At 42.1% G+C, this 72,089-nt stretch overlaps 3 protein-coding genes across 3 annotated transcripts in view; 2 read left to right on the top strand and 1 right to left on the bottom strand.

Annotated features, from left to right (window-relative positions):
* The window catches only part of LOC106651277 (discoidin domain-containing receptor 2-like), a 184,430-nt gene extending 152,602 nt beyond the window's left edge, over window positions 1–31,828 (top strand). Inside the window, exons 3-9 of the mRNA XM_023459043.1 lie at window positions 5,770–5,875; window positions 13,800–14,031; window positions 21,594–22,049; window positions 27,754–27,961; window positions 28,786–29,439; window positions 29,791–29,891; window positions 30,063–31,828. Coding sequence (XP_023314811.1) covers window positions 5,770–5,875; window positions 13,800–14,031; window positions 21,594–22,049; window positions 27,754–27,961; window positions 28,786–29,439; window positions 29,791–29,891; window positions 30,063–30,272 — 1,967 coding nt within the window. The 3' untranslated portion in view covers window positions 30,273–31,828. The remainder of the gene's footprint in view (window positions 1–5,769; window positions 5,876–13,799; window positions 14,032–21,593; window positions 22,050–27,753; window positions 27,962–28,785; window positions 29,440–29,790; window positions 29,892–30,062) is intronic.
* Window positions 31,829–42,747: 10,919 nt separating this feature from the next.
* Window positions 42,748–59,958, bottom strand: LOC106651267 (ankyrin repeat, PH and SEC7 domain containing protein secG-like). The gene is made up of 4 exons (XM_014369710.1): window positions 59,913–59,958; window positions 59,337–59,854; window positions 59,123–59,292; window positions 42,748–42,793 (listed from the first exon to the last, which is right to left on the bottom strand). Exons 1-4 carry the CDS (start codon window positions 59,956–59,958, stop codon window positions 42,748–42,750), a joined length of 780 nt encoding a protein of 259 aa, XP_014225196.1.
* Window positions 59,959–70,574: 10,616 nt separating this feature from the next.
* Window positions 70,575–71,809, top strand: LOC106651256 (zinc finger protein 660-like). The gene has a single exon (XM_014369700.2). The coding sequence runs from the start codon at window positions 70,610–70,612 to the stop codon at window positions 71,483–71,485; it is 876 nt and encodes a 291-aa protein (XP_014225186.2). The 5' UTR covers window positions 70,575–70,609; the 3' UTR covers window positions 71,486–71,809.
* The last annotated feature ends 280 nt before the right edge of the window (window positions 71,810–72,089 follow it).

Genomic DNA, 72,089 nt, shown 5'->3' with positions numbered 1-72,089 from the left:
TCGATTATCACCTATTACAAGGTTATTTATTATTCGTCATTCGCGCACCGGCAACTGGTTTTTCGCGATGGCTGACCATCGCTTATGTACGCGTCTACGAAGCAGAGCCTCATTATCGCTCGCGCGAGCCGGGGGAAGAACGACTAGCCCCGCCGTCGTGCCAGTGCAGCTTGTTTACACTAAGCACTTGGAATCGACATAATTTATCAAAGTGGTGTTTCCGCGCGCGCTCATATATATATACGTATGAAAAAAAAAAGTTGACTCGCGTAACTCTGGCGGCAATTATATCAGGCGCCCAGATGCTCCAGAGCCACCGACGCGCCGCCAACGTAGAGGAGGAGAGCTGCCTAGAGGAGGCAAAAACTTAAAGGAGCAACGTCATTTGTCAAACTGAACGAGAGAAACTTTGCTCTCTCTCTCTCTCTCTCTCTCTCTCTCTCTCTCGGAGTTTGTTTTTTCGCGCGGCTAAGCTATATCTATATAGGGGTAGTAGCGGCGAAGTAAGCGAGTGAGAGAGTGAGAGAAAGAGACTGTACACACGCACGAGCGCAGCAACTACTACAAGGAATAATTTCAGGATCTTCCTGGTATTATATGCGCAGGCGGGCATAATAATTACACGAAAACGGAAATGATTTTGCCTCGGCGTGCAGAATCATGCTCGCTATAGCACTCCGTGTAGTAGAGGCCAGCTCCGAGCAGCGGAGGAGAGTTGCACGCCGTTGATGATGGAAATCCTTAAGTGAGCCGAAGATTTATGATTTAATATCGTGCACTGGCGTTATTATAGGGTTGCTAGCGGCCCTCTCTCTCTCTCTATTATATACAGCAGCACTACTGTTCCGCTCTGATATCGTCTTTTTGCCCTCTCTCTCTCACTCTGTACATGTATATGCGCATGCGATCTTGAGGGTGCTTAAGTTATCTAGCACCGATTTCGGCTGTATGTGTCGCGAGAAAAGGGCAAAAACCAGCTCGTATAAATCAAAAATAATTATTAATAAAATGTGCGCAGCGGGCCTCGTCTGCGTAATGAGCTAGTTTGTTGCAACTCAATTTCCATCGAGAACGAGCCAAAATACATATAGAACGAAAGAAAAAGACCATCGCCGAGGGTAATTCGAGTAGTCGCGCTCGATCGATATTGGACGTATTAAAATTGTCTTGTATCGAGCATACCTATATATAGGTGCAGAACACAACAAGCTGCTTTGCAGCCTCGGCTAAACGGGAAGAGCAACGGTGCAAAGTGCAGAAAACGAGCAAGAATCTCTTACCGCAGTCGAGCCAGAAGCGGATAATCCTTCGCACGCGCTCCGCCGGTAATTAATTTGCATCTCTCTGGCTTGTGCTACGTGCGCTTAAGCTCTAAGCTATACTTGGACGCGCGGCGACTCGTCGGGCCGCACTGCGCGCAACTGTTTCTATAATAGAAAGGAAACGTGCATAAAGCAGCTAGCGCGCTCGTCGATCATTAATAATAATCAGCTATATACAGTCCCTGGCGCGTGTACGTGAAGCTGTATAGTATAGCTGCGCGCTCGTAAGAGAGAATAGAAACTGTGGAAATTAGAGCTTTTGAGCGAACGAAAAAAGATTAAAACGACGAGAGAAAGAGAAAAGAAGTGGGAGTCTGGCTATCGGAGCCGAGGTTAAATCTTCGGCGCGCGATGAGAATTTACTAGCTACTTCTACTAGGTATAGCTGGCGCTGCTACTACTACCCTCGAGTATCTCTCGACCTCGCGTCCACTAATTGCGCCCATGCACTGATTTATCCGTAGCACCTCCCGAAAACCCACCCGGCCCTCGTCGGTGTATAAAGGAGTGGCCCTTCGGGCGCTGATCGATAAGTGTTTTTTCGAGATTTTTGTATCCCAGCTCTCTTCTGTCTAGCTATATCTAGAGCTGCGATATTCCTTCCATTAAATGCATTACGTACACGACTCGGTCGGACTCGAACGTCAAAAGTCTTTACTCCGAGTGCCGAGTAAAATATACGAGCGACACGACGAGCTAGACGCGCGCAGCTCGGAAAATATGGCCCGCAGTGCGCAGCAGCTCGTGCTATGATTAATACATGCGCACTCTTGGGCTAAACGTTGCGACGACGACGACGACGAAACACGGACACACTTACAACTCATTCAGGCTTGATTCGGGCGTAGCGATAGCATACGTGCAGTACAGTCACCTTGACATTAATGGCCTTGCAAACACACGAAAAACAATGAGCAAATCCGTCCCGCAGCCGCCACCGCCGCCGCTGTGCATTAATTCCTCTATCTATCTCGCGCGCCGCTTCCCGTACGGTCTATTTCCGATCCTCCTCGCTCTATACGGTATATACCAGTGGTGGCTAGGCTGCAGCTCGAATTGAGCGCGCAGAGAGAGATAAAAAGCGAGCAAAGAGAGCAGCGAGTTTTACTAGTTTCGATCGCGTATTTATAGACATCTTGGAAGCGCTGGAGCTTCGGTGCAGCGCGCCAGAGTGAGAGAGAAGCCGTAGCAGCAGCAGCAGCAGAAGCAGCAGTGTAACTGCGCAGCGCACGGGAATAGGGCATAAGTTATATGAAACGTTCAGCCGCTCGCTACTGCTCGTCCATAATTCTCTATGTGTGACAGTCGAGTCGAGTCGAGTCGCGCGCGAGCTTGCGCAGCTTCTTGGGTCGTGCGTGCAAGCTCTCGCAGCTCGGCCCTCGGGAAATTGAATGCCGCTACCGCAGCGCGCGCTATCTCTTGCTCTTGCTCCTCTCGCGAGCGGCGCGTCAGCTGTCAAATTGATAACTCGCGCACCGCTGCTCTCTCCCTGTACGTTCTACTTTTTTCTCGCTCGTACGCTAAACCCGGAGACTTATATGTATATGCGATTGCGCCGCGCGTTTCCTTCCGTCCTTGGGCCACATTTGCATGTGTATCTCGCGCGTCGAGCTCCGAGCTAGCGGCGCTGAGAGAAAAAAAAAAGAAAACAGGCCCTGGCTCTATTTGGTCTGCGGAATTTTTCTCGTACATTCGGCGGTCGGCTGCGGTGATATACGAGAGAGCGAGATAATAATGCGCGCCGCATCTCGCACTTCTATATATATGAACATTGGCCTATGCGTCGACCGTATGTGTACGTGTGATGAATGCTTTTAATTAATGGCCTAGTCGTTCGATTTGTGTGTATGTGTATATGTGTATAGTCTCGCACGAGATGCACAGCGTGTGTTTTATGCGTTTGCGATAAAACATTTAACCGTTTTTATGGTCGGTGCGGTAGGCACCGATGCTGCTGCGCTGCTGCTGCTGCTGCTGCTTTTACGAGCTTATCTTTGATTATACTGAGCGTATATGAGTATTGCTCATTTATACGATCCGCTAAAAGTCTCGTAGATGAAGAATTTTTTTCTTCTGATTAACGATTCGCCGCGTCGCTTCGAATTACAAACATCGTCATCGTTTCTATACTGTGTCTCGTCGCGACTGCGTCCATTTGCACTCGAGTCACCGCAGCAGAGGCAGCAGCAGAGCCTGCTCTCGGTGCCACGAGCACTTTTGCACAACTTCGCGTATCCGGTAACCTCGTTCAGTTTTTATTTTTTCTTTGGCCTCGCTGAGAAACATCGGATGATGTAACGCGATAAATCGATTCCACCTGACACACCCCTGGCACGGAACATCGTTTTCTCCTTATATACAGTTCCACCACCGCCACCAAGCTGGAGGATACGTCTTTTCTCTTGCTTCCCCCCTCTCGCCCTCCGCTGGCTATAACGAAAATAGGTGAGTCGAATCGATTTTTCGGAAAAGTCTTTCGACTCTAACAGGCTTGTCCTATAGGGTGCACTATATATAGGTGCACTCCCGTATATTATATATTTTTTATATAAAATAGATTCACGCGCGCTCGAAGAGCCAAGTCACATACTCGGCGGGCGCGCGAGCCGAGCAAATGGAGAAAGACACGCGCGTCGATCCTTGCTGACATCGAGAGTAGAGAAATGTATACATAAAACGTGCGGCTTTTGCAAATGCCGCCTTTTCGATCGATGCACATTTTTTCGCGCACTGGACACGATCTATGTCGTACGTCGTACATTATACGCGCGCTCTCGTGTACGTATAATATATGTCATGCGCTGCGCACGGGTCTCTATATGTGTGTGTTTGTGTGTGTGCTTACGCGCGCGTCGCTGCTTGTTTTGCTCGTTTTTTTTTTCTTCAAGTGTATAATACATATGCCACCGAGGTGAATAATTCATGAGCCGCCGCTGCCACTCGTGGTGGTTCCATATATATACCCTCGACGTATCTGTGTGCGTATGTGTAGACGTCGAGGAAACGGGTGAAAAATTTGCTTAAATAGTCAGCTGGAAAATGCGCGTGTGTGTACGTAATGCGGCTCAGCGTACTTACGTATATAGCTCCGGCGAGAATTAAGACTTCGGTGGCGAGTTTTTAAATATAATTGCGAGCGCGCGCGTATAAAGCTCAAGCCGCACCGTTGTTGTTATGGAAATTATCCTAAACATTCGTGCCGCGCAGCTAGAGCAGAAGAAAAGCTCGGCGCACTCGCTCGCACGAGCTTCGGTTGGAAATACTTTACGCGCGTCGTCTATGCGGAAATGTAACCGAACTATGCGAGACCCGCCCGCACGGATATAATATGAAATTTGTGGAAATTTTTTTCCTCGACCTCCTCCGCCGATCCCCAACTATATAGTGGAGAATTCAAAGATTGCGCGCGAAAGCGTGTCCCGTGCAAAAAAAAGGCCGCGTGCGCGATGCCACTCGTATGAGCTTCGCGCATACTTCAACCGATCCGTATAATTTTAAAATTTGTACCCGGTCGCATAAGCGCGCAAAGACGAGTCCCGTGTATTATCATTTTTTCGCGTACAGCCGCGGATCTTTTTATTACAAATATAGTATATACGCGTGCGGTGGATGAAATACCACGAGGATCTTGCACATAATACGATATCGCTGCGGACTGAATAATTTTCAAGCTCGAGAAAAACAAAAGACTCGTCCATTATCAAACGAGAAGCCCGGCACCGGCACGAGCCGCCCCGAGAGCTGCTACTCCTACGCGCGCCTGCGGTTTTTCAAGCTCGTGCGGCTCGCAGCACATTTTTCTCCATAGGCGCGTATTATACGTACAACAAAGTATAGGATTTCTTCTTGCCAGCGTTCACGGATGCGTGAAACAAGTTTTGACGCGAGCGCCGTAGTAAAGCAGAAGTTAAAAAATGTATATATACGAACGGCCTGTCAAGTAGTAGCGAACGAGAGCATAAGGAAAATATGAGAAAGAAACGCGTGCCGCCACCGCCACCGGGAAAGGAAAAGACGTGCGCCATTAATCAGAGCTAGTAATTTTCTTGATATCGCCGATTCGAACGCTACATAATGTGTACTCATACATAAACGTCCCTCTCTCTCTCTCTCTCTCTCTTTCTCCGTGTGCGGCTGTGTTTTGAAGGATCATCTCGTGAGCTGCCATTATTTTGTCCGACCGAGCGCGCCCGGATTATACACGGACGAAATTCACGCCGCACGACGCGTTGCATCGTCACACTTGCTTATATCGTATATTTACACCGCAACCGATGATTGATGTGGATCACGTCTCCGTGTACTGCAGTACTGAGTAATTCAATTTTTCAGACTAGAAATAACAATTTTCGCGCCGAGAAAATCCATAAGGACGAGCTTTGAACTGGCGAGCTTTTCATCACACTTCGACGATTTTTAATGAATATATTTTTTTTCTCTGTTGCAGCGCAATGTTCCGCTCCATTGGGAATGGAGTCGGGAGCTATTCCTGACACGGACATCAATGCCACTTCGAGCTTTGATAGCGGCAACGTTGGCCCACACCATGGAAGGTATAGTTCGTTTCAAATTTTTACCGTTTTTTTCTTTTTTTATACACAGTGATACAATGACAATATACTGTAAACTGTATAGGTTATTTTTGACAAAAATCTCGTAAACTCTAAAATCGGAACACCTGGCACTGTGATTTCTCGAATTTTTACACCAGTAATAATCATAAAACGTCGAAAGAAAAACAAGATTCACAATAAAAAAGACGCGCGAAATGCCAAGCGAAAGAAATGGATGTTAATGAATCGAACGTGCGCCTGTTTTCGGATACAAGTCACACAACAACATCTTGCGATCGTTTAAGCTAATCTTATGTGTATATCCAATAAAAAATTCACCGAGACTAGACTCATTTGAATCAACAGCTGTGTAAAACATTTGACTTATGTCCGTCGCTTTATATATCTTCTTCTGCTACCGCTGCCACTGCTGCTGTTCGTGTTTTATTGCGCCAACAAACCTGTATGTATACGCGTGCTGTAAATGTATACAGCTCGCGCGCGACATTCGGAACTCGGAGCGCGCACGCCTCGGCTCGTGTGTCCTCATTTTCATGCAAATTATACTCGATCTAGCCGCTCGGTAATGATCCGTAAAATCGAGAGTTGAATTTTTTTTCTCCACTAGAGAGCAGCAACGCCTCGTAAGCGTCGGCGCGCCATTAAATCGATAATTATTAAATCTACGAAAGCAGAATTTCCAGCCGCACGCAGATAAATTATTCGGAGAGAGAGGGAGAGAAACTAATCGCCCTTGCAAAAGCACAATAAGCAGCAGCAGCAGCGAGCGAAGTTAAAGCGAGCGCATTTACTCAACAAGCACCAGGCATCATACGAATTCATATGTATGTGTAAGCTTGTTCCAACACAAGAAGCTCTCGAGAAAATCATCTCTCCTTTCGCCAACCCCCATTTGCATTTGCAGCAATCAACTAATCGCGCTTCACCCGGAAACTCTCGCTCGATCTTCGTCGGCAGGCCCGCGTCGTCTACGGCATACGCATTGTATACACACTATATACGAGCCAGTGTGCGCCCCACACGACAATAAGAACGATCGCACGGCGCGACGTCTGTTGCGACGAAGCATTTATCGAACCATGTATGAAAGCATATCTGTAATCTCGCGCGCATATAAATGCATAATTATATATTATTTCTACGGGCGCAGTAGAAGCTAAAATTTCGATAAGCCGCGCGCGTTAAGTACGGTCCCGCTCGTTCGTACGTTCGTTCGTTCGTTTCGCATACAAAGCACAAACACACACACACGCCATTATCGAGTTAAGATCTGTCATTGACATCGCGCGCATAGGAGAAATTCATTTGCCTCGAGTGCTTCACCTGTGCGCGGTGCTCTGCGCGCAATAGAGAGAGATTATTTTTTATATAAATAATAATACTAGTCGTTTCGTCGGGATTGAGATTGATGATCTCGTTCATTGATATTTCTAGTAGCCAACTATGACAATGCGTCAAATTACTATCAATTGTAAACGTGGCATGACCTTATACAATTATTTCTACTTTGCCACTTGTGGATTTGCAGATAAAGGTACTGGCCATCTAGTGGTAGAGGCTTGTATTAACTATCATTGAATTTTCAAAAAAAAACATTCACAAGATTAAAACACGCAAATAAATAAATAAAAAACAAGGATTCAATTATTTTTTTAAATTTATTCATACGAATAATATGAAAATTCTGCAAAATTCAATATCGTCAGACATTCAAAAATATATACAAATATATATTACAATTATAGTAAATGTCTCTCACCCACCCAGCAAATTCTATAATAATGTCTAATCTCTAGCCGTTTGAGGATCCTATAACAGGTCTCGTGCGACACCTGATTACCATCAAATTCCATCAAATTCCGTAAATAATACGATGCCGATTCCAGGAAAAAACTCCACGACATTATCTCGCAGAAGTGCAAGATGCAAGCGTCTCTGGGTCCTTTCGGCCATTGATTCAAATATGGATATACACTTTTAAGCATACTGTAATCGATTTCTGCCGACGACGATGCCTGTTCTAGTGGCAAACGGACCAAGTCGTTGAGCGACATCTCCGGGCTTACCATTATTCTTCTCGCTCTGCTAACGAACTCCCGGTCGTCGTACCAACGTCTTCTAAATTCCCGCGATGATCTCTTGAACAATGCGTATTCATAAAAAAAATCGATGACCGCCAGGAGTTGGCCTCGGTTCAAACGGCATCCTCTTTCCATAAAATATGCGACTATGGTCAGAATGTCACACGTTGCATCCAACTTTTGTTCCCATCTCATGCTAGTTTGCTCATCGCCGTACGGATACGGCAAGTATGTTTCAGTATCAAAACGGAAATAAGACATTTGACTGTTACCAATGTTCGACGACAATCTTTTGATAACCGAGTCGAGCGCCGTACGGCCCAAACTGTCACGGGCCGTGACCTTCGTCCTGAAATTCAGATCGTATTCAATGTCGTCGATCAAGGACACTATCTCTGTCAAGTCATCGAAATCGTATATCTGGCAAACGGTATGCAGAGGAGTTAATCCTTCGTCGTTGGCGCGAGTCGTGTTGGCGCCGCTCTCCAGCAGCAATATGGCCACATCCTTGTGGTCGTAGCGCAGAGCCAAGTGATACGCCGTGTAACCCCTTTCGTCCTGAGAGTCGATGTTGCTCGGCCTTCCGGTCAAGTTCACGAAGAACGTCCGCACCACTGTCGTCAGAGCGATGTCGGGATCGTTACTTTTGCAGGCATTGTGCAGAGGAGTCGCTCCTTTTTTATTGGTCGACAAGAGATACGCGCCTTCTTCCACCAATATTTGGGCTGTCTCGATCAAGCCGTTGTCGAGAGCCAAGTGTAGCGGTGTGTCACCGTTAGTGTCCTGTGCGTTGATTAACACCCTCTTCTCGACTTCCACGCAGATGTCGAAGAACTTGTCCGCGAAGTCATCGTCAGCTTCATTCGCGCAGATGAAATGCAGAGGAGTCGTTCCTTCCCAGTCGGTCGAGTTCGGATCGGCGCCTTTTCTCAGCAGTATTTCTACAACATTTACATTGCCGTAATCAGCAGCCAAGTGCAGCGGTGTCTTGTCGTATACGTCTTTGGCGTCGACCTGAATCGCGTCCTCGGCACAGGTGTCGAATAACATATTCGCCAACGACACATCTTCCTTGTGTTTCTCACAGATGACGTGCAGAGCCGTCGATCCGAATTTGTCGGTCAGATTCGGATTGGCCCTGTTTTGCAGCAACAATCGAGCCACATTCTCGTGCCCGAAGATCAGTGCCAAGTGCAGCGGTGGATCGACCGTATTCGTCGCGACGAGATCGGGATACTGGCCGAGCTCGAGAAATCTTCGGACGACTTCTTCGCATCCAAATTTACAGGCTATGTGGAAATGCGTGAGCCCGGACGCGACGTCGGTGTAATTCACGTCGTATCTGTGGTATATCGTAAATAGCGCACGAATCACGGGCTGTGCGTGAGAGTACGCGAGTCTACTAGCCGCGTGATGCAACGCCGTGGTGCGACTCGACGATGGCCTGCCGTTTTCGTCAACATCGGGCTCGTTTCTGTAGCCGGCTTGAGCCAGGAAGCTAACGATTCTGACTCCAAAATCGTACCTGGCGACCAAAGATTCCTTCAGGAGACACTCCATTTCTTCCCTTCGAAAGATGTCCAAGAGGTCTAAAGGTTCGTTGACGAATTGCTGTTGAGCGATCAACCGATCAACTTGAGTTAGAAATCTTTTTCGACCGTTCTTGTCCTCCAAATCGAAATCTGAACTCTGAAGCCATTGTTCCACCATCATTTGGTCCATCGTTTAGTTCTTTTCGTAGTCGTTTGGAATATAAAATATACGAAAAATAATTTTCATTCTTTTTCGCGCGAATCACTCGCTGGGGTCGAGATGCGATCTTTCTCCGTTGACACTGGAGCGCCGACTGTCGACTTTATTGTGGACACTTGTTTTGTATCGCTACAAGTATAATCGTTATATAGACGTGGTACTTGACAGGATTTTGAATATAATTCGTAAGAAATGTTTGTATCTGGTTTATTAAAATAAATAGTAGAATTTTTGGCTCGTCAGGTTCAACATTCGTGATATTTACGTATAGCGAAATTTTCAAAACAAAGAAAGCGTTACGTCTACATAAGATACTGCTGAAAAATAAACAAATTGCACTACTCATGAGCTGATGTTTCAAAATGGCAACATAAGTCGAAAAAGTTGAATTTCGAAATCATTTTTTTCTGTTTGTGCTTTAAAAATGGATAATATACTATGGTAATATACTATATTAGTATCTTCAATTTAAATATCCGTTTTGACATTAAATTCACGTAAACTTTAAAAATTGTTCAACGTTCTAGATAAAAATAGCATAAAGCGAACGTGCTTTCATGTGACTATATAGCTGGCAAATTACTCCGTGGCAAAGTAGTTCGGTGGCGCGTTTGGCAAATTTCAACTTTAACTTCGTCACCCATATTTCTGGAAGCTTTCATCAAAGTTACCGCACAAGATGAGGCAAGTTGCTCCGCGATGAGAGAGAGAGAGAGCTGCTGCTGCTGCGGCAAAGTGATCTATCGATACTCGAGAGCGGAGCGCAGTAGTGGCGTGAAATTTTCGTCATCAAGCGCACACATACACACAGACAGAGACAGATTCGGAAATGGTCGGAACACGTTGTACCTGCTAACGCGTGGTCTAATTGTGCCGTTTGAAATTAGCGCTTTGAGGTCTCTCTGTATAGCTAGCTGCCTCTGCCAGTACATAACTCACAGCCCATTAAGTTAGCGAGCCGAAGGTTCATATATAAATGCACTTTGATTTGCTTCATCGTTGCATCAAAGGCATTCTCTCTCTCTCTCGCTCTTACTCTTGGGCAGTGGTGCGCGGTATAAGGAGCACAAGGCGCGATGATGGCGAAGATTACGCGAGGGCCTAGTGGTAAGACGCTTCGGCTGACCGCGATAAATCTCGAGGCACTGCTGCAGTACAGTGCGCTCTGACTAAGAGCGTTAAGTTGCCGCCTGTTTCTCTTGCTGCTTTGGATTACGTTGTATACCTCGTTTTGCTGTAGTTTGTATGCACTTAACGCGCGCTCGCAGGAATTTCTCGCGCGCTATTATCATATTTCGAACGTTTTGATAATGAGAGTCTGCTACGATCGTTCGATTTCTCAGTCGCAACAATTACTCAATACTCGAACTTCCCTCGATGTATTTAAACAGTCTTTGATTTTCGATATCGAATCGAGAAAGGGATATATATATTCGGTTCGTGTTTTTCCCTGCCTCGGCGCAGAAACTCAATTAGCGAAATAACCGAAAAGCAATCGATATAAGTTGTTGCCGAGCACAATCTCTTTGCATCATCGACAGCAGCAGCAGCAGCGACTGCGACGGTGTATGTATATGTAGCTCACCTCGGCGCAACTCCGCTCTACAAGAGACGAGGAGGGTAAAAGTAAAGGGATAAAGAGTAATTAGAGAGTTCGCCAAGAGAGTGAAATACGCGAAACAAAGACACGAAGTCGTGGCGTGGCTGCAGCGTTCGTTCTCGTTTCGTTCGCTCGCTGTATATATACAGCGCAGTCTTAAATAAAAGAAAGGTAAAAAAAAGAACTGGGAAGGTAAAAAAGGAGAAAGAGAGAGAGAGAGACAGAAAAACGTAAACTCTGAAAATTGCCAGCGAGAGCTCGCGAACGATGCCATATAATTTGATTTTATATTTATATTGCGACGTAATTTCAGAAAAATATCAAACAAGTCGACTATCTTACCAACCGGGTCGAGCGATATATATACATTCTCTCTCTGCGCCGGGCTCACTCTGTGCATCCTGAGAATTTAATATAGCGCGCGGGGCAGGAAGCAGCTAATTCGCACTTACGTTATTATTATGACTCGCGAGCTCGAGCTGGACTGACCCGCAAGGCCTTTATGTCATTGTCGGGACGGCGAAGCGCGCACCTCTTTGATCTTCCACGGTGGAGAGAAATTTTATTTATGCCACCAACGGGTCCGTTTTCCAAGTTTATTACAAATTGTTCAGTAGGTCAGAAAATGGTATTTCATTACGTACGTAATATGGCGCTGCCGTGTAAGTAAAAAGATGGAAATAGACGAGCGACTGCTAGACTAGCGCGCGAAAATCTGGGCGCCGCTGCAGCAGCAGCAGCAGCAGCAGCAGCCAGAGCTCCAGGACGAATAACAAAGCCGGGGTGGTACACGTAGGTTATACAGCAGCAGCTGCCTCTCATACCAACCCCCTTTTCGGAGCTAGTACGACGAGGTGAAATCCGCGCGTAATTCGCCGAGTATATATACAGAGACGACGCGCCAGAGCACAGAGACTTTAGCGTCGTGGCGCGTGTGTGCGTCAACTTCATCGTCGAGGCTTTGGCGCGCGTCTACCTCTCGACACTTCCTCCTGCGCCTTTTGCTGCATCGCGCGAGCCTTGTCATATACCTACATGCACACTGTACGTACGTCTATGCTATACCTCCCAGTCGTAGTCGTCGTAGTCGTCGACTCGTGGCATTGCTGCACACGTCTGTCTTGAAGTGAGTACATGTACCATACACTCCTCCTCCTTTTGTCTCTCTCTCGAGCTCGAGCTCGTTCGCGAATTCGCACCGCAGGAAAGCTCGAGAGACTCTATTATATACGCGGTTCCTCTGTTTGTATGTGCCAGTCTATGTGTGTGTTCACGCAATTAGCAATCGAAGTCTCAGCTCGCGCAAGCTCTTGAATGTGTGCGTGTGTGCGTGTGTTAGTACAGTGGCTCAGGATCTCTTATTCTCTTCATTCGGCATATATAGCTCATCTTTAATTCATAGAGTTACGCTTCCGCAAGCGTATAGTTCAATCGATAAATTATAATTTCATCGCGCGCACGCTTACGCATATATAACTTCTCTCTCTCTCTCTTGCAGCGGTGCGTTCAGAGAGACAGCTCGAAGCAGCTCTGCGGGAGTAGCTTCGGAATTTTCGAGTTTTCGTCGTAATACATAATGGAGTTTTGTCTATAGTTTCGCTGCTGCTGCTGCTGCTGCTACTGGCATTACCCAAACTATGCCACTCAGTTTTGCGCGAACCTCGTCGCGAATGCGTGGATGTTTTATAATACGCATCTGACTCGCAGATTATGAATACACACAGGGTGACAGTTGAGAACGCGCGGCATCAAGGACTGCGCGCGGGCACGCGTTTGATCGATGGATTTACCTTAGCGTATATATATGGCTTTACGTTAAAAAAATAATCCATTGCCTTTCGTGCCAGCGTGTATGTGGCTAGGCAAATTTTGTTTTTTTAATTTCGTAAGAAGCAGATTCGACGAGCTGCCATCGAGCTCGCGCACGTCACACGATTAGAAGGATGATCGATGCCTCTCCATTATTATTCGCGTGTCAAAGATTACGTCATTCTCCCGCTGCCCGAGGATCAGGAAATGAGAAGGAAAAAAAATTGTATGTTAAAGGAACAAAAAAAAACGACATACTCGACGTTAAAAAAAAAAAAAACATCGTGTTATGGTTAGTTTAGCCGTAGGATTTACATCCTTTATTATTGCTACACTCGTTTATATACCGCAACGAATTCATGCTAATACCGATCAGCCGCTATTACAAGGAGAAAATTCTACAAGCTATAAATAAATGTTTTTTCTTTGAAGCCGAGCGAAATACGCACCACGCGCATAATAATTGAAAAGCTATATCCAAGTGATAAATCAGGACTGCCGCGCGCCCGAGCACACAGCTAGCGAGCGCAAGGTTGCAAAATATAAATCTCGTAGGACTTAGCCGCACGCGCGCGACTCAAAGCCATATTATGCGATTATAACGCAATACATAAACATCGAAACGAGTCTCTCATTTTTTTTGTCATTTCTCTTGTTGCAGGTTGAATCAGGACTTGTTCGGTGGCGCTTGGTGTCCCAAGCCGCAGATCACCACGGAGTCGACCGAGTGGATCGAGATCGATCTGCGCCGGGTGCACGTCATCACGGGCAGCGGCACCCAGGGCAGATTCGGCAACGGCCAGGGTGCCGAGTTCGCCGAGGCCTACCTGCTGGAGTATTGGAGGCCGGCCCTGGGCAAGTGGGTGCGCTACAGAGACGTCCGAGGAGAGGAGGTAAGGATCGCGTCGATTGATTTCCCTTCTATCAAAGTCGCGAGTCGCGAATAAAAAAAGGGGATGGAATTGCTCTCGATTCGGACTCAGAGCGAGACCTATTACAAAGACCATTATTATGGCTTTTATCTTTTCATTCCGCGCGTATGTATAATGTAAAAGTTGAAAGGGAAACGACCGTAGAAACGATTTCCATAAAAATACAGGCGCGCCTGCCGAGTGATATTTTTTGCACACACACGCGCGCGTTCACGTGAAATTTGAAAACCTCTCTGGTTTTTTACGTTAAAAGTACCACGAGCGAGACAGAAAGAGAGACAGAGACACAGAGTCTTTTTGTAGCCCTGAAACGGCCATTCATCTAAAAAAAGATCGCAGAGGATGAGAGAGAGAGAGAGAGTTAAAGAGAAACGAAACGCGCGTGACGGTAATGGCGTGTATAGCTCAGATAAAAAAATCATCCACATGAAAATGAAGTCGTGTGGACAAGGCAGAGAAGCGGCTCCGATATTATTTTCCACCAAAGATCTCGGCAAACAAACGTTGCTTCCTCTCGTACTTACAAAAAAACGGAGGAAAAAGAAAAAATAAAGAAAAGGAAAGACCGACGACGCACCGGTGCTCGGAGCACACTTGACGCGCGTCGGGGGTTCTCTGCACAGGTTCTAAAGTACAGGCAATTTTCGGGGCGACGTGAAAAGTGACCGCAGAGTAAGCCGTGGAGGAGGATACACTCGTCGGCCCGATGAAAATGAGAATTGCTCGCTCGAGATACGTCGGGCTACTACCCGTAAGGAAGTAAACAAATTTTAACATCGCGCGCAGCAAAAGGCTTTTGGGTTAATGGCTCCATCTTTCTCCGTATTAATATCTTAGCGCACTTATGCGCTCTCTCGGGCGCGCACGAAAGAGAGACATAGAGAGAGAGAGAGAGAGAGAGAGAGAGAAAGAGAGAGATACCCATCACTTCAAGGGAAAATTATTATACTGGCGCGCTCTGTTGCTGCTGCTGCTTGCTTTTAAGTGGGCGATATGCTTCGAGGAAAAACAACTGTATTACACGCGCGCGCGGCGAAACGATGTGGCTGATGCAGCAAATACGGCGCGATAAAAATGTGTACGTACCCGCTTATCGATTAAAAACATCCATTACCATTAAAAAGGAAATATAAAGTATGCATTATAAGCCATCAAATAGAATGATAAGGCAAACGTCAATCAGCGAAATGTGTTTTTGCTTGCGTATACGTACGTACGTGCGCGTGGCGCGCCAGTGACAAGACACAATGGAAAGGTCACTTAGCATTTTTAATATAATCGAGCTCTGCGATCGTACGCGGCGTACCCCTCGCGCGATGAGCGCAGGACGTCCGCCGGCACGACATTATATTAAACAAATCGAAAACACGCGTTTACGTTTATTACACACGAGTCCTGTAGCAGCAGCAGCAGCAAGACGTTTGACGTATACACAGGTCGACGTCGTCGACGTTGGCGGCAGGCGATGCCGGTGAACTTTACATTTGTGTTGTATCGCACTGTAGCACTATAGTAGCTACGGCTCCAACTCGGCGCTATTGGATCAATAAAATAAGGGAAGGTCGAGCGAGCTGCGTTGTACAGTCGCGTGTGCTGCGTTTGGGTATATACGTAGGGCGCGTCGGGGCTCTCGCACCTTATATACACCTCCACATCCGTACGTACACCACATATTATATACGTACACCTGTGTGTGTGTAAGCGCCCGTATATATCGCAGACTAGGAAATATACTGGCATAATAATTATTCTCACACCGTATACGTAGTGTATGTGTGTGCGAATTTTTCGAGTCGTTCCTCGCTATATTGTACAAGGCGCCACGCGAATGAATTAACTGCTGCCCCCTTATGTAAGGAGAGGGGAGGGAGGAGGGCGGCTCGAGGTTTAATTGGGAACTTTGCGATTAATGGAGCGCCCCGCTGCACGGCGGCGGCGAGCGAAAAATTTCTTCGCGTGGTCGTTACATGCTCGCGCGGAGAGCAACATTTTAAATTACCACCCCCCGAGCTTTTTTTCATCGAAACTCGGCGAGGAAATTAAGTGGCTCGGCCAATAGCGCTCTGGATTTTTTTCAACCATTTCCACTCGCAAGCTCGTTTGTTTTTATTTTCTAAATTAGTAACATTGTCGGTAACAACGGTGAGAATAAAATTCGAGTCGATTATCGAATAAATCTCAATTTTTGCTCTTGGCAATTCAATAAGTGGAAAAGCTTTTCGTGCTCACGAGCGCGAAAGAGCACAATAAGTTTTTCCCAAAAGAGAGAAGAGCGAAAGAAGCTCGAGCGAAATAGAATTTGGTCGATTCACAGTTAGAGGCCATAGGCTGGATGTTGGGCTACACACAGCGGAGGGCGAGCGCGCGCAATCCTCATACCTCCCACACTCGACATTTAATGACATTCTTGTCGCGCAATTAAACAAAGGCACTCGCCTTATCCGACTTAATCTTCGCTAACGACTGAACTTGTCCGGCTCGAGCTAAGAGAGTGCCAGAGAGAGAGAGAGGAAAGAGAGAAAGGAGAGAGAGAGAGAGAGAGAGACCCCTACCAAAGTGCAACAGCATCAGTAGCAGCAGCAGCAGCCTTGAGACGGCGTGTTGCAAGAAAGAATACGAGTAAACAGCAGTAGCACTATACCGCCGACCGTATAAGAAAAGGAGATGGCAAGAAAAAGCACGAGAGGCAAAAAAAGGAAGAAAACTTTCTTGCCTCTCTCGCTCGTTTCTCTCCGTCGCAAAATGAAATGAACTTTTTTGCTAATTAAATGACTCGACCGTACGTCGGGGGAATTAAAAAGCATGTTGTAGCGTGTAGCAACATTAGGACTAATGCGTGCACCTCGGCCGCCAAAATATCGCCCGACAAGAATCAGATATTAGCCGACTATTGATATTCTTGACGCCGCTGATAACAGGAACTATATACCGCGAATGTAGGCTGCGAGGCGAGGCTCGTTACATACTCCGCGATGTGTGCTGGTGTGTGTGTATATATGTACTAGCTCCAGCTGCGGTGGCTAATTGCGATACGCGGCGCAGTTGGCGCGCGGCTACGAGCTTTTCCTTTTTTTCCCTTTTCCTCCTCTATTTCTCTCTCGTTCGCTCTCTCTCTCTGTCTCTTGCGCATGGAGATGCAGATCTCTGAATGTACGTATATACGGCAGTGCTGCTACCAGCGCACAGCGAGAAAATGAAAAAGGGAAAGAAGAGTGAGAAATGGCATAGGGTATAGAGATGAATGGAGATTGAGAAAGAGGAAATAATTAAGGCCGATGCTCATCGGTAGCCCCGTGTGCTTTGTTCGAACGCCAGCGAGCTCCAAAGTGTCGGAGTGCCGTAGTGAGCTACTCTCGGCCTCTCTCTCTCTCGTTCCGATTTGCATCGTTGATTTATATGTATATTTGTGCGAATGTACGATTGCAGCGATGTATTCCTCCTCTTCTTCTTCCCGGCGCGAATTTGTACGAATTAGTTTGGTCCGATTGAGACCGTATCCTCTGAAATGACATTATATATATCTGTATAGGCTGACCGAGCGTTCGCCTTGAAAATAACATCGTAAAAATCCTTGCGGTTCACTCTCTCTCTCGTGCCCGCATACAGCAGCAGCAGTTTGCCTTTTTATTTTTCCCAATCGTTTCGCGCATTGACGTTAAAATTCACACGACGCGGGCAACCCCGCGAGGAGATATGGTTATTTTATGCAAAATAATAATAACGACGATGCGATATTGCGCGCGATCGAGTTTTTCAATTCGGTAGCCGCGCGCGGCTGCGAAAGAGATAGAGAGGCCGCGGCCCGATAACGAGATGTGCGAATGAAACTTTTTATTCGCGATCGTTAAAGATATTATATGCGCCTCGGCGGAATCTCGTATCTCATTTGAGAATCCAGTTCTGCTGTATAATACGTGTGTATTATCGGCAGGGAAAGATTACCACTGCCTCGGCGCATGTATAATATAATAATAATATTTTTCAATAAAAATCATACGTGAGATTCTCGAATACACCGAAATGTATAATCGAATTACATATAGACGCGCACAAGTTTTTGTGCGTTCAAGGATCGGCGAGCTCCAAAAGCATCGGGCCGCGCGGGTAACAAGCTATATATGTGTGACGATAAAAACGGCCGCGAATACGACGATATTAATGGCTTTTCCTGTACGTATATATACGCCGCGTACAAGCGTCTCGGCTTGTATTATTCGATAGAGTAAAAGAGCAGAAAAAAAAACTTATACGTACATATAGCAGCGACGTCGATTTTTCATACACCGATCCACCAAGACAATGCGGCATTGCAAAAAAGAAAAAAAAGAATGGAATGGAAAGAAAGAGAGAAAAAGCAATGGTAACCACAAATACATGTGTGGCAGGGTAAGATACGCCGTCGCCGAGCTGTAATGTCCGTCAATTCATACTTCCGTCTCGCTTCGCTTATCATTATCGCCGTCGTGTACTGCAGCTCGTGTTCTTTTCTCTCGCTTCTTTCGTACACATATATACGTTGTTTGCAGCAATGTAGCGTATATTCGCCGTGTCCATCGCGTGTGTATCGTATTATATATATTTTTCTCCGTGTGTTATTTCTTCTATAGGCCCGGGTTTGGCGCGTATCGCGCGCGGGGCTCGACTCGGCGCGCAGGAATTATGTGTTGCTTTGTATGTGCAACCGACAATTTTCCCTTCTTGTATTGATTTTGCTCCGCAGCTTCGGTCTGATATACACATGCGAACTTCATGCCGAGTATGTATGTAATCACGTAACAGCGGCTCGGCTGTATACACAGCAGTAGCAGTAACTTTCGCGCAGACCAGCGATTCGCTCTATCTTATGATTAGTTGTATATACGTTTCGCTGTTATTTCGCTCGTCAAACTGCGCGGACTTGGAGTGACACGCTATGAAGAGGAGGAGGAGGACAGCAGTTGAAATCGGAATACTTGGCGAAAAGTCGCTGCGAGTCTCGCTAATATTTTATAATCTATCGTCGCTGAGCACACCTGAGCCTCTCCTTCTCTCTTTCTCCTCCTTATCGCCGAGCTCCGTCACTCTGTATTCTCTTTGATGAAAGCTGCTACTATATAGCAAGAAGAGAAGCTCCATAGGCGCGGAAGGGATGATCACTAATAAAGCGAGTAAAGTGCCTCAGCCATTGCATACTCCGCTGTCGACGAGTTGCTGCGGCGCCTCGTCGTTGTGTTGGGAGGAGTTACTCTTTGCGATTGCTCTTCTGGATGCATCTATATGGATGATGGCGTCGTCGTAGTCGCATATACGAGCTGGAAGCACTTCGCCTGATGACGGCGCATTTTTCTCAACGCCTGTCGTCGTCGTCGTCGTCGTCGTCGTCGTTCATCGTATATAGCGGCGCAGATGAGCGACCGACGCGCTCTTTTAGAAATGAAAGGTAGCTCTTTTTGTCGAGTACGGGAGGCCGCGAATACGGAGGGAAGCTAGTTTGTGGACTATTGTCAAAAGAGCCAGAGTCGCGCGCGAGAGGATCGATTCGCTCGAGCTTTGGCACATGGGAATTTTTATTTTTATCGCTCGCACGAGGCTTCGCAAAAAATGATTCGTTTCGTCCGTTCGTGCGGCTACGTACACGCAGGCTATTCATCAGGATTTCACCCGCGGCAATCATTTCGATTAGGTGGGGTCGCATTAAAGAAAATAATCCTCGTTAGACAAGTGTATTCCGAGTGGCCGACGAGCGAGCCCAACGAGTAATCGATGCATCTCTCGTGCATTATATGGGCATCGATATAGCTCTGCGGAATGACCACACTATACACACGGCTCGCGGACCCTATCGCTTTTTAGAATCTCTTATAGTCTGGCAAACTCCTTGGACGCGCGGCACAAACATACACACATACGTATAGGTACGTGAGCTCTCTTCTCTCGTTTTGTGCCGTATGCAGCGGCGCGCCTCGCGCGTAAATCGTGAGGCGCCGAGCGAACAAAGCTTCTCCTTATTTTCTACTTACACGCAGCGGCCTGGGCTAGCATCTTTCTCCTTTCTCTCGTTCTCTATCTTCCTCTCGTCTCGTTCCGAGTTCTCACGTGTGTGTTTTCGACGCGCCGACGTGACCTGTACGCACGCAGGTGCAACATCTCTCTCTCTCTCTCTAGATGTGTTATACGCGCAGTTGTTGCACCCTTGTGAATTCGATTAGATGATGTTTGCTGTTTCTCCTCTACACGGTCCTACGTGGCCTATTCCTTTCGAGGAAGATTGGCTAGTTTTGCCGACAACTCGTTCGGGGACCATAAGTTTTTAGACTCGCGCGCGTGAGTTTTAATGGCGAAAGAGGATCGCTCGGACGCGCGCGCAAGACAATAGCTTCATTCGATTCCAGTTCTCCGACATGATCGCGAGAATATCTATGAAACTGCAGTGAAATAAAAACTCGCCAACGATCACTAAATCAGTTCTGTAGTGCGCCTAAGCCATGCGCTGATTTACGCAGCCTCGCAGCCATCGTGGAAATTTTCAAAATGCACCAGTCTTAAATCTTTCGTACCGATGTTGTAATCAGCTCTTATATACATTGCTCTATACAGGGGTAATACCTTACCAGTGGCAATCGATACAAAAAGATCGAGGTGCGATGTAAAAAAGTCGATTCTCAATTACGCGGACCTTGTTGCAATTGTCAACGGGCTGATTTAAGAATTCTGAACTTGCCATACACGGCTCGGCTTCCCATTGCAACGAGTAATACTTAGTAAATTATTCTGTGGAAATCGTAAAACTTCTTGGAACTTATTACGACCCATTGAATTCGCTTGCAAATATCTCAATGGATATACAGCTCGGTCCATTACGTATGCGAAATCACAAACAAATTGAGATTCGGACAATTGGCCTCGACAAAAGTATCTCTTTCCGGCGCCAAGTCATAAATCATTGGACAGCGCTTGATTGTCAATTATCACGCGCAGTGTCGCCATAAACAGATAAAGTAGTGGCAGAACTGCATACTGCCTCTCATATAAGCACCTGCAAAAAATACGTGCACATTCAATAAGCTCAAAGGACTCGGACTGATATCATTTTAATTAATATACATGCCAATCTAAGAAACCCGAGTGCGGCGTTGCATTATATTGGATAGAACAAAAATAAAACCTTATCTCGCGAGCGAAGGTAATTGAATGAGAAAATGATTTTTTATTTCATGCGAATTTCACGTGTGCAGCTATGATTATACGAGCTTGTAACGGAATGGCACATGGTCGTGATTTCATTCGTGTACATATAATATCAATTCGATGGCAAGTGAAAGTATAACGCGGAAAACTTTAATAACTATTTCGAAAGATGGAGTTATTTATCAGCATGGGTATAATAAATAATTTCACGTGATTCGTCAGATCGTAATTGAGTATGAAATTGCTCTCGTGGTAGCTCTCTCGAGTTATACGTGCTGCAAATTGATCCTATACGAATCACCGACTGCAATATTAATCTTTTTATTCTTGCTTTCTGCTTCTCTCTCTCTCTCTAGGTGATCACGGGCAATCAAAACACCTACCTGGAGGCGCGCTACAGCCTCGATCCGCCCGTCTGGGCCAGCAAGGTGCGCTTCCTGCCCTACAGCTACCACAGGCGCACCGTCTGCATGAGGGTGGAGCTGTACGGCTGTCCCTACAACGACGGCGTCGTCTCGTACTCGATGCCGCAGGGCGACAAGCGCAACAACTGGGAGTTCTTCGACGCGACCTACGACGGTCACTGGGACAGCGAGCTGCGCCGGGGCCTGGGCCAGCTCACCGACGGCCGCACCGGACCCGACAACTTCAAGACGAGCTTCTTCGACTCGAGCAAGGAGCAGGGCTGGGTCGGCTGGCGCAACGACACGAGGAACGGACAGCCGCTCGAGGTTAAGTTCGAGTTCGATCAGGTGCGCGAGTTCTCGGCCGTGCACATCTACTGCAACAATCAGTTCACCAAGGACGTGCAGGTGAGCAAAACAAATATAAACAATTAATCATCGCGGTCATTGGCGCACGCGATGCGCGCGTATATAATATATAATTGAAAACATCGCGCTATAGTCGTGTAACCGCAGGCACGACGCGTGGGTGGCCGAATTTCCAACTCGAAACGGTTGCAAAATTCAATGATTTAACATTGTTATCGTGCATTGTCATCGTGCGCGCCTCGCCTATATATATAGTTTAGGCTCTCTGCGCCGCACAGTCCGCATTCTCTATATACAGTTTCGTAGCGTCGAAATTCCAGAATGATTTCCGATTATTGTGTCTAACAGCTCTGCCTCGAGCATGTATATAACAAGCGTAAATTATCACTAACGTAACTGCATACAATATGCACGCATGTACGTGTGGTGGTGTGTATGTGTACGACGACGACGACGACGACGACGACTTGTCACCAATAGACCTATATATACACACAACGAGGGCCCAGGCCTATAGCGTAGCGTGTATATGGACATTGAATTCGAATGGAGCATTGTGCGCTGCACTAGCGCGCGCACCCGAGATATAATTAATTCAGAAGCTCGCGTATACGCGCATAGAATAAGATAACAGCTTACAAGCTCCGCCGCAGCCGTCGTCGTCGTCGCGACCTATTTCGATTCTGCGAACGAGTGTATATAAATATGTTTACATTATATTATCGTCGTCCGCGGCGCGCTACGCTATACAGGCATATTATATACATAAGATGAGCGCGTAAATAATTCAACTCTCGCCAGCGCTAAAAAGGAAAATTGCTCTGTGACATATTTTCTAGCTTTTATGCGTCTACGTATGAGTACGACCGAGATCGTGAACGACGAGATTTTCCGTTGAAAAACGCTTGCGTCGCTGTAAAAAATTAATACGGTTAAAGAGGGCCTTTTTTTATACGTAACGTAACTAAGTCGTGCGCGCCAGGGAAAAAGTACGCGCATTCACACGTATATAGCCAAGAGAGCTCGAGTGTAGAGAGAAATATTTTTTCGCATAAAATAGTGATGAACTCCGGTGTGCGCGGCAATAGTCGCGCTGCTCCATATACAGGTATAATACCCACACGCACACACACACAAGTTTACACACACCTTCCGTGCGCGGAAGAGGAAATTGGAAAGAGCCCCCAGGAGCTCGAAATGAAGAAGAAAAGGGAAAGAGAGAGAGAGAGAGAGAAAGAAAAAGCATAGCCGAGCTTCTCTCGGGTATACTGCGTCGCCGCGTACGACGTCGTCGTGTGTGCTGCTATCTCTGTGCACTGGTCTTTAATCCGTATATACCCGCGAGGTCTCGTCGACTAACGCTTGGTCTATGAAAATCCAGTTTTGCGCGCGGGCACTATACAGCGCAGTTAAAAAAGATATCTCTTTCGAGCTTGTGTGTGTGTATAGCGACATTTACCATATGTGTATGTCTTTTTCTCTTCTCTTTCCTTTCCGTGTAGGTATATAGTCATTTGCGCGGGAACGAGGTAAAATTGCCCGCGAAGAAAAATACATCGCCTGGTTAGTGTGTATTCCCTTTCGTATTCCGATGTACAGATATATACAATGCCGGATCGAGGGTACACACACACACATTAATACACACACGCGCGCGCATTCGGAAGAGCTAGAGAAAGAGAGAGAAAAAAAGGTGAGCTGCTGCTTCTTTTTTGCAAGCCAACTCGGTCGGTGCTATAATGGTCCCGGTGAAACGATAGCGAACGCGGGCGCGATGTATCAAGATTTATTTGAATGGGTCGCCTCATTACCCGAAGACTCTCGCGGCTCTACTCACTCGAGTAGCAGTATTATTATTATATGTAGCTCTCTCTTTCTCTCTCTCGCAAATAACAGATACATCTAGAGAGAGAGAAAGAAAAATGGAACAAATATTGCAAGGAATTCCGCGGCTCGGCTGTAATATATACATATAGGTACACGTAATACGCCCGCGCGCAAGGCTCTGAAAAGCTTCAACGACTCTACAACCTCGAGCGCAGCAGCAGCAGCAGCGATCTGTGCACGGATGAACGGCCAGGAATTGAAAATCACTAAGGTGGAAAAAAAATATTCAAGTGCGAATACTCGGCTCGCGCTGTGCTGCCGCTGTTGCTGCTACTGTGCGCCGCGATGCGATGTACGTAGCGATTATTTTTCTAATTCAGTGGCTGCAGCGGAGTTTACACAAATGTAGAGATCGAACTGCGCGGTGGCATATGTTTTTTTTTATTCGTGCATATCGCGTAAATGGAAACGGTATAGGTATAGTGTGGGAGAGGCAGAGGGAGAGAAAAAAGAACGCATCGACGCTTTAATTGACATCTAAATAGGAAATTTTTCAAAACGAGTAATCGTCGATTCTGTACATTATATAGTGGCTCTGCAGAATCGTTCTCCGAATACGTACCGCACGAAGAAAAAAACGGTCCACAATAGCGCGTTTAAATACGTACATATAATATAGCTACGCTCCGATCGAAACAATAAGGCGCTTTTGTGTAACGCAAGAAACAAGGTCGCGAGACGCGCGCGCGTGTACACTACCGCGTAATGCGCACAATGCGCCGAGCTCGCGAAGGGCTAATAAACCATATAGGTAGGTAGGTAGGTAGGTACTCGTTAGGTGGAGCGAGGCGTCGAATTAAAACACGGGCCGAGTTCTGCAGCAGTGGCATATAGGTGTCCCCTGCGTGCACGCGCGCATTACATTATTACACACGTGGTAGTCAACACATACGTACATATACGACACAAAACGCTCGCGCCCACTGTAAAGCATGTATATAGGTGTACAATGGCTCTGCAGCCTCGCGAGCATTGAATAATATACAATAACGTAGGGCGACACTTGCACATTGTACAGCAGGCGTACGTGTATGTATGCGCGTATGTGCCCTTAGCCCATATTAACGAGGCTCGCTGCAGCTCGAAAGACAGTAGTGGTGTACTTCAAAGTCGAGCTTGTATACCCGCAGGCCTGTTCTTGTTGGTGTTGTTGTACTGTCGTCGTCGTCGTTGGGTTTTGCTTACGTGAACGTATAACGTTATAGAGGCAGATGCGGGCTCGGAGATCGTCGAAAATCCGGGCGATGCGGAATCTCGGCATCTCGCTGCGACGATTTCGCCGCGGCAGAGCTCGAGATTTTATCGTCGCGGCCTACCTGCAGCAGCGGCAGCATTTATATACGGCTCTCGTGGTGTTATCCGCGTACGTATAATACGCTCTTCGCACGAGCTGCAGGGCGATCTCGGAACGATTATCCTAATTTGGCTTCTTATACGCTTGTTATTTATTTCCAGTCGATGCGATGCGGTGTACGCTTTTTTTATGCGTTATGAGATTCAGAAAAAAAAAAAATAATAATAAAGAGAAAAGACCTCGTCGCGTCGGTTTCGCGCGAGAAGAACTTCATTGGCGCGCGACACACAAACACACCTACGTGCATAAGTATTACGAGCGCGCACCTTGCGAACGCATTGCATAAACAGCCCAGAGCGTCAATCTTCATCCATGCAAAGTAGATGCGGCTGAAGCCGCCGCAGCTTTCTCCTCTCTCTCGCGCCTGCATTCTCTACTCTGAGCGCGAACAGCATCTCTCGTACGTATACGTATATACACGAGCTATATACATTTGCAGCGAATGCATACGTGCAGACGAGCGACGTATACATACATGGAGCATATAGGTATATTATATGCGTGCGCCTCGCTCCCGACGACTGACGATTCAACAATGCGCAATGTGCATACCAGCGATTTAGCCTTCCATTACTACATCGCGCGCGCGTAAGCTATATATACACGTGTGCACGTGTGTGTATATACGTGGGTGTTTGTGTAGGTACTACTAGCTGAGCGAGAGAGAACACGTCGCCCGAGCTCTCTAAGTATGGTTATACGCAGCAGACTGCAGCACACACATATACGTACGTACACACCTACGTGCAGCATACACACAGTGTACGTGCAGCACAGGCTTAACTGCACACGCGCATAGCAGATTCGAGGCAGGTAAACGCCTTGCGCGTCTGTGAGTGCAGCACATGTGTACCATTATCGAGACTGTCGGTGGTATTGTCGTCGCTCCTAATCAGCCCTCCAAGCCGTGGAATCGTCTCGAGTGTACACGGCGTGCCTAAACCTCGCCGCGCACGATCTATAGCACGTAGGATACATATATACAGTACTCGGTATATAGCGCATAAACGTATACGTTGGTATAGGTTCGTATAGCCCTCGCAGTAGTGAGACTCGTACCTAGTAGTAGTGGTAGTGGTAGTACGTCTGAAGACGAGAGGGAGAGGAGAGCCCAAGAGGCGAGGTCTTAGTTTGCCAAGGAGATAAAGCACTTCTCTCTCGCTCTCCTCCTGTACTATAGGTACTTTACTTATACACTACTGCTGCTATACTACTGCTATACAGCTAACAGCAGCATCATCAGGAAGAGGGCCAACGATATTTAACGCCACAATAAACTACGCGCGGACGTTTAGTTTTATGCCGTATAACTAGCAGCAGCATCCACTACGTCTATTGCTGTACAGAAGGAAGGAGCTTTTGTATGTTCATTCGCTATACACTATAGCTGCTCGCGAAGAAAATCCTGAATTAGAATGCATTGTTCGCTTTTTCCCCGCTCGGCTAGCTAGTGTATTATTATATAAACGAATGAGCTCGACGATGTATTAAATTTGCCTCAAAAAGCATTATTACCGCCGCCTGTGCATGCGTACGTAGATGCGTTTACTTTGTGCGCGGTTCTGCCCACGTACATACACATTACATCCAAATATGAATTACGCGCTTAGCTCGACGGAGAACGAGAAGAGAGAGAGAAAAAAAAGGATTTAAATTATTTTTTACCGCTTAATTATGTGCCACCGCGAGAATGGATGAAAAATCTGTTTGCCGTGTGCATTATATATACGGGCCGTATTTAAGTGCCCTGTGCAAATAGCAAAAAGCTGCGTAGCAGCAGTGCGACTATACTATACTATATTAGCGCGCCGCCGCAAAGTAGCATGCACGGGGCGTCGTAGTGCAGCCACGACTCTATGTGCGCAACATTTTACTTATTATTCCAAAGAGATATATATTCTCTTTTCAAGCCAATTTCCAAGTAAAGGATCTTTATGAAATGCGCATTAGTAACCGCGCGCCGTATTGTGTGTGCGCGTGTGTGTGTACGTACGCATTGTGGAGAATTGCGTGCGCGGTAAAAGACGCGATCGCTTATATATATAGGTATAATATAGCAAAGTGATAATAGGTAGCTACTTCGCGAGGCTGAGTGAGCGAGCGTGTCGAGTGCGCAGACACTGCCAACTACCTATATGTAATATTCAATTTGAAAATTAGCATATAAGCCAAGCCAAGAGCGGCAGCGCGCCTTAGGTGATACCTGCGCGCTCGTACTGGGAGAATATTACGAACACTATATGTGTTAGTTCGAGCGAGCCTTGGCTGCACAGCGTACAAAACAGTTAGCGTCGAGTTAATAATTGTGTTGGCTTTAATAAATGCATCGCGTGTGTACCTGTCGGGAATTTTTCGATCCTTCTTTACGCCGACGTTATTTCGACGACAGTCGCACAACGCCGTATATACATAATATTGAAATCACAATATAAAAGCTCAGAGCGACGAGAACAGCAGAAGCAGCAGAAAACTCAATGTGTCTTTTTGTTTTTCCGTTCGCAGGTATTCTCCGAGCTGAACGCCCTGTTCAGCATCGGCGGCAAGTACTACACCGGCGATCCGATCGTCTACGACACACCCGAGGATCGTGTCTTCGAATTCTCGCGCAACATCACGATCAAGCTGCACCACCGCATCGGCAAGTACGTGAAGCTGCGATTCGGATTCGCCGCCCGATGGATCATGATCAGCGAGATAACCTTCGACTCTGGTGAGTTTTCTTGCTCTCTTATCTATATACACGTATATACACCCGTTGTTTCTTCTTAACTGTACATTTGTGCATTGCGAGTATTGCGCGGCACATAAATGCCCCGGCCCGATATTCGCGTAGTGCATAACCAATCGCATGATAAATTCAAATGTATGTAAAAACTTTCGCGCGAGAGAACACAATGCTCGGAGAGTGCAGTGCATGCATCTCTCTCGAGAGAGAAGACCGCTCGCGTACACTCCGAAATTATCTTTTAATAATGTATTAGAGGGAGCAGCAACGGCAACAACAACAACTGCAACAGATGTATTCTTACGATTGTATGTACCGTTTTCCGCGGACGAAAGCAACAGCTCCACGATGAATAAATACGATATAACTCTTTTTCGCGGGCGCCTCAACGAGTCTCGCGCGCGAGCAGATTTACGATTAGGCCATTTTCGCCATAATTCAAATGCATGTAATTCTCGAAACTTTCGTAATTTTTCTCCTTTGGCGACTTTCACTCGCGCGCGAGCATTGCATTGTGTCTTATCGATTATGCATTCGATGTCGGAGCTATTTATTTTAGCCTCAAAGTGAAGCCTTACGCGCACTCAACGTGTCGACCCGTTCCAAAGCTCACTTACTTACACTATATCTCCGCGACGAGCCCTTTAGCTCGTATATTACGCGCTAGTCAAAAGCGAGAAAAAATGTATAAAGTCCCGACGTGCACGTAGAGGCAGAGTCGCCCGAGCTCTATCACCCCCAAGAGTATCGCATATCCTCGTATACACTAACAAGGGCGCATTCCCCTTTTGCTCCGGTCGATGTTACAGACGTGGCGCACGGAAACTTCACTCCGGAGTCGCCACCGACGACCGAAGCCCCGCGCCTGGCACGCGAACGGGGAGACGTCGCAGCCGGGGGAGGAGGCATCGGCGGCGGCGGCATCCACGGCGTTGCCGCTGGTGGAAACGTCAACGGAGCCGTCCATCGTGAGCTGCCCCGACACCACCAGATCGAGGTGCCGGTCTCCACCGCCAAGCAGGACGACCCGACCTACATGGCCGTCATCATCGGCGTGCTCACCGCCGTCATACTCCTGCTGGCCGTGGCCATATTCTTCATCGTGTCGCATCATCGCCAGCGCAAGAACTTCCCCAGTCCGCTGGGCACCAAGTCGGCCATACCTCAGGGCGTAGGCCTGGGCCACGCCAACGACTCGACCTACGGCACGGCCGAGAAGGACCCGTCGCTCATGGGCTACAGGGTCGAGGATCTCGAGGACAGGTACGCCGGTGCCAAGCTGACCACGCTGCCGCGCGAGCTCAACGATCGGCTGCTCGGCGACGTGAGACTGGACGATTATCAGGAGCCGTTCCACGAGTCCGGCAGCGCCAAGTACAGGGAGCCGCATCACGCCGCCTATTACGGATACAGCACCGTCGTTATCGACAACAAGGATCTACATGACAGCGTCGAACAGTCTGGTACGTATCGCTCGCTATTATTGTTGTTATTATTGCAGCGCGCGCGAACGAGTAAGCACGTCCACCTTTTGTTTGCAAAATTATCACTGCAACAGCAACAGCAGCAGCCACTGTATAGTCGCGAAACTCCGTGTACTTGCATTTATTTATGAGAGAGATATTTTTTTCACTCCGCCCAGCAAAGTCTTTGTACGAGAACAATTTAAGGCGTGAGAATGTGATCGCGGAGTGGCTCGGTATGCGCGAAAGCTACCGTTGTAGCGAAACACGTATACCCTTCTGTATAACGATTATTCGATTGACTGATCTAACCTGCACGTTTCTGTGTGTGTCTCTCTCTCGATGTTACAGATGCCACGTACGATTACGCGGTCCCCATGCCCGTCAACAGCAGCGCCCCGGGTAGCGACCAGGACAGCATATTTTCCAAGTCATCGCGAGGCAGCGCCAAGGTAATTTTCGAAGCTTTTTTTAAAATAAAAAACATATAAATTTTACTGCTTTTCCTTGGCAATTACAAACACATTTTTGGCCATAAAAGCAGCTTTACGAGGTGTCACGTAATTCGCTCTTAACCAACGTCGTTTTTTCGTTTGTTTTTTGTTCCTCTATCTGGTGCGCAGGCATGCTTGCAGAGCTTTTTCCCACCGCCTCCGCCGCCGATGAGCGCGCCCCCGTCGCGACTGGGCAGCGGCAGCAACAATCTCACCTACTCGGGCCCGCCCAGCCCGGATCTGATGATGTGCGAGCGCAACGGACGAGTCGTCGGTAACGGCGCCGTCGCCGGGGCCAAGAGACAGGCTCGCGATCACTCTCTGCACAGGTACGCATGAGACGAGTCGCCGGCGCTGCTGGCCCAACAGCAGCAGCAGCAACAGCAGCAGCGTAGGACCACGTGCAACGGCAGATGGGCCAAGATCACCACGACGAGCTCGTCGGCCTCGACGCTGCTCTACACTCGCGCCTACAGGGCCAACTACGGCGACATGCTGTAAATCGTTGCGGATCGCGACCAAAGAGCGAAAGACGCTGGCTCGAATTGAGCCGTTTCGTTGTAGGATGGGGAAGCTTTCGCTTGCGTACCAAGTATATGTGTGGGTGTGTGTGTTTGTGTGTAAGTATGTCCGATGATGGCTGTTTCTGTGCGAGTTCTGCTGTACATAATTTCCGGATGAATGCGTGCGAGTGCGCGAGAATCGAGTCGACTCTCGAGCTCCTGTAAATATTATACATATAGAAAATACATACGAGTATACATATAGCTGGTTAGATGTGAATTTAGCTAGGTGAGAGATGATCGAGCTAACGACCATGACTTTTTTCCGCAGTCTGTCATTTCCTCACTTACGCGCACTTCAAGTTTACAATACAACGACTACTCTAGTTCTTAATTCGGCACGATCGGAGCAAATCGCGAATAAACCCGCGATCCGTCTCCGATCGAAGCTCCACATTCCTTTATGCTCGCCTAATGTATTAAAAAGTATATAATTATATGCGCGCATCGATCGAGCGACCAGGTCGCCGTGAGCTGCGCGCTCTATTGCCTAGTGCGTATACGTGTGTAAGTGTACATAATATTATATTATACCTGTAGGTATTTATTTTAACATATTGGCATATCACTTCGAGGGATTGATGATGATGATTCAGCAAGTAGTCAAAGTGTCGTCCCATTCGTTTTGCCGCGCACACTCGATAGCTGAAGCAATACGTCTGTAAGGTTCGTTCTCTATTGCTTTTCTGGTAAGTCGCGCGGGGGGACCGATCGATGAATGATACCTTACGAAACTGTATCTTGTACATATGTTATTTTAGAATGAAATGATCGTATGAGTTATATCTTGTCTTCTTTTACTTTTATTGCAAACAATGCCGTATGCAAATTTCGAGAGAGCACTTTATAATTTTACTACCATCGTTTTGCAAACAAAGACTGACTCGTCGGGCGGAGTGGAAAACAATTTTGTGTATTTTCTTTGATTCCACTCGAGCATTGAAGTGACTTTAGTTTTTTTTCGGATACTTTGTAGGCTATTTCGTGAAATACACACATATATAATAGTCACATAATAAATTCTTGGATTAAGGAATGTATATAGACTAGGATAATTTATTTTTAGTTGAAATTTTTTTATGTAAAGAGTGTAAGTTTCATATGCGATGAATGATTGCCGTGTGTCAGCAGATGTAATTGTTTCGCGTTCATTAAATGTTTCATACTTATTTTATAGCCTTCTGTTCATTATTATATGCATTGAAGAATAAAACTCTTTTAATCGAAGCTGCGTCGCCTTCATGCAACGAGTTAGTGAATGCTGTGGATAAAATGGAAAATTCTTATTAACAAAGAAAATAAAAATGTATATGTATAAAATTATCATAGGGATCATTGTTAATAATAAGTGTATTATATAATTTCATAAAATCATGAACAGAGATTATAACGAAAAAATTGAGACAATACAGGGATCAGGCAACAATAATATGTAGCAAACAACGCGTGCAAGAAACCCTAAACTATATATTGTGATATATGTAAAAAATTTTTAACGAGATAAATGAGTTTGGCGACATGGATATATCATAACATTCTATCGTTGCTTGGACGGTTCTGGATTAATTTTTTTCATGACGCAAGTAATCGGAAAGACATAAAAGTCGGTTATACATAAATAAATTATTAATGGCTATAAACTTATGAGCACCAATAACTTTTGTAAAAAAAAAAGCAAAAAAAATTTTAATACAACATCATTGACTAGTTTTTATACAGACACTATCACGCAAAATGTTTCGTGTAACCGCATCAATATATAAATAAAAACACGTACGAGAATACATAATCCAGCTTCATGAATGTTGTGAATTGAAAATGTTTATTTCTAGCGAACGAGTTGTGTATCGATTTTCTGTAATGATGGCTCTAGTGCGTGAGTGTATGATATTAAGAAAGACTATATCGACCATAAATTTTTCAGTGCATATGCAAACGATGTATACATAATTATTGAAACGAAGTAAAAATTCTTTTATTACTAAAAAGAGACTTGATGAATTCTATATTGAACACTGCTATATTCACCCTGCCTATACATGTGAACCTTTTACCTTTGACCATAGCACACACAAACTCTCCCAGAATACATAGAAGCAACGATTTTTTTTCCACACTTTTTTTCGTACGAAGGCAAAAAATCTGATAAGTAAGCTTTGAGGCAAGGAAAAATTGCTAGAGTTTCTGCTGCACCAGCAGTAGCAGTAGCAGCAGCAGCAGCAGCCGCATCATCACGTATAATAATAATGAAAAATCCCTCGCAACCCCCGAGAGAAAAGAATGCCTTTGAACGCACGAAGATCGTGAGCGAGCGAGAGAGGGGAAACTCACCTTCGCGTACAGTCCCGATAACGATTCTTCTAAATCCTTTATGAAAAGCTACGCCGCCACAATAATTTTCGTTACTCGCACACATACGCGCGCGCGTACGGCATACACCCATCTTTCGCGTTTGCGATTTGCACGCGAGCATATAGAAATAGTGCAACGGCGGCGGCGTACGTGCCTCTGCGCGCACGTATGTCAATATAATTCAACATCACTCGGCAGACGCGCGCCGCAGCAAATTGCCCCGAACGATCGTCGTTTTGCCTTCGCGCGCAACGAACAATCGACGCGAAATTTACTCGTAATCGCTCGATTGTGCAAAGTCTGACGAGCCGTACGCTTGCTCGCACTCCTCTATATACCTCCCTCTCTCTCTCTCGCTCATTCGAACCTCTGCGAGCTTGTACGCGCGAATATTGCCTCTCCGGCTTTTTTTGCATGTCGAGGCTCGTAGTTTTTCGGCATCCTATAGCGAGGCAACAATGGGTCTGGAATTTTTAGCTAATTCGCTATTGCATCATGGCCGTTTCAATTTATTCTCTCTCTCTCTCTCACACGCGTATACACTCACTCTGCGCACACACCAACGTAACAGCTTTATCGAGTCATTATCAGGTACAAAACACTTTGGCAAAGCTGACTTTCTAAGCAGCGCGCGATACATACGGGGGGCAAAACGGAACAAAGCGATCTCTCGCGCGCGCGAGTATTTATCATCATTAAAAAGTATCTCAGGCCCCGGCATCGCGAGAGCAGCAATGTCTATGCATACACAGCATCAACACGACGCTCGTACACGTACAGACACGCCATTAGACCCTTTTGTTTCGTTGGCGTGCAAAATTTTACGCGACGATAAAGCTCGCACGCCCTCACTCTCTCACACACACACGTACATACGTATTCTCTGCTATTTACTGTAATGCCGAGGTGTACACCGAAGGTCTCTATATCGCGAGACTCTATGTAAGCGGAGTGCACGCGAGAGAGAGAGAAGAAACATGCCCCGGCAAAAGATAAGATTGTGCCATCGCACTCGGTTCCTTGGCTTTTAACTTATATACACAGATATATTTGCATACATTGCCTGGGACTTTTTACGCTATATCATGGGTCTGTACGTACTTTCACACTGCCAATGACTTTTCATTCGGTGTAATTAATCGGTATGACATCGCCAGCTCCGCGTGAAATTTATACACGCCATAGACTCGATCTTTCTTTTTCTATTCAAAGTTTATATGCACACGGTAAGGAAACAAGGAGACCCCCATGCAATAAAATCATTGTGAATCGTCGTTGCAACAATCTGAATATAATAATTAAAATTACGATAATGATAAAAAAATTACCATTGGGAACAATGTTAACAGGTCGCCGAAGCGATCGTGTGAGCATCATTGTATATTAAAAAACAAAAACGTTCAATTGACAATCGCTGTTGCTAGGTATTAAAATAGAAAAAATAATCTGTAAATAATCTCTGTTTTCACGGAAAAGTTAATTATCGAATAATGCGGCTACGCGACGCATGCTTTGACAAATTATTCGTCGCGTTGAGTGAGATGCATTGTTTTTGTAATGAAAATTGACGTACACGCTCGAATGTTAATAAAAAAGTTCGCGAAATTTTTACAAGGGATTGGCAGCGACCGAATTTTCTGTTTATATTTTTTTGCCGCAAAAGTTAATCTGTCTCGCACTCGTACATCACCCAGTCACTCGAATGCATTTAGCGCTTAGGGCACTTATCGCACTGGATTATCGTTCTCGAAGCCGAGTTCTTGCGCCGGCGCCCGAAGGCATTAATTCTCCTTCGTTGTGTACCATAAAACGCAACGTGTAATTTATTAATAGTAAGCTTGCACTTGCTTTCGAGACTCGTGTAAAGTTTTGCGTTCGAATCGAGAGACTGCAGGAATACTCGAGAAGTGGCTGTGCGATCGGAAGAAAAATCGCAGAGCTTGCAAGCTCCACGCAAAGACTATTTTTCCAACGTCGTCATTTTTTGTACACATTTTGATACGATCGCAAGTAGAAAGATATTATCCTAAAACAAAGATACTGCTTTTACTGATATAGTCAAATTGTAAGAGTTAACTGGTTGTGTTTAATGAATAATTACTGCGTAATAATGATAAATTCAAAAATACGATCACCTCGGCAATGTGTGAGCGATTAGATTTTGAGCGTGTCATTTGTACAAAATGCATGAGTACGTGAGAGCGTTGCTAACGACAATTGCGCAAAACAATTGTGTCGATTGATTTCTATAAAATATATTACCATATTTGTGTGCCTGATTGAACTATTTGTTTTACATGCTGCATCGTTGCAAATTAATTATAAAATTTTAATTGTCAAGGAGATACAAATTTTAAGGCGAATTTCGCCGTTATTATAACGAAAAACTATTTGTTACGAGGAGCGGAATGATATTATATAAGAAAATGATTAATTGCGTATACAGAAAATTATAAATATATAATATGTATAATGTATATGAATGAATAACGATTATATATACTGTACACATAAAAGGATCACTCACTCTCTTAAAAACATCATCAAGAATGCGTATACATAAAATATATATAACGTCCGTGGGACGAAATAAACTTTTAGCGAAGTAAATTTAAAAAAAAAAACCGATGAGTTGTGTATTGATTTTTCACGTTCGTATGCAATCCTGACGCTCCGTTATCTCTTCCTATATTGCCGAATTTCAATATCTTCATTTTTAGATATGAAAATATCACCTTTGACGCAACTGTCATTTTGTTTTTGAACATGTTTACCAATAAATGCTTTTAACAGATTGATATTCAATGGAGACTAGTTTTTCGTTCAGTTAACGAGTTTTATCGAAATTTTAATTTTTATCCCCTGACGGCTAGTCAAAAGAAAAAGTTTATTACCTGCCATATAAGAAATTAAAATTAGCTTTAACGATTTTGAAATTTTGAATTGTTTAAAATATAGAAGAAATAATGAATTATATTTTAAATGAGATATAATTTGACTGATCGCGAGGCGCGTCATCAGGAAAGTAAATCACGGCATCTGCATTTCTGGCAAAAGTAGTCAAATATCGGCGGAAGAGCGAGCTTTTCCAATAGTGTCGTGTGCAGTATCATTGGCCTGTCACGTGTGTAGGTGGGTATATAAAAAACGCATGCATTTAAAAAGCCGTAGATCAAAACGATAGCGCACAGAGAGAGAGAGAGAGAACGGCACAGACTGTATACATATGGGCAGGATAACGTCCGCACGAGGCGGCGGTGCAGCTGGATCATTTAAATTTCAATTTCGTTCGGGTGGCACTGGCGGTGGCGTCGTCCGGCACTCGCTTGCTCGCGTTCATTTTCCTGTACATGCCAACATGCAAAGTGCCGATAGTAGAGCGGCCAGTTCACATACTCAACATTGCATGAATTTTCAGTTTGGAAAAAAAAATCTGATCGCGTCCTACGTACAAGAGAGATAGAGCTGAGGAAATCGACAGATTCAAAACAAGTTTTTCAGATTAGAGGAAAACTATTGACTAGCTTTATTGAAAAATAGATTAAAGATATATTTATTTAAATTTGTTGCTTTGGGAGAAAAAAGGTCGCTACCTTTCAAGCACCGCTTCCGTAAATATAGCTTTTATTTTTATGCTCTGGCCATCGTTTAAATCGTGATGATCTTTAGACGTTGACGAGTTTGTAAACGTTGACGAATTTGTAAACATTCTTGTAACGTTTGAACTACTTTCATAATTTATTTACTGTTAATTTTATTCATTTACGAGGTACAATGACTTCGTTGTCAATTGGGCAATCCTGTTGTTGGTATGCATCTTCAATTTTTTTGCATCGTAACCGTAACTACTCGCATCTAATAGAATGCAAAATTTTAATGAAATTTCTATATTGTCTGTGGAGGTACTATTACGATGAATTGCAAATAATTTTGTTCCTAGGAATCTTTCCTTTTCCTGATTAAAAGAAATTGTTTTTCATTTTTACTTTACACTTGTTTCTTGAAGCAATCTATAAATCTTGAGTAGTTATATTTATATTAATTATATTCAATTGAAAAGTGTTATTTGGAATACTACATTGTATATGAATACTTTTAACCTATATATTCATTCCTTCTACATATATATTCAACCTTGCATTCGATATAAATAAAACTTCGGATTGGTATTGTATTGCTTTTCTTAAAAAAAAAAAAAAAATAATAATAATGTAAACTTATATTAGTTACGAGCTCGCGTATAGAAGCCCAGGTGGCCATACGATCTCGCACGCACCTTCCCTTTGACAGTTTCCTTTTTGTCCGCTAGGTGGCAAAAAAGCCAAAAAGAAGTTCTCGTAAGTGACTTGTCGTTAAGAACGGTCAAGTACTGCACTAACGGTTAAGTACTTCTCGAAACACTGGCATTAACAGTCAGTCACTTCACTATTCTAAACCGTTTATTTTTTCTTATGGGCCTCAATTTGAAGGTATTCTTCATCCTTGAGCGTCATCTTGCTCCCTCCGGTGCATCCTCCAGTGCATCTTCTGGTGCAACATCTTGCGTCGGACTAAAATATCCCATCGATCTCGCCCTTTCATTCCCCGACGCCTGTTCGAACTCTAATTCGTCGCGATAGGCGTTGTCGTGTTCGTCTTCATACGCGGAATAAAAGAATTGAATTACTGAATGATATTGTTTTATGATAAAATCAAGAGGTGCGGTAGCACCTAGCTGGCAAAGTATAAAAAAATTATTAAAAAATTTTTTTCAAAAATTTAAGTTATTTTCAAAAAAACATTTATTATGAAAAAAAGTTTTTATGCAATAATTTTTATATAATTATGTTTATAAAAAAATATAATTATTTAAATAAATTTATTCCATTGAAATCCATTGAAATTAGCCTTATGAACTATGAAATATCAGCTAGGTGCAGCGCACCTATTCTATACATCTGCTCGAGAGAAATAAAAAAATGTATTTCTAGTTAGGGTACTTCTGGTATTCGAAGTGCTACCAGATAGGTATCATTCGATAGGGAATAGAAAATAATGAACTCATGCAAATTTTCAGATGATTTGGTGCATTGGATAAAAAGATCGAGCCATCCAAATTTTTTTTAGCATGAAAACACGTTTTTTTCCGATTTTTTGTCAAACATGAGTCAGCCACGAGATCTCGGGGAATACTTAACCGATCAAAATTCTGACGCAAGATTTTGAAAGGTATACAGCTCTACTCCAATAGTTCACTCGCAGAATTTCCGATTTCCAGGAAAATTCCTCCTTTAAATCGATAATTGAGTGAAGTGCCGTTCAGAGGTTATGTTTCAAATATGTTTCAAATTTCGTTTTCATGTCAGCCACGAGATCATAGCGAAAAAACATTTTAACCAAATTCTGTCCGGTGATTCGGAAAGGTTTTGGGCCGTAAGGTCAATGTGGGTATTTTCGCTCAGCTAAGCCCGTATTTTCGCTCAACTTTGAATTCAATTTTTACATGAAATCAAAACTTAATACCAGTATTTAAATAATAAATTTATGTTAAACATGCTCAGCTCAATACGATTAATTTAAAAAAAAAATCGTTGTGTTAAATTAGATCTTTAATATTAAATTATTGAGCGAATATAGAGACACGAGCAAAAATACCCACATTGACCTTACTACAATAGTTCACACTCAGAATTTTCACTTTACAGAAAATTTCGAATAACTCGTGCGCTATTTTGCGATATTTTCCATTCTTTTGAATTATATTCGCTTTGTGTTAAGACGAGATCCTATCCTTATTGAATGAATTTCAATATTGAAACGGAGGGATGATGGCACGAGTTACGGCGAATTTCAAGTTCATGCGATATTTAAATAATAAAAAAAGCAAACCCAAGTAACCCGATCAATTTCGCAAATGAAAGTAATTCCGTTTAATGTAAAAATTAGCAGGAACTTATCGAGCTTTTCTTGAATTTTTTTAAAATTTTAGCGGTTAACGTTTTGAAAGTATGCCCACCGAATTTTGAGAATTTCTCCCCAAAATTCCGATAAATACTGGCACAATTTCCATTTTTTGCCCGCCAAAATTCAAAAATTATTTCCCGCCACATTTTAAAAAAATTTTCCCGCCAAAATTGAAAAAAAATTTTTCCCGCCAAATTTTGAAATTTTTTCCCGCCAAAATTCAAAAAATTTTTCCCGCCAAATTTTAAAAAAATTTTCCCGCCAAAATTTGAAAAATTTTTCCCGCCAAAATTTGAAAAATTTTCCCGCCAAATTTTGAAAATTTTTTCCCGCCAAATTCAAAAATTATTTCCCGCCAAATTTTAAAAAAATTTTCCCGCCAAAATTGAAAAAAAAAATTTCCCGCCAAATTTTGAAATTTTTTCCCGCCAAATTTTAAAAAAATTTTCCCGCCAAAATTTGAAAAATTTTTCCCGCCAAAATTTGAAAAATTTTCCCGCCAAATTTTGAAAATTTTTTCCCGCCAAATTCAAAAATTTTTTCCCGCCAAATTTTGAAATTTTTTCCCGCCAAAATTCAAAAATTTTTTCCCGCCAAATTTTGATAATTTTTTCCCGCCAAATTTTGAAATTTTTCCCGCCAAATTCAAAAATTTTTTCCCGCCAAATTTTGAAATTTTTTCCCGCCAAAATTCAAAAATTTTTTCCCGCCAAATTTTGATAATTTTTTCCCGCCAAATTTTGAAATTTTTCCCGCCAAAATTCAAAAATTTGGCGGGAAAATTTTTTTGAATTTTGGCGGGAAAAAATTTTCAAAATTTGGCGGGAAAAAATTTGAATTTTGGCGGGAAAAATTTTCAAAATTTGGCGGGAAAAAATTTAAATTTTGGCGGGAAAAAATTTCAAAATTTGGCGGGAAAAATTTGAATTTTGGCGGGAAAAAATTTTCAAAATTTGGCGGGAAAAATTTTTTTGAATTTTGGCGGAAAAAATTTCAAAATTTGGCGGGAAAAAATTTTTGAATTTTGGCGGGAAAAAATTTTCAAATTTTGGCGGGAAAAATTTCGAATTTTGGCGGGAAAAAATTTTCAAAATCTGGCGGGAAAATTTTCGAATTTTGGCGGGAAAATTTTTTTAAAATTTGGAGGGAAAAAAATTTTTAATTTTGGCGGGAAAATTTTTTTAAAATTTGGCGGGAAAAATTTTTTTAAATTTTGGCGGGAAAATTTTTTTAAAATGTGGCGGGAAATAATTTTTGAATTTTGGCGGGCAAAAAATGGAAATTGTGCCAGTATTTATCGGAATTTTGGGGAGAAATTCTCAAAATTCGGTGGGCATACTTTCAAAACGTTAACCGCTAAAATTTTAAAAAAATTCAAGAAAAGCTCGATAAGTTCCTGCTAATTTTTACATTAAACGGAATTACTTTCATTTGCGAAATTGATCGGGTTACTTGGGTTTGCTTTTTTTATTATTTAAAATATTTAAATATCGCATGAACTCAAAATTCGCCGTAACTCTTGCCATCATCCCTCATGTTACCTCATGTTAAAAAATCATAACTGCAATCATCAAGAAAAGTACTATTTTTGTTATGGTACTCTGCAAATATAAACAAGCGCTCAAAATTGATAAGATTATGGTTTTTTCAAATTTATTGTAAAAATTTCAATGTTAATCGTATCATCTCGAATGTTCTGTTTATTGAAATGGCTAAGCCAAAAATCCACTTTTTGATCGATTATTTATTTAACGCTCGCTACAGTATATCCAATTACCTTGAATAAGTTTGAACTTATTCTTTTTCATGTTCTGACAACATATAAAAAAGTTTAAAGCTACAGCTCTAATTATTCACTGTCCAAATTGCCATAAGCGAACAAATTAGAGCAAAAGTATGTGCCAATATGCAGTAATAACTATAATAAAAATGAAAAATTTTTGAAAAATATAACCTCTTGTCATTGATCCTATTTCACCTACTTCTGAGACTCCATTGAAGTTGTTTTATTGAATTCTTGATTATATAATACTTTGCCAGAATTCTAACTTATTTTTAAGTCTTTGAATGGTTGATATAAGTTGCCCATACACACACACACAAACGTACCGAAGAAGAAACATCAGCACAAGGGAGAGCACCGACAAAGACGGCTCCGGAAGGCGGGAATGACGCTGGATGAGGGCTCCGCGGGGCGAGCGAAAATAAAGTAATCAATACTAAAATTAATGTAAATATACAACAAATAAATGTAACCAATACGTGAATTTACAAGTAAAAACTTGAATATTGCTGTTATTTTATGAAATTTAATTTTAATACTGGCATTAAAAGCAATGTGTCATGCCTGAAAAATACAAAAATTAAATGTATTGAGATCTAAGACAAGTACTATCGGAAATTCAATGAATTTTGGCTCTTTTTTCCAAGCATGCGTGAGTAGTTTGTGAGTTACCGCTAGGTGGTGTATAGCCGAATTTTTGGAAACTAAAAGAGAAAAAGCAAAGTTTTAGCATTAAGTAAGCGATTACACACACCACAGCGTTGCAAGCAACCTTCTTTCGCATTACATTCGGCCTCGTAAGTCTCTACAGTTCGCATAATAATAGTTATTTATGTAACAAGTGCCCAAAAGGCGTTTTTGGGCACGAGTGTGCGGAAAAAGACACGAGTGCCGGCCATGCCGGCACGAGTGGGTGTTTTTTGCGCACACTGTGCGCAAAAAGCTGGGCACGTGTTGCATACAAAATTTTATGCAATAGGAGACGAAAAATACTTTCATTTAAATGAGGCGTTTTACCGCACACCCGTGTCCAAAATGAGGCATTTTACCGCACACCAGTGTCGAAACGAGGCATTTTACCGCACACAAGTGTCCAAAAACGCTTTTTGCGCACTAAAAAGTGTGCGAAAAAAGACATTTTTCGTCATACTATTGCATAAAAGGATTTTATTCTTATTATTCTTTTTTTCTAAGTCTGCAATTTATACCCCCGTTATCCGCTAATCATTTGCTTTTTCAACAACGCCTTTGAAATCGTTTCACAAATTCTTTTATATATAAGTGTAAACTGTACGTGATATTTACTTTTGATGTTTGGATCTTTACCAACATACATAACGCCCGTTATATTTTTCAACCGTGCCAAACATATATCATTGGCAGCAAAAGTTGTGCCATCTATATTGTAACAGCCAATTCTATAATGTCTGATTCGTTTAGGTCGAGTCTCTTTATCTTCTAGAAATGATAAATTGTGTGCTTCTTCGGGATTATCAACTTGTTCTTGTTGTTCTTCTTCACCTGCCAATATCATCAACGTTATCGGGTGAGTCAATGGCTCTCCTCATTGCTTCCATCTCATTTTCATTATTATATGAAATCGTATCGTCGGCGTTAATGCTCGGAGCGAATCCAATGAAGTCTTCGTCATCGGAGTCATTAACGCAGTTTGGTGGTGGTCTCGCCGCAGCGTCCGCTACTTCGTTCATTTCTATATCGGGTTCAGGTTGTCTCGAAACTCTCCATAAAAGGGCATCCAATTCCGGTTCATCATAAACGATATACGACGCGCTAATTGGATTCGGCAATCTGCATTTTCGCGTACTTAACGGTGAAAAATTTATAAATTAAATTTTTATAATTCGTATCCTTTTATAATATAAATCTATACTCACGTTATGCGTCTGAAGTAAAATTTCATTGCATCCTCTTCCTCGTAATCGTAGTCGTGAAGTCCGAATTCAGCTCTTTTATCTAGGAGCAGTCTCAGTTCTTGCCTCGTTTGTTTCGCGTTTATATGGCCGTAGAAGGATTGAAATTCCTTGTAGGTCATATTACGATCTGGATCTGTTACACCATCGTCATCGTCTTCACCACCGAACATTTTGTTATTCAATGGCTGTAATATCTTTTTAATGGCTATACTCTTGACCAATGTTTCGCTCGGTTTTATTCAGTAGTCATTCGATTCAAGAATTTCCAGCAACTCGTGTGAATTTCTGCAATAATATAATTTTATTATTATTATTATGATCGAAGGATTAGATATATTTGATTAATGTTTTTAGGTTCCTTATTCATTTTTCCCAAATTAATTTATTTTTTAAATTAGTATATATTCAATAAATTATTGCGTCACGATTCAAAAAGAGCAGGCCTGGCATTACCGAGTTGGGGTGTGGGTCAGGAGGGGGTTGGGGGAGGAAGGGGGGTGGGGGAGTGTGGCAGTGTATGTATAAGACTAGGCGGTAGGCGATATTAAGCATGATATGAGTCAAAAAACATGTTTTATCTTTGATATTCCTTCATTCTTGACTCATATTAAGCTCAATAATAAAATCTGTTTCCATGCCGATGATTTTTCTTTAAGNCCCCCCTAATCTCTTTCTTTTGCAACTGTAAGGAAAAGACAAGCGAATAGAACGAACTTGTGACCTTTACGAAAAGAAGACGACGAATAAAAGCGAGAAATGATGAAAAAAGAAGAGGCATATACGCCACAGACGATAAAGTCCAAAGGAGCGTGTCTCCCTTCACAAATTAAGGCGCGCGCGCGAGTGAGGGAGAGAGAGAGAGAGAGAGTGAGGCACACGGGACGAAAGTAAAAAGGCCATTGCGCATCCATTAAAATCGCGACTCTGCGTGCGCGACTATTAGAATGACAAGTGGCATCGCTGACAGTGCCAAATTAGTTTGCTTCTTTCTCTCATTCACGTAATGTATAATACCGTCGCTGTTGTTATTTTTTCACCGCTGTCAAACGTATACCAGCCGTCAAGCAGCGAGACAATCGTGCGGCAATTACGTTTTGAAGGAGCTGTTAATCCTTTTTCTTTCTGGCTCGATGAATTTTTAGCGCGACGACGACGACGATCAAAACTTGTCCTAAAACGTCGCGTATCTGCGAGATAGAATATCTTTTTATACTTTCTCGCGGGGGGTTTACGAGGTGAATTACTCTCAGTGGAAGGGAACAACTGGCGGCGGTCGCAGACGCACAAGTTGAATTAACTTGCTGGTGCCGCTCAGGCAGCGCAGATAGCCGCGATGGTAATATTGTTTTAAAGTGAAATGCATTTCAAGTGGCTTGCCACTGCTACTGCTGCTCAGCCTCCGTATGCCTATGGGGTGTAGCGGTCTTTTTGATGGATTAGGATTAATGGATTCTCGAACGTTTTTGATATTATATTCAATGCCGCTTCGAGAAGTTTCATTTGAATTTTCACAGAGTAAAATATAAATTCGATTTGCGGTCTCGCGATGAATGCAGTTGCATGTATACATTTTTTGCGGAAGCCGTTGTGAATTAATTACTCGAGGGACGACGCCCCGGCGCACTCGAAAGATTCGCCCCATAAAAAAAAGTTCGAACGAGAAAAGCGCAGAATAATTAAACCACTCCTATACATTACAGTTCGATATAATCTCGCATATACGAGCCCGCGTGTGCGAAGCTGTGGCTCCGATGCAAAGCACACACAACATAATGCGCATGGGAGGCGCAGGTGCGCGAATTTCGCGTCTGGGGCCCCGTGCGCGGCGACGCGCTTACCATGCTCCGGCGAAAATAATAAAACAATAACTCATTATCATGCATATTATACGCGCATCGAAGCGAACTCCTTCTTTCTCACCTGCTGCACACTCCGGTCCATTAATGCGCGAGTCTTAGCCGCGCGCAATATTGTGTATTATATACTCGCAGCTCATCCATCATCGCCTCGGCTCGAGCTCGTTTTCTGGAGCGCTGCCGCCGCACCTTATAATACACGTCCGCGTGCTTGTACAGAGTAGAGAGCTTGGGCAAGAGAGAGAGAGAGAGAGAAGAGATAAGTCGACATAGTCGAAATTTGCCCCCGGGTTAGAAAGGAGACGGGAGTTTCGATTATGGAGGAGACTAAGTTGCAGGGGCATAATGCGCTAATTCGCTAGCTGAAGTTTCTGCGCCATGGAGACTGGAGGTGAGCGCGTGTATGAATATAGGAACACTTAGACTACTCGAAACGCGCCTCCCTCCATGTTCTACGGTAATATAAGCAATAAATTGACAAGCTCGCCGTATAAAAGCGGGTATGCATTCGAAAATCGTCTCGTGGTTAGCATAACGTAATTTTTTGTTGTACCGTATAAGCCTCGATGCTCGAAAAAAAAAGTACAATCAAATTCTACGAGCCTCCATTGCGGCGGATGCACTTGCGGAGCCATTCCGATAACAATGATAAACGAAAAAGATACGCACGTGGCACACAGAGAATGGAAAAAAGTCGTCAAAGCCGCTCGCAGGCGAGCCGAAAGAGTGCACGCACACATAAGCAATGTTTAGAAGCGCGCCCGTGCCTGAGTTCTTTTCTGTAGCGGTCGAGCCGCGCGGCATATAAACCATTCTAAATATTCAAGGCAAGTAAAATAAAGCGCGCGGGAAAAGCTCGGGGAAAATCCTCGAAAGCTTTCACTGCGCGGAATACGACTTCAAAACGATGTCTCCCGACGGCATGCCCAACGTCAATCCCAGCGGGCATAAAGCCCTGTGAAACGCGTAGAGAGAGCACCACCGCGCGTATATGGTATACGCATTTTATCCGGCTGCATTATAGTGGTATATACTTACTCGGGCGCCCACATATGTGTAGCATACGAAGCTTCTGTTGCTGCTGCTACTGCACACGCGGTGCATATGATTTTTTTTTTTTTTTTTGTAAATACCACTGCTACTACTGGGGGCCGTTACTGCTACAGTCGTCAGAGAAGCAGAAAGCTGCGCGAGGCTGCGTCAAAAGCTGCACGTAACGCGTAATGTTGAGGCTCGCGCCAACGCTTTTCCACGTCCACGCGCGTACAAATAGAAAAGTAGTGCAGCAGCGGCAGCGGCGACGACGATGACTTTGAACTCGCTCGCGCGCGTACGAGGCTTTTTGCTCTTTAACGGCGAAAAATATTTTAACCGACTCACGACAACGACGAGAGAAAACGACGGCGGAGAGCGAGAGAAAAAAAAAGCGAGCAAAAGAGCCTCGTCGCTGGGCTCTCTCTGTGTGCGCGAACGAGAAAAACGTCGCGCGTGCCCTGCTGCAGCCCGCCCGCATGAAAATTAATTAGAGCCTACGCAGAAAGAAAGAGAGCTCGGGCCGAGAGACTAAGAGCATGGCAAAGCGTCGGCTTTTTAAATGAAGAGGCTGCACACACCATTGCCGGGGCGGGCGACTGTGCCGCGGCAGCAGCAGGTCTCAAAAGGCGCGGCTCGCGTCCGCTGCTTGCGCGAGACTATACGCTCGTAATATTATGTACTAATCCTCCTTGGTAATTAAAATAATAATTTTTTAAATCTCGTTGGATTTTTTTATTCGTACCGCGGAGAGAAGATCTGAATCGTGGCAGAGCAGATGTCTTTTTGCGTAAGAAGCTTTAAAAGAGTGACCAATTTTATTAAGTAGTTGCTATACTGTCTTTTATCGATTGTTATCACTAGCAGAGAAAAAGTTTATATAAAATATCTTGAATTTTCATATGCTTTCTTTCGTGTTTTCAAAAACAAATGGAAATTATCAATTAACCATTTCAATATTTTACTTGCTCTTAAGTAAAACCGTTTACGCTGTTTTCGATTACCAAGTAATTTCTTGGAAAGTTTCTACGTGAAAAATTTGCAACAATGTAGTCTTCAAAAGACAGTTGAAAGAAACTCGGTACCAATGTAGTACCTCTCAAACGCATTCATCTACAAACAAATGCGACAAATTTAAACGTGTCCGTGTCTTTTGAACTACTTTACATTGATCTGCCCCATTCGAGTAATTTATTATAAAAATCAAAGGGAGCAGTTCTGCTCTTCGGCGAACTCATCCGCTCTCGCAACTCGACGTCGTGCGCTCTCGACGCACACGTATACTTGGCAGGATTTAATTGAAAAACCACGTCCGTCACTTGCAGTCATATTGAATTCTATTATACATCAGCGTGTCATTGGCTGAAAGTGGACGCGCTTAATTTGAGCTCGCGAGCAACCCTTTTCATCAGCGCACGATGACAGCCTGCGTTATTATGCTCGCGCGCGCGTTTGACGAGGGCCGGATGAGGGTCTCTCAGATTTGAATTCAACGATCGAGAGAAAAAAAGAAGAAGCAGGACATCGTTTAACTATGTATACCTCGCTATAATATCGTTACTCTCGTGCGGAGGAATAAAAAACGCGTCTCGTTGGCACTCGATGAGAGAAAGACGAGATTGTTTCTTGATTGGCTCCTTGCTGGGCAGATTATGAACATATCCCCGAGCAAGAATCATTATTCTATCAACGAATCTTTGAGCTACGATGAATGTTTTAAATGTTTCTTTTCTAAGTAAATTGACTTTGTAAAAATAAGTTTTAAATTAACATGTATAAATATTTTTTAAAAATTTTGAAGTAGATGCTGATGTTTAACTACCAACATTAATCAGTAATACTTAATTAGAAAATACTAATCATTATTTACGCGACACTTAAACGAGCTTGTTAGTTCCTCCACACAAACGAATTAAAAATTAAATTACCAAATTGGCGACGAACTAATTTGATTTTTAAATATTTCAATTTTCAAAATTTATAAAAGTAGACTGCAGAGTATATGTAAGTACTCAAAAATGAAGTAATGAAAAACAAACTATAAATAGCAAGACTGCAACGGTATGAATGCGAGTAAGCAGAAGTTATATGTTTCGAGAAAAAACGACATCATTAATATGTAAATATACAATAGGGACTAGACCGTTGTGCATGCGTATGAGTAGCCATCTCATTAGACGGAATAAGCCGAGGAAATAAATTCAATTATTTATATCTGACGGAGTGTTTGCCTGCGCCGAGTACTCGAGCGAAATAATATTCTTACTCAATGCTCGAGCAGTTTCAAATTGTGTACAGAAACGTAGCTTTTTACAAATATCAAAGAGTCTTTTTCATTCTTCAAGCTGCTTTATTATTGTACAATCATAATAATTATCGGTGTATTACAGAAAATTTCTTTTTTTTTTGGAAAAAGTTAGTTTAACTTTTTCATTTTAATCTTGAAAAACTTGTCTGCCGGCTTGAAAAGTATATAAATACAGGAAAAAGGGCGGAACATTCCGAGCGAGGAGCGAGCGAAGTTGCAGTAAGCGCGCGAGGAATATAAACGTCGCGTCGAGTCGCTGAAAAAGAAACCATGGGAATGTTGTTCTCAGACTTTTTCTTTGGCCGCGCGCTTCGTCGCCCTGGTCAAACGCTAAAAATGTTCGCTCCTCGTCGCCGTCGTAGTGTAATATACACGAGATTTGCGCGTGTGCCACCCTAGCTGGGCGCTGAAAGTGCTAAAAACTTTATCGGAGCTAACGCGTTGCCGTGGATCGCGACGAAATACTTGGTAGTGTTTGAAGTAACGAAAAAACAGCCCTGCAAAGGAATACCGAAAGGTCCGGTGTTTTTTCGTTCTTCTTCTTTTTCTGCCCTCGAAAAAAGGCTCAACACTCATACTAGTCTTGATGACCAAAAAATGACCATTCAAAATTATTTATTGTAGATTAACATTCATTGACTTGTTTTTCGCAATTTTTCTGTATCAATTTGTTACAAATATAAAGGGCAAAATTTCCTGAAAATGACAGTTCAATTATTTCAAAAAGTTTAGGAAAGTTTGCAATAACTCTGAATACGACAATACTAATTTGAGAATTGTATTCTAAGCAATCCTTACCCGTAAATTGCTAGTTTTATTTTCGCGCACCAGTTTTATTTATTAAATAATACGGCAATGGACGCGGTACCTCCTTGCATCAACCTGTGTTGATACAAGTTGTTTTTTTAAATCGCGAAAGCTAGATGCTACTTTGGCATCCTCTTGGAAAACTCACGATTTTATATATATTTTTATCTTAATCAAGAGTCGAACACATCAAACGATGATAATTCAACCCTTTACTTAACTCAAATTTTATTAAATAAATTGTACACAAACGAAAAAGTTAGGAATCGGACTGGACTCGAACCAGTGCCACACGCCTATAGCCGGCGCGTACTCTACCATCTGAGCTACCGAGTCCTCTTTCCAAACTCATCGTTATTTGTGTACAAGAGCAGATGTTATTATTTTTGACTCTAATTATTTAATTTTTATATTTTTATCGGCACTTACCTAACAAGTGCCGCCCGAAAAATTAGGTTTTTAAAAAAAAAAAAAAAAAAAAAATTAATTTGAGACTCTACCACCAGATGGCTAACATCTGTATTTATATAAATCTGCAAGTGGCAAAGTCCAAATGATTATATAATATTATGTACAAGTCGTGCTGCGCATGGATTTGTATCATAAAATACTAAAACTAAAAAAGGTCAGGCTCTTGACTTGATGTTGCGTATATGATGCCTAGCCAATTCATTTTGCAGAAACTTGTCTCGTGCATTGAACATTCGTTTACAATGTTGATAAAAATTGTTTTGCTTATCCGACGGCGTATTACCGTCCCTCATACGTCCTCAACGAGCCCGAGCTATCCCGAGATAAAAATGAAAAATGCAATTCTAGAAAAAGCATGAAAATTACGATGATCCGTATGCTTCTGAAATCTGCACGAGCGCTTAATCTGGCCTGGCGCAGCACGCAAAGCAAAATTCAATATTTAATCCGTTGATAAAAGCTCGGGACCAGGCCACAGAAGCAGCAGCAGCAGCAGCAACGTGCATCAGCGTAATTGAAAAAATTGTCACACGAAACGATCGAATCGATCTCTGCAAAACGACGCGCCGCACACGCGTTACCAAGTCTCTCTCTCTCTCTGTCGCTCTCGAGGCAGCTTTCGATGCGGTAAAAGCTGCCGCTCGTGTTGCCGCGGGGGTCGTACCTTGCCCTCGCAGTGGGATCACTTAAATATTCAAAAATGCCCGCCGCACAAGCCGGTTATATTCCGGAACGCCGCGATGTAAAAGCTGCCTCGAGTGCATTCATGAATTATGCCGCTGAAACGATGAAATTAGTAAATGCTGCGGTGGATGTGTGTGTGTATAGCCGGTGTACGAGCACTACTGCACATGTGCACGCAGCAGCACCGGGCGACGATGTGCGCGCGCCCCATCGATCGACGCGCTCGAGTGGATACTTAAGTATGTCGCGCGCTCGCCGGGGCTGCACGGTGTGCAACAAACACAGCCTAGGATGTGCAGAAGAGCATAAGCTGCAGTGCACTGCCTGCGAATTCTTGCGCGCGAATCGTAATTCGTCGATGACGCTCGCGCGAGACTAGTGCAGCGTGTTCGATGATGAGGCATTAGCGCTTGGAATTTCGATGATTTTGCGAAATATTACGATCGTGCTTGACGTGTGTACGGTATAATTGTAGTACGTCGACGAGCCGAATCGATGTACGCAGCGCTGCTGACAATTCAATATCTGATCGATCTGTTATTTCGTGTGTTAGAGATATTTATTTATAAACACACAAGTCGATTATTAATTGGATTTGGACAACGATGTAGTTTTCCGTGCCCTAAGGACGCTTCGGAATAATTTTATATGTTATTGTAACTCGATGTACGATTGACGAATTTGAATTATAATGATTACATTGACAAATTCGACAGCATTCGTAATTCGGGACGTGATCGTAAATTTTGCAGATCGCTTCGGATCAAATTTAATACAACATTGACAAGTTTGAAATGCGCTCTGATTGGCTATTCAGTTACTTACTTGTTCGTCCAATTGACTTCCTGTGAATTCACAATTAAAAAAAGGGAGGGATCGACCAAGTAGACATATTCGTTATTCAATAAATGAATTGATTGAAGATATCCCGGTAATTTAATTTTCTTGTAACTACGTTTCAAAATCGCAACAACAAAAAAAACGTAGCTTCGCGTACGATAACAAAATTCCCTGGAGCGAAAATAATGTACGTGGCGTGAGGTTAATCGTTATATAAAAGTGTGCATCGTCACGAATATTGCTCGGTTAAAAATAATTGCCAGGGAGATTATTTTTCACTCTTATCTTCGAAAATGCACACAGCGTTTGCTTATTATTAATCTCGGGGAAAAAACGATGTGCGATTTCTCGGTGGCGCATTTTTTATTTTCACCTTTTGCCATATCGCGGTGTGGGCAAATGCGAAAATTTCGTGACGTATTGCCATAATATTGTATACATGTACGTGCAGCGATGCAATGGCTTCGGACGTTCGTATTACGCTCTGAACAAGCTGCCTTTTTGTTGCAACAATCGCCAGGCTAAAGTAGATGCGACGTTGCGGGGCTCGGGTCGAGACAGGAAGTAAGTACGTGGGACGGTTAAATTTCAGCCGCACGAAGGACGAAATGAGACTTTTGCCTCGGCAATAGACATGCAAGCTTATATTATTTTACGTCGTTGAATTATTCAGAAAGTACTCTTTGTTATTGTAAATAAAAAATATAGTTATTTTTGATTTTAACTTGATACTTTTATTTCTTCGTTGCATTATATCGAGCATTATATTATATTAAGAACTAGTCAGAAGTGATACAGCTTTTTTAAGTACTCAAACTTTCCGATGTACGACTTCTTATTTGCATAGAATAACTGTCAGCTATATTCACTTGGAATAAATCGCATCACAAGGGCTTCTGAAGCTACCAAGTATAAATATCTCTCGGTGTATCAGTTTATCAAATAATAACACGCGTCAAGCTATTTCAATTGATATCCATCATTCTTAACAATCAGGCTGACTTTTGAATGTAAAAATCAGAACTTCAACGCTGTGCCATTTATTTTTTCAAGAAAAGAAAAACTTGCAAAAAAATGTTAAATATCCTCGACTATAAACCGACATTTTTCTCTTTTTACGAGCCTACAGCGACGAATAATATTCTATTGTTTCTCAAGTAGGTCGCGATCCCTCAAAGAGTATTTTATGTGTGCGGGGGTTGTGACTCTCTCGCGCGCGCGCTCGTGTTGATAGGGTCGGGAGGACAAAGACGACTCTATATACGCGTGTGCCTAAAAGAATACAGGAGGGTAGAAAAATGAAAGCAGAAAGATCTAGGGGGCGTTGGGAAAAAGAAGAGAGATGATTCGAGAGGGGCCACGCCGCGTGCGGTAGAGAGAATAAGAGAGAGGTCAAGTTCCTCGTGCAAAGTATTACATATCTCTCCCTCTTCGGACGGATGTGACAAACGAAATATCTTGTTAAATTTCATGTTTCTTTCCATCTCCCTCCCAATTACGGCTGAATATTATATTTGTATCACAAAAGCCTGATATTTTCCCGGGGCAGCTGCGAAATCCATGCATGGCAAATGCTTCGCTTTCGAATCGATCGTTTGGTTATTATTATTATATACGATCAGTGACATAACGTAAATTATTGAAAACTTTTTTCATTAAAAACATTTAACAATGAAATACGCCATGACTTTTTCAGCATCGAGGGATTTCAAGGTGTACGTAAGCGCGGCATAAAAAGTTTGGAAAAATGTATATCTGAAAGCTCGCGCGACTCCCTATACATCTTCGCTACCTATATCAAATGAACTCTATACGCGCCGTATATAGTCGGAGGAGGAAAAAAAGAAAGGAACGCGCGCGTCAAAACAGAAAGGTGGCAAATGCATAAATTTGGGTTTTCGCGTGCTCTCGAGCAAGCCAATGCCCCGGCATGTGTGCTTTTAAGTAAATATTGAAATATTTCCCTCGATGGAATATCGCGCGCGCTAGAGCCGGGGGCGAGGAAGAAAGTGCCGAAGGTCTCCCGTGGGAGAGGAGAAGCCGCGCGCCGAAGAGGAGTACACGCGGTGTATAGCAGCGATGGCTCGCGCAAGCTCTTCTTCTTATGTATTATATAGATACGCGCCTAAGCCAACTTTTCTTGCGGGGTTGATGCTGCTGCTGCTTCTGTGCCTTAGGAACCTTATAGCCACCCCCCGGTTCTGCATCGCGATGACAGGGCCACGACGACGTCTGCGTAATCTAATTTGTACCGTCAACGCTTCGTACGGATGATGATGATGGCGCGCGACGCCCTTTTCCTTTCGCTCCGTGGCGTCGGTGTCTTGCGGCCTTCGCGCTGCCCAGCGCACATCTTGCTGTTTTTGTCTCTCTTCAATTTTATTATGTGCTACCCTTTGTTTGTGCTCTTATTTTTCCGAATGGGGTGGCACTAGTTTATACCGATATTCAGTTTGTTGTATTTAACTTTGCTTGGATGTTGAACCATCATTTATGCAATCGTGATTGGAATATTCAATATTGTAATCTTGAGGAGTAACGAAATTCCCTCTGGAATTGTAATCGTTTTGGTCGATTTGTAGAAATTCATGAGGCAAAACTGTTGAAAATTTCATTGATCGATGCGTGTATTTTCGATCGGATACTAGATTACATCTGCAGGATCGGTGCAGCGACAAAGAAAAATTATCAGAACACGTACGGTTGTAATTTTTATAAAATATTTGTATTATTCTTTTCCGTATAGAATCGCGAAAAAAAGGAAAGCAGCAAGAGAAACAGACGAGCCTGCCGCGAACTGAATAATTGATCGTAAAAAGGAGATTCTCAAGTATTGGTACGAGACTCGATTACGTCGAGCGCACACACGGGCTTTTTAGTGTGTGTGTGCGTAGCTATGAGTGTGAGTACACAACTGCTACAAGTTTTTCCAAGTTTATATCTTATCCTTCGCTGTGTACACACGTACTTTTTTCTTCTTCTTTTTTTTCTCCTTTTTTGAGCTTTAAGGCTCGAAACTTTGTGCTCTTTCTTTTCACTGGCTGTATACTGGATCAATTGCCACGTATATAGCCGAACGCAATGTATCGCTTGACAGTCTCGTAATTAGATTACGATTTATTTTTCTCGTCTAGTCGCGCGTTACGCATTTTAATGTACACTTTTCAAATTTTTACCTTTCTCAGACTTTCCTTTGTTATACTTGGCACGGGGAAATCCAAAATGTATTAGTTTCCGTCGCTTTATTTTGTAAAAAAAGAAAATGACGTTTGGATTATATTTATTGCCTATATCAATTTTTTTTTTCATTCCATTTTTCGATCGAACTCGAGTTCAACTTTCTTCGATGAGGGAAGTACATCGACTTTGCCAATCGTGGCCACGCAAGCTCAGCAAAGCTCGCGCAGGAAGTTTCGAGAAAATCCAATGAAAGCGAGTTAATTACTCGTTGCGCCGGTAGTGTGTTAACTACAACTGAACCTCAGCCAATTATGATATGACCTAGACTAATCCGATTTGAAGAACGATTCTCTAGTTCAGCAGCGCATTGTGTGCGTGGTATCGACGTTTGACGCATTGTATGCATCAAGTGAGGCTTATTATCGCTTTATGTGCGAGGCACAACTTGAATCGTGAATCGTAATTTTCATTATCTAAAAATCTCATTACGCAGTAAGTTTTGATTTTTTTCATCGGCTCGATAAGTATAACGCGGCACGTTACAATATCTGCTTCAAGTTAATCATCATAATTTGAGGGTTATCCTTGCAATATTTCGATCCGTTACTACTTGATTTCTTTTGGCAGATTATTAATTCCCAAGAGTTAAGATAGAAATATTTCGATTAGCTGCGTTCGGCACTCCGTCGAGTAGCATCATATTTTCTGTAAGTATGACCCAACAAATAAGTTCTGACAGACCCTACAATTTTTTGTCATATTGTGGCTAATATGTATAGTATATGCGAGCCCTCACTCAATCATTAAATGGTTTATGCTCTATCGTAGAATTTTTTTAGTATAACAACCTGATTGAAGTTTTTTACTTGTGGATTTGAAAGTGACATCTAGCGGTGAAAGTTGAACATATATACACAACATCGTGATGATTCATCGAAAACTCGTATAAGCTTTTATTGAAACACCTATTTCATATAATAACGTACCAAAATAGAAATATTCCATCTTGGAAACAAAAAGAGCCTTAACTGCAGGGAATCAGATCAGGGAATAAATCAGCGAGTCCTACCCAAAGCATTTCGCGTGATTGTGTCTCAAAAATTCATAAAAATTTTTTAATAAACATATGACTATGTACACTTTCATGGCAAAAGTATTCTTAAATTGATTTCAAACTTTTTCACTGGCTCTACAAGTAACCTTCACGACCCTCGAAAACATTCAATCAAAATCACGAAAATCTGCTTACGCAATAATATACTCATGCTTTTATGAAAAAAAACCTTACTTTAATATTAAAATGATAATTCTATATAGTTGACGATCATTTATTATTCGATCTCGTCGATAAAATCGCCAAACGGAGATGTTCAACTCGCTAACGTAATTTCGCAGCTCGCCAAAGCATCGCAGATTGACATTTCTAAATACGGCTTATAATTAATATATAGTCCAGCGCGGAGCGAGCGAGCCGCCGTCCATCAATCAGGCGCGCGGGAGGAAAAAAGCTACAGTCGCAAAATTATTCAGTTACTGGCAGTGACAGTGCGCGCAGAGGCACAGTTGGATAAAGCAGCGCAGTAACGATTACACAAATCAAAACACGATGGTGGCCCACTGTGCTGCTGCTGCTGCGTGTGTCAAAAACGTATACCCCGGGCGAATAGTAGTAGTAGTCGTCGTCGTCGTCGTTGCGCGCCGGGGAACGTCAGTCATACCGGGGGCTGCTGCACAGCGAAAAGCCGTTAATCAACGAATTAGCCAACATATACAGCCGAGTTCAATACGGCCCAGAAACGAGCTCGGCGATATTCCCTCGCGTAATTTGCACTGAATACTCAGCGACGCGTCCGACGCACGCCGCGTTCGTATTATATATGTATGCGCCTACATATACACTGAATATGAACTGTTGCTAATATATAGTGTCGTACAGGCGCTTCGCGAGGGGGGCGGTGTGCTTCACGAAAGAAAAGCTTCGTTTGCGCAGTGAAAAATACTTTACAAGGAACGAAACATTTATTCATATCGCAAAACGGTTTACCGGGGGCAAATTTCTCTTTCCTTTTTCCTGTTGTACTTTTTAATCTCGCTTACGAATATATATTTTTTTCATTCTTACACGACATTATTAATATCCTATAATTAATCTCGTCGAGCTTTATCTGCGAAAGCACCTAACGCGCGACACACTTCTTCATTTGGGCGTGCGTGTGTGTTCGAGCGCTGCTGTGCAAGCTGCGCTCGGTCACAGTACAGGCTTTCGCGCGCCGTGCTTTATAACCAGAGACGAGTTTAATTCTAGCATCAAACTTTTAATTGGCCGACTCGCCTTACAAATTACCGACAGATGGGTCATGCTCTAATGTATTTATACGTATACGCACTTTAACCTCATCCCTCATTTTAAAAAATCTCGCGCGTGGAAAAACTGCTCCGCTGGCGCCGTTTCATTTTTTTTTCCATCCAACATCCCACACACTGTGTTGCGTGTGTTATCTCGTACCTCAGCGCTGGAAAAGTTTACGGCACTTTCGAGCATGAAACAGCCTCGTATGCGTAGATTAAAAAACGCGTCTTTTTTTTAGATTGTCTTTGCGCATCTGCTGATTTATAACGAGTTAGCCGTTACATTATCCTGAAAATAATTTTTAAAGCAACAAGAAAAACTTTTTACTTTTTCGTTTCTTTTTTTTGATCTACAATTAATAATATGTTCGGATTAAAAAAATTCAAGTAAAAGCTTACTCATCATTAACATTCGATAAATATCAAATCTTGAATCATTAGCGAGGTACAACTTTTAGGAAACAGAAAATGATCATTTTTTTGTCACTGCTTTTGCTGGTTCTGGTAAGGACTAGTGTTTGCAATTAATACTTATTAAGTTTGAACATGTGCTAAGTGTTTTTCAATTAAAAAATTGGTAGAAATTAATCATTATTAATGAAGCAAATTGCGACGTGTCAGTCAAACAAAATAGCTTGTTTCGTGGTTTTGTGAGTAATATGGAAATAATACCAGCTTGCTTCGTTTTTCGAAAGTCATGCTTTTTAATTAGTGAATGAATGACCGTAATGGTAGTCGGTTAAAATTATTGAGCTTCATACTGCAAATTGCAAAGAAGCGCAAGGATTTGTGTTTTGTATTGTGCTCCAGTCAAATATGAAAATTAATGTGCCATGCAATATGAGGATTAATGGCTATTTAATCAAAATATTATGATTTTGTTATACACGCTAGAAGAGAACGATTGCGAGTAAATTTCATGAAGTTCTCTTTGTGCTTTAATCATAATACATTGTAAATTCAATTTTCATCATGTATGCTATTTTATGTCAATATGAAAAGACAAGCATGAACAAAAACATTTTATGTAGCGATATGTCTTTAGAATTATTTTTTTCCTTACAAATACAAATTATTTCAGAATAAATACTACTTATATAAAGGAATAAAATATAAACTGTCTAGCAATGATAACGAAAATTAGTTTCATATTATTTTAGTACAGTACCGAACGCATGATTTGATTGACATAAAACATTAGTTTTCTCGTGCTCGCGGGCAAATTCACGTAAATATTTGCATTTAAAGCTAAGATGGATGAATAATTAAGGAGTTCAGGTAACATTTTTCCTTGCAATTCTATAGCTCGTTCCCAGCTGCCCTCTCGTTCTTTTTTCTTCGAGGCAAGCTTCTACACTTGAGTTTTCACTGACGTTAGCTTCGCAAGAGCTTTCTTAGAGGCGAAATTCTCTTGGGTGCTTTCCTCGGCTTGCGTAAATCGTCGGCGTTGTCATCGGAATATTGCATGTCAAATATATACGGACGCGATACTTCTCTCACGCGGAAATCTCTCGTATCGCGTGAGCGTGGCTGGCAAGATATACGTTTTCGGATCTCGACTAGATGTAGCTCAAGATGTCATTTTATGCAAAAAATCTTTAACTGCTGCTTCTATACTTTTTCTTTTGTTGTAAGTTCAGTGTTTTCGAACACATTTATTTAAGCAATCGTGAGATATCGAAAATTAATTAGCTCGTAAAGCCATATCCCAAATGCCAAAAATCTTCCCATGGAGAATCATTGGTTCAATTTACTAGTCAGTTCAAGTACTTTTGCGCTTGGAGCTAACTACTGACAGTTTTCTCAGTACAGGTATAAAGACAGTATTCTCCGAGGTAGCCGTTCTTCCTTTGTCTTCAAATATTGATAGTTCAGGTTAACGAACCAGTTTATTTCTCGACTACCATCGACTACGATCGAAGAAAGGATTACACGTCAGTTAGTTTAAAAACAAGATCCTTGCAGTTAGTTTATAATTCAATGCACTACTTCTCCGCTACGAGTGATCTATTCTCTAAAAAAGTATTTACAAAAAAAGAGCTAAAAAATATTATTAATTGTAATGAAATAAGCGTCAAAACGACTAAATTAATTTTATTTAATTAATTATGTCTCGAGCAAAGCTACGTCGATGTAACGCATAAAACGTTCAAACTTAAGTCGCGCATAAATGTACATTTATACAATTTCAATGAACTTCATTACTCCTTTTGAATGCTCGCCGAGCTTACAAATTTACGTATAAAGGCTTTCAAATAAAACACGCATATATATAATAAAGTCATGTTGTTTCTCAACGATCGTTAAATTATAACGAAGATACTTATAAGCATAATTAAGTTTAACTTGTGGTTAAATTATATTTTCAAGGCATTGAAATAAAAACAAAATGCAAAAATAACTTCTTAATTACAAGCTTGAAGTTACTCGCTCTAGTTAGCAACGTACTGCGATCAGTGAATGTCTGGGAAAATGAATCTTTTGCAGAGCATGTTAACACATTTTTTGTAATTGATCATGTAATTGCAACGTATATTTTACTTAGTTTACAAAATAACGAGCGAAAAAATGATCGAAGTCAAATTACTCGTATAAGATGTTGCGGATTTGATGCCTTCTATGTCTGAAATTTATTGAATAAATAATTTTCCAGAAAATTATTGGCGATTTAAAAGTTATTTTAATGAATCTTTATTTTATTAAGGAAAATTGAAGTACAAAAAAATGAAAATCTGAGCAGATTCTTAAATTTATTTTTTAGACTCATTTATTTGAATAATAGATCATAAATAAATATTATATACAAAAGCCCATCACGAGCTTTGGTTTGAGGCCGCCAAGCAAATATGATATAAATCTTGATTCATTAACCCATCGATGATAATTTCACAAATTTCAAGCGGCAGTCGATGGTGTATCAACTCCCAGAAAGGATAGAGTGCCCACCCACGGAAAAATCTTCTTGCCATAATCTCGCACAAACGCCTAGCACAAGCGTCTCTAAATTTCAAGCAGTGGGAATATAAAAGTTTGGGAAAAAGCCAATCAAATCTGTCCGAGCGCGCGAAGTCATTGTATTCTGTATACGTGAGTAGTTTTTCCGCCTCTTCGGGTCGTAGCTGAATCAGGTCGTTGAGCGTCAGGCCCGGATCATTACCTCTCATTAACATATTGGCCGCAAGTTCCTCGAAAGTCTTTTTCGGTGGCGCCCAAAATTCCCAATCAATATTCCAACATTCGTCATAATTCGCCGGTTTCTCGAATAATTCATGCGTTTAGCGAACAACTTCATGATTTTTACGGCATCGCCTCGGTCCAGTTCGTATCCTTTATTTGCAAGACGTTCGCTGACGACCATGATACCGGATGCATTAGACCACGGTTCAGATCTAGAACAAAAGTCACTCTCGGTGGGAAAAACGAAGTTGGACAGATCGGCACCATGATCCAAGAGTACGTCGATCACATCCGGCAAGAGACTCGCTACGGCGTATCGAAGTGGTGTCCGTCGCTTCTCATCTTTGGCATCGACTTGCACTGGTTGATGTTTTTCTTTGCCTATCTTGAACAGCAACTTCATTAAATCGGGGACATCGATGTCCAACTTGCAAATCAAGTGCAGAGGAGTCAGTCCCTCCGCGTTAACCAAATTTGGATCGGCACCTCTTCTCAGCAGAAATTCAGCCGCATTATTGTTGCTGTTCTGCACAGCCAAGTGCAATGGTGTATTATCCCACTTGTCCCGAGCATCGATCTGCACCGGATAATTTTCTTCTTCACTGATCTGAAGTAACATCTCCGCCAACTGATAGGGCCATTCTACCTTGTAAATATTGTTGAGAGCTGTACGTCCCTCTGCATCGATCAAATTTGTTACCTTCACTATGAAAACTTTCATTGACTTCGGTGTTAGATGTAGCCATGATTTTGTGTACACTCACACTTAACAAAACAAAATCGCTTACAATAAACAAAATACTACTTTTTTTAACGAAAATCACACAATTCACCTGCTGCAGTCGATGCGATATTTCACTTCTCTATTCACTTTTCGGCTTCGTTACGTGTATACTTCAACTAGCATTGGCTACTAGTGGAGGCCCGCTACAGGCCGGTATTCATGACGCGCTTCTGCGCAGAAGAGCCATTTGTTCGATACTGCACTACATACGCTATTATACCTTGTTCAGAATATCAGTTGGTACGTATAAATTCTACATTATCAACGAACTCTGAAACCAAACATTTGTGGCCTCTTGGCGAGTTTACTTGACTACTTAGGTAGGCAATGGAGCCTCTTTAATAGATGTGGCCAATTCTCTGTGAAATTGAATGTCCCAAATTTTTTTTCAACTTGATGTTTCGTACGTTAAAAATGTCCTCAAAAATTGTAGATTTTTGGTGACCTCCTATCACCCGTTTTCAATAGCCCAAAGTTCGAATTTCTTCTTAAATTCGTGGTTATTGCTAATAGTAAAAAAGTCCTAGCTCACAAGGAGACCACATGAGATGCGGGTCACCGAATGTCCTGAAATTTTTTTTCTGGTCTCCTGATATCTAATAATAAAGCCCCCTATGCTTAGTTTGATCCAATGGGCCTTAGGGCCCATTTTAAAAATAATTTTCTAGTTTATTGAAAAATCTTTGTGATTTTCTAACTCGTGATAGGACATACTAAACGGAAAATTGCACAATGCGTGCAAGTCTTAGAATTAGTCAAAGAATACATTTGAATTTTTTTAGAATTTTCGAGACCTGCTATCACGTATTTTCAAAGGCCCAAATTTAACGCGTTTTTACTTTTTTCTTAAGAATTTCAGAGAGCTTTGAAAATAAGTGAGAGTAGGTTTCAAAAATTCTGAAAAAATTCAAATGTATTCTTTGACTAATTCTAAGACTTGTACATTGTGCAATTTTCCGTTTAATATGTCCTATCACGAGTTAGAAAATCACAACGATTTTTCAATTAACTAGAAAATGATTTTTAAAATGGGACCTAAGGCCCATTGGATCAAACTAAGCATAGAAGGCTTTATTATTAGATACCAGGAGACCAGAAAAAAAATTTCAGGACATTTGGTGACCCGCATCTCATGTGGTCTCCTTGTCAGTGTATAGTAATTCTTGAACAAAAAAGTGCAAGAGTGCTTCGATCACTTTGTAGCATTATTTTTAATGTGGATCCAGCGCAAATTTTTGTTGAACAGGGAATTTTTTCGAATCATTTTCTTTCATAGTAAACTGTGTCATCCTCGTGAAACTTGCGCGCGCTACAATACTTTCGTTCGGCGCGGGTGGACAATAATATTCTCGGGGATTGAACATGATACACTGGAGTTTTTCTTTATCTCATGCCCTATAACATCACCATAAAGCTTATAAAAAAAAGTACGTATATGCACAAGAGCGCGCCACGGCCGTAACGTAATGTATGCCGCCAGAGCTCAATCGTAAATCTTTCTATCCCCCTTCTGCCTTGTGTACACACGCGGGGCTCCGGGCTTATGTACGGCAATTTTTTTCAACTGCCTATAACTTTTCAGTTTCGCTGGCGCGCGTTCACTCGGCATCGCATTATGCTATTTACGATGACTCGCACGCACGCGAGACTTTACGCAAGTACAGAACCGCGCGACTTCGTGTCTGATTAGCTCGTTCACCGCGAGCTAGTTCGAATTTGGCCAAAGTTGATTTTCGCAACGTTCTCCGCGATTGGCAGCGGTGACAATAATCCGCGCGCAAGCTCGTAAGCTCCACGGTAAAATATACAAATCAAAACGTACACTTATCGTCGCAGTTATACATACACGTACGAATTTCCAATGAGTCCGAGGTTCGGCTCGCGCGTATCGTTGGCTGCCTGGTGTATACGTAATGCAGCAGCTCGTTCGCGCAAGCTCGGGCAAGTGCGAGAGGAAGAGGATTAATTGCATTCATGAATGCTCTATAAATATGCATGCTGGTGCTGCGCTGCTGCTGCTGCTCTCTTCTCGGCGCGCTCTCGAGTTTGTGCGTGTCCGTTTCTCGTTCGGGCTTGTGTGTGTGTAGTACTTTTGCGTTATAACTACTGCCATGGATGTATATAAACGCGCGCGTTCGCCACCGCTACACGTTGTTTCTACGCAGCCCAACGCAAAACTCGTTATCCCGCGCGCGCCCCCCGTAGAAAGTGGATATATACGTGTATATAAACCTACGAGCGGATTAATCGAATACTGTGCGCGCATGCATGTATATAAGCGAGATAGACAAAACGTTGTAGGCGACAGATACGAAAGGCGAACTACACGACGCCGCCGCCGCCCCGACACTAGCACGCGCTCCATGGCTAGAGGCTGCGCCGGATGAGCACTAGTGCGACTTGCAAGATTTCAACTTGCGAATGTTGCCGAGCTGTCTGTGCAGAAACTGACCGGCACAGTGTTATACCGCCCGACGTGGTCCTATTGTCAGCGATGTGTTTGCACTTTTGAACATGTTGGCCATTGCGCCGAACTGGAGATAACAATTTTAAAACGCCACTCGGCAGGTATCGAGCGAGCCGAAATTGCACCGTTCAAAATTCAAGATGAACACGACATCTTTGAGTTGTGCGCGGTAGAATCGTAACGAAAATAAGTTATCGAACGAAATTATTCTAGGATTAAACGGATGAAGCTGCTCTGCGCTATTGGCTAGTGGTACGTGGCAAATAAAAAGAAGCGCGAGCTTCGGCATTTATTTATAGTCCTCGCGCCAGAGCTTACAGCGCGTCCAGAGATATGAATTATTCGAAACGACGAGTTGCAGCGAGCAGCTCGCATGTGCGATGTCTCGCGGCAAGATATAAACTTTATTACAGCTCAACCAAAATAGAAATGACAATTACGTCTATCGAATTTTAGAGCTAGAACGCGAGCGAGCTACGCGGCAGAGACATACACACACATATAGAGCACTGCACATTTACTTACATGTATTATTCAGCGGGCTGTCAGGTTTGATAAAATGAAATTCGCTAATTATTGTTTGCTCTCTCGATCGTGACTTCTATAATTGTATCATTTGTACTCGTCGGGTCGATGAACCTCGCGCAGTCAAGCACGAACACAACAACGATGTTGAAAAATAGCTCATGTTTTGAATCTAATTGAAACGATTTTCTACTTTGTTTTTGTAATTCTGTCGTTTGAGTTGTCAGAAATGAACATCAAACGATAAATATTTATTAAAAATTATTTTTAATCAATAATCATACAGCTAGCAATAATTCCAATCACTGTCGGAAAAACCGTGTGCTGACAGTGTTATTTTATTCCTTTTTTTCTGGTATATGCTTCTTTTAAATACGTACAAATAAAGACACCCGCAGCCCCATGACTTTGTATGAATGCCCGCGCGCAGACATGCCGGAGATTCGGAAACGATCTTTGGTTTTGGCTTGTTTACGATTCGCGCATCATTGCGTTCGCAGTAGGAGCAACAGCAGCAGCAGCCAAGCGACGAATAAAATCCCAATAAAACTCCCATTACGTCAATGTTTATACCAAAAAGTTTGCGCCGAGTGAGCGCGACGCTACTACAAGCTGCAGCCCGAGATTATTCAGTGAATTTAAAAGTACACCGGAGAAGCCGTTCGTTTACAAACGTATATATACAGGCGACACATTGTTCCTTACAAACAAAAAAAAAATTTATATATTTTTCCTCTTTGTCTATACATCCTTTATTGTTTCTGGTGGCACGTGGTTGTATCTAGCGAATATACTTTTACCAAGTTTTTTTCTCTCCAACTCGAGCTTTTTTATTTCATATACGTGAAGATGTTCATCCAGAAATAAAATCCTCACTTATTTTTACTTGCTGAATGATATTTAGAATGCATGAGCTACTGCCGCGCGTTTTACGATATACTGCGCTACTCGCTCGGCTCCGAGCTTTGGTTTTTCTTATATATGACATTCTCGCGCATACTTTAGAGCATATTTTGCATCTGAGCAAGCAAAATAATTTTTTCGCTTTTCAAACGGAAGGAAGCTGCGCACGTCCGACGTGAACGTTGAGATTTTCCGTAAGTACATTTTTAAGGCAGAGCTTACTTTATTAAGGTAAATGAGATTGCTAAATAAACTTACTAATTTGCAAAAAATACGAATTTACGTAGGATACGCCTCTGTTGACATCAGACGTATTAAGAGATTTAATATGAGTTTGCAAATGTAAGTTCACAAGCATCCGAGAAGGATGCAGTTACATTATTACGCTTATTATCCAGCAGTAGAAAAGCAAAGAAATAATTACGCCATAGGACCAGAAAAAGATTGTAGCAAGTGAAACAACATAGGGAATGCTGTACATCGCCTGTGTTGATAAGAATCTAATTCGCCGATAAATATCGTGCAAAGCGCGCGACGGAATTACCCTGAAATGCATGTATGAGAAAGTTAATGTGGCTATAATTTTTCAAGTACTGCATAATATGCAGCGACTGAATTTTTTTATTTTCTTCCGGAAAATGAGTATTTGCATAGTAGACGAACACGAGCAATGTTCGACGCACTTTTGAATTAATTATCTAAAAATTATTGTACTCGTTCGGTTAATTAGTATTTCAAAATTAGATCATACAATTCCATATAATTAGTTCAAAATCGGCTAGTACCCAAACACAGTAATCAACAAGAAGCCAACGCGGTAAAAGTGTCTCGTGATAATGAGCACCCTCGCCGATAGAGCGCTCCAACTGCGCCGCACACTCGAGACTGGTCTGCGTTGTAAGTGCGAAAGCGACCCACTTGATTTAATTAACGGATCTCTGCTCGTTCCCAGCCCGATACCCTTTTTTACTCTCACACTCCCTCTCTTATTTTTGCGTATGCGCCGCCCCGACAGCGATATTTTTGATTTCGATTTAATGACATACGCGCGCTGATTATTACTATCGCGCGCGCATTCAATAGCTCGTAAAATACGTAACAGAGCAGCTAAGTTTTGCATAATTATCGATAACGCTTGACACACGTACCCTTTTAATCAGAGCGCAGGCAGATATTTCGTGATCCTCGGGCGATGTTCGAATGCGAAGCTCATTTAATGCTATCGATAATCAACAGGACTATAAAATAAAATTCCATTCGCCAATAATATTTTCGTGTTTTTTTCTCGTTTGCTCATTCGAAATTCGATTTTAATCGAAAAATGAGAATAACAAAACTTCGACATGGTATTCGTTGACGTTTGCGCTCGTCCGTATTTAAAAAAAGATTTGCAGTAGCATCGGCGAGACAAGTGGATGCGCGTAGCTATTTGAGTATGCACGGCACGCAATCCTGCGAGCGCGGACCAGAGAAACTCATTTATAATGAAGCAGTCAAGACTGCCGCCATCCGAATATATTTATATACCCCGGCTTGTATATAATACATAACTGATAAAAATCTCAGTGGTCGAAATGCTCGCCACCTTGATATACTCTCCGCTCCATTATCGCATTCATTTTCTCTTCGTTATCTCTCGCGCTGATGGACTCTTTTTGCAACCTTTTTCCGAATCTGCTCCTGCGAGACTCATGCAGGCTTTGAATTAAACGTCTTTATGTACACGAATTAATCAGCAATTATCGTAAATATTAAGTTACTTTGTGCCATTTACGTAAACTGAGAATTTTCTGAAAAAGAGAGACGGGAGCTGTTTAAATGTATTCATGCTGATTACATCTTTGTGGACAAGTGCATTACCTGTCATTTTAATGACAGTAGTATATAATTCATTTCTAGACAAAAATGTTTTTACTTTCAAAATATAATGTATGCTGTTAGAATTTATAAATTTAAGTATATTCAAGTCAAACAACAAGTTAGAGTTAGTTTTTTTGTTTCTTTTATTTTTATTTGTTGACTCTACAGGAGTTTTCAATGTTGTGCAGTGATCACAGTAGCTCCGAGGTATGACCTGAATCATTCAAACTCAATAAGACAGTATGGCTGACTTTGTCCATTTTTCTCTTCGCATATATATACGCGGATCGCTTATATATACGCTACAATACCCTGTATATGTAACTTCGAAACGTTGTTATATTCCATTCGTTCTCTAAGGGCTATTACCATTTGTCCGGCTGAGAGCAAAACCGTGTTGTCGACGTCGTCGTTGCGTACTCGAGCTGCGCGATCCAGTAAAAAGTAAAATTTTACCGCCTGAAGATGAGAGTGAAGTTTCACTCCTCACTTCGTATTCATTCTCTTTTATTTTGTATACAATTTTTTTATTCATAAGAAAATTAAATTTACATTATTATTAGTATTATAATAATTTATGTATTGTTAAAACAAGCTTAAATTTAATGCTGATTTAATGTAAATTCGGATATTGAAATTATAGTTACCAATGGATTTTAATTTATTTTTTATTTGCGGTATCCTCAAATCTTTGCCAAAATTTAATGTGCCGGTACTGATTTATTTTTGCGTTAATTTCTCATAAAATATATGAATTCAGTCTCATCTTCAACCACTAGATGGCGAGTACCTTCATCTCTAAATCTGCAAGTGAAAAAGTAAAAGTAACTGTACAAGTAAGTACTGATAAGTAACTGTATAACTGCAGTGTTTTTGGCGTGATTTCTTATAAAATATACGAATTCAGTCTCAGCTTCTACCACTAGATGGTGAGTACCTTCATCTGTAAACCTGCAAGTGAAAAAGTAAATTATTTTTAATAAATAATTTAAAAGAATAAACTATTTTTAATAAATTTTGACTTCGGCACAGCCTTTATCGCCGTTTTATTCTCATTGACATAAGTACTGTATAAGTTACGATATGAGGGTTGTATTCTTCTCCTTCTCAATATTGGTATAAAATTTCTCAATTGCCAAAGCTGGGTGCTAGCTATACAAATTTTTCTATGAGTTTGGCAAAGTCTTGGACCCTGTAATTGGCAATACTTAAAAAATAATCAATTACATTGAGAATTTCTAGTTTTTTCTTCTCTAAGAGTCGAATACATTATAAGCGTGTGTCAATTATCATGCCTAAAAAGCGACAACATTTAGAAGGGACCAGTCGTGATTTCTCATAATTAATTATGAATCCCAGTTTCTCTAATAATGTTTTAGTTTGCTTCACATTGTTTTGGCATTTATCGAAGGTATCGTAGAGTACGTACGACACATTTCATTATTTTTGTAAATAAAGTAGCCATCGCATCAGTGCAGTAATAAATTTTCCATCGATACTGCACACTTTCATCGCTGATCTGACAATTTACTGTTTACCGACGTGTGTGCGTTTGCCGCTTCGAATATAATCAAGACACGCGTGCACATACCTCATGTCAATTGTTCGCGTTTAAAATGTCCTCAGTGTCGATTTAAGATCCTGTAAAAGAGACGCGGCCTTTCTTTGCGCTAATGCGCTCGAAAAAAATCTCAAGCCAGCCCTTGATTAAATAATATAAACATAAACGTTTCGCCGTAAAAAGAGAATAAAACGAATATCGCATGATTTATAAGCAGAGCCGAGTAAGTGATGCCAGACCGGTGAACTTAACTAGTATTTATACGCGCATTATTGAAGGAAAGCTATTTTAAGAGTCAATTCATGCGTTTTCACGATCGAATATAAAAAGCGTAAATTTCTATATGTGTGTGTGTGTATAGGTGCACGCGTATAGGCTCGCTGCTGCGATGCCGCTGCAGCACTACTCAGCAGCACGCGACGCGCAGCACCGAGCGCGAATTTTATTGCAAGCAGTATTTCTTCATATAAGTTTCGGGCGACGAACGTATTTCGTTGGATTATTTAGTTGAAAGCTATTTCAGATATGTGTGTATGTGTTGCTGCCGTTCCGAACTCGTGGGAGTGAGAGAGAGACAGAGAGACAGAGACGTGAGTGGCTATAGAAACAAATATCGGTTTGGCAAGCGAGCTCGAGCTAGTAGCGAATATGTGGCATAACGATGTCGTTTTATTGCTCCTGAGCGCTAAAGTTTTATCTGCATATGCTCGGGCCTGTGTATTATGGTACGCGTGTGCAACGAAGAATACGATGTATACTCTGATAAAATGAGATAATGCACGCCATAAATGGGTATTAATGAAAGGTGCAACTTCGCAATTGAAAGGGATCGAGTGGGAAGGGGGCCACTTGAAAACCTGTTTTTCTCGAGTGGATATCAACTGTTGTGGTGAATCAAAATCGATGGAGATACTTCCAAAAATTGTGTTCCTTGAATCTTTGTTCGAGTAGGCTCTTCTTGAAACTTTTGAAAAGCTTTTCGAGTCTATACTTTTGTCTGCAAGTTATATCCTTTAGCATATTCGATCTTTAAATTAATTAAAAGTGTTATCTTTACTTGCCTACTTCTCTTTAATTTAATGATTCATTTTTGATTTTTATTCAACTCTTTGAACTTTTTATTATCATGAACGAGGGAAAAGTATAATTATAATTATGTTTTTTCGAGTAGAAAAATTAATCATCATTTTCACAGAATATACCGTAAGACTACTTTTGTCCCGGAGAAAGCAAACCCATAGCTATATACAAAAATTGAACTTACTGCAGCAAATAGCACTTTAACGAGTAGCCGCTGTGTTGCGGCTTTATGGCCGAGACCTTTATGCGAAAATGATGTCGCAGGTATACACAAAAAGACGTGAGGGAGATGAGTCATTGGCCGCACTGGGGATATTAAATGTACTATAACTGACCAGCGATTACAGTAAATATCTCGACGAGGGATTAGAATTTGCCGGTCCTACGTTGATACCGTTGTTACGTGGGGGATTAGCCGCGTTTTATACGCGCACATGTGCACGCGCGCGACCAAGATTCGCGACGGAAATTTTGCACGTTGCTCGACCGACGCACCGATCGATGAATCGTCCTTTTTTGCCGCAATCCTTTACTTATACGCGATATATACATGCAACGGAGCTTCGGAGTAGGTATCGTTCATATACCGAGAGGAAATTCCGTCCGAAGAAGAATTAATGGTCCTCCTGGTAGTGCAGGGGATCGCGCGCCGCGGCTCGTATTATTCAAGCTATTTCATAAAATCGATATGAATTATCAAAGCGGCTGGCGTCCATTTTAAAACATCGATTTCCCATTTAAGAATTTGCACATGTGCGTCTAATAAAGTATCTCATGCGCCGTGCGAGTCAAATAAATATATTAGTTAATTTCACATGAGCAATAAGCAGTAAATATTATATCTTTATTAGCATCGAAATATAATCAGATTCGTAATGTTCTCAACGCGAACGTAAAATAATTCAAAAGAGACTGCTAAAATAATTCACTTTACATTCGAACGTTGAAGCATAGTTTTATTTCAATATGAAAGTATTTCATTTCTAGTAAATTGTAGAAAATATGGCACGATAAATATGATTTCTTTAGAATTTCCTTTGTAAATTGTTCCTGTGTTCCTCTTTTACATCCTGAAATTACAATTAAATGAAACGTTCCGTCCCGAAAGAAAATGGAAAATATTACACCGGTGTTCTTGCGATGTTACGAGAAATTGCAGCAGAAAAAAAAACATAGTAAAAAATAAATGAAAACTGATGAGCGAGTGATTGAATCGCGATTCTGTTGTCGGTTTAAATCTGAAAAATGTAATCTCATCTGCCGCAGTCGATAATAATACAGCTGAGAGGGAGAGAACGATGCAGCAACGCGATAACGAGTACGCGCGTACACGCAGGAGGCCTCAAAAGAGCAGAGCCGCTGCGAGAATCTGTTTAGCATATTATGCGCGCAGTGTATATGCTGGTGCGCGCACGAACATAGAGAATATTGACGTCGTGCATCTGTCGTCGCTCATGCGCGCATGTGTATGTATTACAGGTATTTTATAATGGCAAATGAATAAATGCGTCCGCTTGTATAAGATCGTCGGATAGTCGGCTCGTCCTCGCGGGATATTTAATGGAATACGATCGTGCGCGGAAAGTCTTGTTCTGTAAAAGATGCTACCATAAAATATCTTGCTCAGGGTCGGAACTCTTTTTTGGTTTAATACTTGTGTAACGTCGTTGATTCATAATTCGATCAGGTGGAAAAATTATATACGGATTGTGTACGGTATATACATAAAATTGATGATATGCAAACTATATAATCTATTTATAAAATTATTGATAAAATTAAAGTTAATATGAGTATTAGTCATTTTGTTGCTCATTTTATATCTCTGTTATTCATTTATTTAAATTTTTTTAATGACAACTACTTTACATTTATTGTTGATCACTAGACTTGATTTTGTTGAACGTATGGCTTATAGTCTACGACTACACTTCTATAAATCTAATGTAATTTCAATTGCAAGCTCACCTAGCATTTAAAAATTGTAAAATCGAAATCTCGACAAGCTAACATGAGCAAAAGTAACAGCCGCGCCATCCCGAGTACTCGAAATTTCAAATGAATACAAATTAATTTGCGTAATGTGGTGACTCGATAAGTAGGTTCCGATGTAAACAAAATTTCAACGGCCAAGTGTAAAAGTTCAAATTATACCTAAGATCTGAAATAATAACAGCAGAGAAATGCTAGTTCCAGTAGATACAGGAGATTTTTACAATGTCAGCCGTGGAAAAGCATAGATTTGAAAATGAAATAGTACGTCACAAATGCGATTATTGCGGTAAGATTTTATCATCCAAAAAAAGCTTGGACCATCACGTGAATGGAATTCATTTGAAGCTAAGAAATTTTGTTTGCGAAAATTGTGGACACTCCTTTATCACAAAACAACGTTTGAATGTCCACATAATAAATATCCATCAAAAAATCAAAAATTTCACTTGCGATGCGTGTGGAAAGTGTTTTAGTTATAAAAATGCCTTGGATATGCACATTACTACAATTCATGAGAAAATCAAAGATCATCAATGCTTAGATTGCGGAAAATCTTTTGGGCTAAAGAGTAATCTGATGAAGCACATAAATTTAGTTCATTTGAAAATCAAAGAGCACAAGTGTGAAGAGTGTGGCAAACTTTTCGGACAAAAAGGTTCTCTTATGACCCATATAGATACAGTTCATTTGAAACTCAAAGAGCACAAGTGCGAGAAATGTGAAAAAGCTTTCACTTCACAACAAAACTTGAATGGACACATTGCTGCAATTCATGAAAAAATCAAAGATCTCAAATGCGAAGAGTGTGGCAAGTTTTTTACTCGGAAAAACAAATTGATGAATCACATAGATCAAGTGCATTTGAAAATCAAAGATTACAAATGTGAAGAGTGTGGCAAACTTTTCGGACAAAAAAGTTATCTTATGACACACATAGATGTACTTCATTTGAAAATCAAAGAACACAATTGCCAGGAATGTGAAAAATCATTCGGTTTTAAAAAAGACTTGTATAAACATAATGCCGTGGTCCATAAAAAAACCAAGAACACAAATGCGAAGAGTGTGACAAATCTTTTGTACAAAAGCGTAATCTGACGAAGTACACTAATGCAGAACATTTGAAATCCAAACGCGGTTCGTCGAAAAATTAAAAATAAATTATAAAATAAATGTGACATGTTTTTTGACTCCAGTGCAGTTTGATAAAAAATTTGGTATGGGTAAAATAAATATACAAATAATCAAATTAAAATTGTTTATCAAAGCCATTTCTACTGTAAGCTTCAGTGGTATATTTCACACGAGAATTCGCAACTGAAGAGCATTCAAAGAATGCAAACACAACAATCATTACTTCTTCTTAGAAGCTTGTAATATTACAAAAAACCCAACTCTGCGTTCGGATTTAACAAAAGTACACCATTGATTTTTTATTTGCTTATAAATTGTATTGTATTGACTTATATTTTTTATAAATATTCGAGATTAAACAAATTTTTGTTGATAAATAAATATTTTCATTTCTAAAAATAATACTTAATGCTGTTTTGTTCATAAATTATTTGTATCAATAAAATGTAAAACTCATTTAAAAGTTGCGAGTCAAATTCACTTTGATTATAAAATTACACAAGCAACCTTCTCGCAAGAAAAATCGATTTAAATCTCTGGATTATGTAAAGATATATCAATTTACACA

The sequence above is a fragment of the Trichogramma pretiosum genome, unplaced genomic scaffold, assembly GCF_000599845.2.
Source record: "Trichogramma pretiosum strain Unisexual culture from Peru unplaced genomic scaffold, Tpre_2.0 scaffold53, whole genome shotgun sequence".
Taxonomy (NCBI): domain Eukaryota; kingdom Metazoa; phylum Arthropoda; class Insecta; order Hymenoptera; family Trichogrammatidae; genus Trichogramma; species Trichogramma pretiosum.
Note: the sequence above shows the minus strand (reverse complement) of the source record. Positions and strands in the feature narration are given on the sequence as shown.

Coding starts and splice junctions, on each gene's coding strand:
- LOC106651267 (XM_014369710.1), bottom strand. CDS start 59,958: ATGGCTACATCTAACACCGAAGTCAATGAAAGTTTTCATAGTGAAG. Junction 59,293..59,336: donor AACTGGACCGAGGCGATGCC/GTAAAAATCATG, acceptor GAATTATTCGAG/AAACCGGCGAATTATGACGA. Junction 42,794..59,122: donor GAGGCGGAAAAACTACTCAC/GTATACAGAATA, acceptor ATATTATTGCAG/AAATTCACACGAGTTGCTGG.
- LOC106651256 (XM_014369700.2), top strand. CDS start 70,610: ATGTCAGCCGTGGAAAAGCATAGATTTGAAAATGAAATAGTACGTCAC.